Raw genomic sequence first — 72089 nt, 5'->3', positions numbered from 1 at the left:
CCATATTTTTGTTCATTTCTTTGGTTAGATATTTTTTTCCTGGTTTTTCTCAATTACAAATTCTCTATTACTTTTATGAATATCTTTATGCTTATTTTTTTCTGTATTTAATCTGGTTTTTAACAGGGTAGATATCTAGATGTGAGATTATTGAGTCAGAGGCTAGAAGTACTTTTTTGACATTCTAATTTCATATTACCAAAATGCTTTCCAAAAGTTAATTTATGTTCTCACTAGCCATGTCATGGTTTGTTTTCATGATTATTATTTTTCACTTCTTCCCCATCATTCTTTGTGTTTGCTGTTCTGAACTTTTCACACTTCCTCAAAATCCTCCAGCCTCTATATGTGTTCTTCTCTCTACTTAGAATGCTATTAACATATACAACCCCTACCCTGCATACCTCCCCTTAAATGTCATTTTCCTCAGAGAGTCCTTCCCTGACTTCCCAAACGACCATACATTGCTGTTACCTCTGATGCTACGTCCATGGTACCCATCCTCATGTAACTGTGTGACGATTTTATTCTTGGATTAAATTTAAGCTCTCATTTGGCATATCCTTCACTGAACCCCAGGTGCTAGAGGAGAGCTTGACACACAGTAAACACTTAATAAACACTTAATAAATACTACTGGAATGAGCTCATCTTTTTCCTTTTTTTCCCATCTTTTTCAAAATTCATAACAACAAAGTAAGGTTGGTAGGGCAATTGTTCCTAATTTGACAAGGGAAGAATCACAGGGATAGTTTGAATTGATCTCCTCAAACTCCCCAAGTGAATTAGTGGCAGTGATATAATTTATAGCCCAGCTTTCCTGGCCCTTAGAAGATACTTTTTTTTTTCCCCTTAAATACAGTCAATACTTTGGGGAAATTTTGCCTATTTTTATTATTAAAGATAACATATTCATGCAAATTGGTTTCTCAATGAGGGATAATTATAACGATTCTCTAAATACATCATTTTCTCTGTCTGTAGAGATATAATACCTCTATATCACTTATTTCCTAGTAATGGATTCAGTTGACCAAATCAGAAATGATATGAAGTTGTTTTTCTGGTCTTTAGGGAGTCATGTTGAACTTCACATTGTACAGAAAATGAAATACTTATTTTTGACTTTCAGACATGTCATGTGAATCATGTGCAGTTGAATTTTTTCATTAGCTCTTGCAATTATGCAACAGATCTGTTGACTAAACTTAAGTTTTTCAAAAAAATCAATAAAGAAATTCACACATATAACTATAATTCCTACTTAATTCCTATTCAGGTTCTAAGCAACTAGAAAATTCAAATTATGGTAATGTATCTGTATCTTTTCAAGAGGAGAGGAAAATGATAATTTCATATGTGAAATTTACTTTTTAAAGCAATTGTCAGTATGTGCCACATTGTAGTATGATGGTATAATGGAGCTGAGCAGGTTCAAAACGCTACTCAATCTGTATATCATAGAACCACAAAATATGAACCAATGCTTATAGTAATGTCCATCGAGAGTAGCCATACTACAGTTCCAGGGAGCCCTCCGTTTTCTAGAGGATTTGGGGACTCTCAACTCCAGGTTTCTGATTAGTTTCCCAAAGAGCTTGGAGTCTTTGCCCTGAGTCCAATAAATGGAACACCAACTTGGCATATGGACCTGGAAGAGGAAGACACAGTTGATCATGACTTAGGGATAGTTGAAGCAAAATTCCACTCATTAAAGTTTAGACTCAAAAGTGGTTCTTTCTGACTTTCAAAATATTATTATCTTTCTTGGTCTTCATTCTGATTCTCTTAATTTTTCTTTCATGATTTTTTTTTCTTGAGCTTATCTCTTAAGTTGTGGTAATTACTATAACAGCTATATCTTTAGCCTCTCCCTGCTCACTCTCCCTGCACAACGTGCATGTTACTGACTTGCTTTGGATGATCTTCTCTTCTCCTATAAGGGACAACTTTCATTTATTTGGTGATAAGTAACAAAAACTGTGTTCAATGAATACCTATGGTAGTCTCAACACCTATAGCTGTTCTCATCATCTACCTATGCCTTGAACAGATTAGATGCCCAATAAATATCTGTTGAATGGCCTCTCCCCTGAGTCCTACACCAATATTTCCATCTTATCAGTAAACTTCTCCACTGTGATATTCCACAGGTGCTTCAAATACATGTTTCCATTTGTCTTTCTTCCTAAAACACCTACTCCACCATCATTTCTTCTTCCTTTTAGTGGCTGCAACACTAGTACCATGCTGAACAAATATTTACTGGATAAATGCAATTTTTTGTGGTTAAGTATTAGACTTCTTTTATTATCTATGGACGATCATTTATTCAGAATATCCTCTTAATCTTCATACAAGTAAGGCAGTGGGTATGGTGGAAAGAAATGGGCATTGGGAATCAGCCAAACTTTTCTAGTTCAGCCACTTATTAACTTGCATGGCATTTAGCAAGATACCTAATTTTTCTGTTCTAAACACTCTTTCATTTCTAAGTGAAATGAATAATACTTACGTTATAGTGCAGCTCTATTAAACAGTGTGCAAGTGTACACAGTGTCTACCCATAGTAGACATCCAATAAGTGGTAATTGTTATCATAAAAAGGAATTATACCTGGACATTTTTTCCTCTCTCCATACTCTCAATTTTAATTCAATTTCTCTGTTCCTCTTAGTTTACTACTAATAACTCTTATCAATATTCTGTACCCTACATGGGTGAGAAGGCCTGTTAAAATCATAAGAGCCAATTAGGAAAAAGTATAAATTAAAAACCCAAAGCATCGAATAGCAGTGTGAATTTGCATCCCAAGTATTCTCTCCCTCTTTGCTCAAAGTTAACTAATTCTTGAAGCAAGACAACACCCAGGACTGTCAAGCTACCAAGTTTTAGAAGGTACTTTTGAGGTGCAGGTCTAGGTAGAATTTCCAGAGGTGAGAGCTATTGTGGAACATTTATGAATAGGCAAAAAGCATAGGTTTCAAAGAAGATATAAGATACTTGCATGGAAATGTACCAGATAACAAAGCAATTAAAATATTAATAATTAGGTAACTAAGAACTCTATTAGAATGATGTTACATGGAGATAGGTCAATCACTCTTTCAGAATTGAAAGATGTAAGAGACAATAAACAATCATAGCCACAGAAAGATTTAATCATTTTGTGTACCAGCTGCCTTGAGTAAAGGAAATGTAATTTTTATGTTTATTTTATAAACTTTAGCCATAAATTTTGCCACAAAGAAACTAATAAAATTTTAAATGCTGATATTTTACAGAACATAATCTAATAAAATAAGAAAATAAGTTAAATTTGAACTTAACTACTTAAAATAAGAGACTCCTAAATAACCTATGGAGGCACCTGGAAACTAAATCTAAATTACAAACTTTTTAAATTACAAAGGGAAGAGGGGCTCTTGGGTGGCTCAGTCCTTAAGCGTCTGCCTTTGGCTCAGGGCGTGATCCTGGCATTCTGGGATGGAGCCCCGCATCAGGCTCCTCTGCTAGAAGCCTGCATCTTCCTCTCACTCCCCCTGCTTGTGTTCCCTCTCTCGCTGCCTGTCTCTCTCTCTGTCAAATAAATAAATAAAATTTTTAAAAAATTACAAAGGAAAGAAACAAAAGGACTTCATGCTGTAATTTGTGGGATACAGTTAAAGCTTGTCTTAGAAAAAAGTGTGACTGTAATACACCTTAATTATTAAAGGAAAAGAGTGAAAATGAGCTGCTAAGTACACACGCTAATAAATTAAGGAAAGAAAGACAAAATGAACCAAATGAAGTTGGAAGGAAACATTCTTACAAATCAAATATGAAATTAATTCATTAAAAAATGCAAAAATTAATCACGGGAAACCTCACTTAAAATGGAGTCAGGAGGTTTTCGCTGTAGCTTGTTTGTCCCAGATGGCAATATTCTGCTATTCCCCAAAACAACCACTTTTGCCAGTAAAATAACTGCAGTTTTATTTGTACGGTTAGTATTACTTGGTGATCAGAAGTGTGATACTTAGATAATGCTAAGTAAAATAAGTCAAGCAGAAAAAGACAGTTATCATGTAGTTTCACTCATTTATGGAACATAAGAAATAGGAAGATCGGTAGGAGAAGGAAGGGAAGAATGAAGGGGGGATAAACAGAAGGGGGAGTGAACCATGAAAGACCATGGACTCTGGGAAACAAACTGAGGGCTTCAGAGGGGAGGGGGGTGGGAGACTAGGATAGGCCGGTGATGGGTATTAAGGAGGGCACATATTGCATGGTGCACCGGGTGTTATACGCAGGTAATGAATCGTGGAACATTACATCAAAAACTGGGGGTGTACTGTATGGTGACTAATATAACAAAATAAAAATCATTAAAAAAATAATAATAAAGGAAATACATGGCACAAAAAAAAAAAAAAAGAAGAAGAAGAAGAAGAAGAAGAAGTGTGATCCTTAGAAGACCTCCGACAACTCCAAGGCGGAGAGCAGACAGGTGGCAGCCCCCACAGAGCCTACTGGGCTCCCTGCTTTCTCACTGACCCTGGACTTGGAGGGTAAGTTTTCTCCTGGGTTTCGAGCTCCATGCTTTGTATTTGAGCTTGTCAGGCTTTGTCTGGGATCTGTTTTAAGGTCTTGGTTTTTGTTTTTGTTTTTATCTCAGAGTAGTCGTTTGGCCCAACTCTTTTTCAGAATGGGACTGTTTCTGATGGAACCGTGCTGGCCTTTGGTCCGCTTTCTTCGGAACTGGGCTATTCCTACTGAAAATGTTCTGGCATTTGGTCTGATTTCTTCTGGAACCAGGCTGTTTCTGTTGAAACTGGTATTTAGGAATTTTTGTCTTTTCTCCAGAAAAACCTCTGAGAAATGGGATCTCGGTCACCAAGTGCTTTGACCACCCCTCCTCTCCTGCAACTCAGACTTGGGTTGGTTTTATGTTTAAAAATTATGGTCCCTCCTCATGTGAATTTCTCACTAAGTGGACTGACTTAGCCTAAAGTAATTTAGAACTTCAGTGGCCATTATGGGGAACTTTAGATCTCCCCAAACTTATTCTACTCAAAGTTAAAGTAGAAAGCTGTGGTTGGGGGAAGCAGGGGTGGGGGCAGGGTGGGGGCAACTGAATGGGATGCCAATTTTTAAATAGTACCTTGAAACTTACAGGTGTTTTCGGGATTCTGTTTGTGTCTTTGCAAAATACTATTTCTGTATTAACTGAGGCAAACCATTGCAATAAGTCAAAATGATTCCTGAGGCCTCTTTTTCCCCCACCATCTTCTCTGTCTGCAGACACATGGCGGCCCTCAGGCTCCACCTCCAGCACAATTTTCCCCTATTCTCTCTGCTGAGAGAATTTCTTCTGAATTTCTGAATTTCTCCCACTCACTCCTCTTCTGAACCTATTGAAACTTGCCTCTTTAAAGTTAAATTTTCTGAAGCTCTAAATAAACCTCAGATTTTTTATGTTCCCTGGACTAAGGCTAAATTGTAAGTCATAGTTAAGGAGTTTCTTCAAGTGACTGAGAGCCCACATAAGTTTGCTAAGAAAATTTAGCATAGTTATTGAAATTTATCATAAATCTAATTTCTCAGGTTTATATCAGTTAGTCTGCATACCTTTTGGTGAGGATCAGGCCAAACATTATATGAAACTACCCGGAAGGGAACATCCTGAAGGGGAATGAGAGAAACAGAGTCCTAACTTTTGGGCAACATGCTAGGAAACTCACTGGAAATCTCTGCTGAGCTATTATAATAGCTTTTCCTAAGCCTATTGATAGAAACAAAATTCAGGCTTACTTTCGCACAGAAGCCTTGTGAACCTGTCTACTCATGACTATTACAATCAACTCCAAATTGTCTTTTAAGAATATTCTGGTCTTCTTTTGGATGTTGACTCTACCTGCTAGCATATAATTCTATTTATTAATGAGCTGAACTAGAATCTTTCTCTCTTAGTCAAAAGAACCAGGATGGAATGGAAAACTGCCCACACCAAATTTAGCTAATATGGCAAACCAGCTTACTTGCATCCTAGATGAGCCACCTAAAAGAAAGGCCGCTAAAATTCTTTTTTCAACTTTGGCAAATGGATTCCCCCAAATAAACCCCCAAACCTTCTAGTTTCTGCTATAATTTCAAAAAGACAGGGCATTGGAAAAAGGATTGTCACAAATTTAAGTGCCCCAGGTAACTTTTAACCAGCCTTTCTAGTATCCTCCTAATTCCTAGTGGTGGGGCTTTAAGGAACTGCTCTCAGCAACTCCACTAGGAACTGAAGATATTTTCCCAATTCTCTCTCTTAATCAGCTTGGAGAAACCACTCCTCAGACTGGGAATGAATCTCTGTCCGTATTGACAGTGGAGCTACACTCTCAGTGCTTCACCCCACTGCTATAAAGCAGCCGTGGCACTAGAGTACTAAAACAGTTCAAATAGTGGGAGTCTAATCAACTTCAACAGGTCCCTGTCTCTGAACTTATTCCCTTTGTCTAGGCCCTTCAAGAAATACTCACCATTTTTCTCCATAGTTCCTCTACCTCATCCATTTATTGGGCTGAGATTTCTTAAAAAGTATCATGCCAGAATTTCTCCCCAAAGGGGAAAATAATTCTATATTTGAAAGTAGTAATCAAAATAGCCAACCATGGGAATTAAATGACCATTTGACATCTTTCTATTCTCTGTCTCTAATGATACTATAGTTGAATCTGGGAACAATAATCATTTATTCCTATTGAATCAGCTACCATCCTCTTTAAGGGCAAAATCTTCAACTGATGTTGGCAGAATCCACAGTGCACCTCCTATCAATACGCAAATAGATCCCCCAAATCTCTTTCCATAATTAATCAATACCCTATAAATAAAGAATCCCTTCAGGGCATCAAGCCCATAATAGAAGATTACAAGACCCAGGGTCTCAATATTCCCTACACTAGCTCCTCTAATACCCCTATTTTACCTGTGAGAAAACCAAATGACTGAGGATGAAGGTTTGTGCAGGACCTCTGAGCAATAAATAACACTGTTATCCCTAGGCACCCTATCATTCCTAACCCCCACATGCTACTAACATCCATTCCCGCTGAAAGCAAATTTGTCTCTGTAATTGACCTGGGCAGTGCATTTTTAGTATTCCAGTAGAGGAGGATAGCCAATATCTTTTTGCTTTCACTTGGAAAGAACAGAAATACACCTGGACTATAAGCAATGACCTAGGGTTACAGAGAGAGTCCTTCTTACTTTTCACAAACCTTAAAAGCTGATATGGATGATATAAAGTCTTCTATAGGCTCTACCTTACTTTAATACATAGACGATTTGCTTCCCTATGCCCTTTTTCAAACCTCTTCAAGAAAGACAGCAAGTACCTTTTGGCCTTAAAGTCTCCAAAGAAAAATTACAGTTTGCTCAAACTCAGGTTAGATACTTAAGGCATCTGATCTCAAAACAAGGACTACATTTGAATTCAGACAAAACCCCTCATGACTGCTTAATACTGACAGATTTCCTTTTGACTCTCTCTGACAATTTACTAATGCAGATCTTTCATGCTTTATTGATGCTTCTTATTTAAAGGACAAAAATGGTAAATATTGTACCGGGTATGCTATGGGAACTCTTTTGAAGTCATTGAGACATCTCCTTTACCTTTGGTACTTCAGCCCAAAAGGCTGAATTATACACCCAAGGGTAAAACAGCAAACATTCATCCTGGTAGTTGCTATGCCTTTGGGGTAGCTCCTGACATTGGAGTATTAGGGAAACCTAATTACTTCCAAGGAGGATAAAATTCAAAATGGCTCCTATATCCAAAATACATTAGATGCCATTTTCTTGTTGACTTTTCCGGTTATTAAGGTTCCCAGTCTTTCCCCAGAGACCTAATCCACCTGACTGATATTTCCACCAAAAATGCTGCTGTCAAGGAAACCAATAGCCAAACTTCTGTCATGGCCCAAAGGGATCATCTCCCAAATGAGAATTTGCAAAAATTGACAAAAGACATTGAACAATAGGCTCCAGAGAGCGAGAAACAATATTAGCCATCTAGTAACTGTTGCCTCAGTAAAAAGAGAGAACTCGAGTTTGGACCAAATAACAATCCAGCTCTATCAGAAATTCGAAATTTCTACTACTTACCACTGTACACACATCAAACCGTTTTTCTATTACTGAAAAATGATCGTGCTTATGAACCAGTATTGGTGGAGAAATATTAAGAAGGCCACAAAAAGTGCCTGTCTTGCTTGTCCCACTTAATCAGAATATAATCCTGGGAACCACTTGTGAATATTTTAAATTAAATTATAAGTCATTTTAGGTTGGTAAATGGATTGTGTATACCTCTCCCCATATCATGGCTATAAATATGTTTTAGTCATTGTTTGTGTTTTCTTACTGGACCAAAGTTTTCCCTTGTAGACAAACACTTCCTGTAGCTAAAATTCTGTTTGAAAAGATTATTCTTACCTAGGTGTGTGTCTCAAAAAAGATTCTTACCTAGGTGTGTGTATCAAAAAAGAGTATTCTTACCTAGGTATGTGTCTCAAAACATAGTGAGTGTGGAACACACCTTACCAGTCAAGTTCTTCAAGAAATCTGTGCTGTTTGGCCAATTTTTAATATACTTCATCATGCATAACATCCTTAATCCTCAGAGTTAGGTACACTCACTAATGACATTATTAAGACTCCACTAGCAACATTCTCTCATCATTCTCTCATTGTCTCATTTTCGCAATAGTCCTTAATTTCAGATCCACCCCCTTGGGAGCTCATAGACTCTCACCCTTTGAGATATTCACAGGGCATCCAATGCATTTGGCCCCTGCTTCCTTTGGCTTACAGTTGTTAAAAGGAGGTATACTTCCACAGTGCAAAGGCCTCATTGTTTCTATTAGAAATAACCATGCTTTGGTAGAGCAGTCTTTTCACAGTGCACTGCCAGGAGACAATGACCCTAAGCATCACACCTGGCAACCTCAAGATTTCACCTATTGGAATAGACACCTCCAGAAACATTGTCTGCACCCTCAGTGAAAAGGCCCTTATGAGGACCTGCAAACCAACTCCTGTGCCTCCAAACTCCAGGAAATAGACCCTTAGGTTCACGTGGCACATCTAAAGAAAGCACCAAGAGCTGACTGGAGCCACCCACAAGCTGGTGACGTGAGAGTGAAGATTTCCTGGAATTGAAGCAGATGACATCTAACGAGAGACCTTTCCCAAAATGTCCAGAGCAGGCCTGTATACCTTTTTCTCATTTTTGCTGTTTCTCTCTGTTTCTTCAAAAGATAAGGCTCTAGTCTGTATTTCCCAAACCCTTATGAAAGGGGGGGAAACTCTTCTTTTCAAATAACCTCAATTATGATCTTGGGACAAGTTAATTTTTTACTTGCTTTTTCTGAAGGGTTAGAAGGTTCAGAATACACCCAAGTCTTCTTTCATATGAACTATTAACTGACTTTGGAAGCTTATCCAAATTCATGGTCTCTGAATTTGCAATCTTACAGGCTGTATTATCAATAGCACATATGGTTCCAAACAGTTCTTCTGAGATAAGAATACTGTTGTTGTTTTTTTTAAGATTTTATATTTATTTATTTATTTATTTATTTAGAGCAAGAGCAGGGGGAGGGGCAGAGGGCAAGAGAATCTCAAGCCAACTTCGCACAGAGCCTGACTTGGGGCTCAATCTCACGACCCTGAGATCATGACCTGAGCCGAAATCAAGAGTCGGACACTTAACTGACTGAGCCACCTAGGCACCCCAGAGATAGCAATGTCGTTTTAAAAGATTCTTTGAAGTTTTGTTACTTTGTAGCAAGGTTTATCAGCTACTGCTTCATGCTTATACCCGCACTGTATCTTCCCAAATGCACTCCATTAATTCTTTCAGTGTGCTCTTGCTGTATCCACTCATTTGCTTTCATGGTTGCTTTAAGCAGAGACTTCTAGAAACAGAGACCTAAGTTTGCCTTCATAAGGAGATCCTTTCTCCCCTAAGTTGGAATAAGTGCGAATAAATATTTGAGCTGGCTACTTTCAGACCAAACCATCATACAATTTGGAATTGTTATATTACTTCTTCTATTTTGTGTAATGATTTTGTTTCGTACACCTCTCCTTTATTCTGCAGACTTGCCTATGGTTTTGCTGTAGCTTGCTTGTCTCAGATCACAGTTCTCTGTTATTCCCAAATAAACCCATCTTTTGCTGGTAAAATAACTGAGTTTTACTTTGAAGGTTAACAAAAACAAACAAAAATCTTGCCTGGAACAATCTTTTTCTTTTGCTACTAATTTTCTTGCCCCACCCTCCTTTATGAAAACCTTCCATTTTGTACAACTTCTCAGAGCTCCCTTCTACTGGCTAGATGCGATGCTGCCCAATTTGTATACCATTTAATAAAGCCAATTAGATCCTCTAATTAAAAAAAATAAAGAGAAAAGAAATCCAAAGAATATTATAGTAGATGAATAAATACAAAGTTAATTCTTTTAAAATAATACTCAAGTTTGCCTGGGTGGCTCAGTCAGTTAAGCATCTGACTCTTGATTTCGGCTCAGGTCATGATCTCAGGGTTGTGAGATCAATCCCCAAGTTGGGCTCTGCAGTGAGCATACAGCCTGCTTAAGATTCTCTCTCTCCCTCTCCCTCTGCACCCCAACCCCGCTCTCTCTTTCTCTCTCTCTCTAAATAAAAAATGAAACAAAATAATACTCAAAGAGAAAGAGAGAGAAAGAAAGAAATGAAGAAATAGACTCGACTACAGAGAACATACCGATGGTTACCAGAAAGGGAGGGGGGGATAGTGGAAATAGGTGCTGGTGATTAACAAGTGCACTTGTCCTCATGAACACGGGGTGATGTATGAAACTGTTGAATCTTGATATTGCACACCTGAAACAGATATAACACTGTATGTTAACTAACTGGAATTAAAACAAAACTTAAAAAATAATATCCATTGAATACTTCATTATTAAGAAAACAAACAAGTAAACCAAAGGTGATGGATAGCAGAACATACAATTTTGAAGGTGATAAAAAGTTTCAAAACAAATAGAGTGCTCTTAAAATTCATTATGGGGGAGGGAAAATGCCTGAGAAAGCTGAGAAAAATATGAAAAGGAAGAATAAGGATCAAACTTGCTTTAAAGTCAATCAGACAAAACAAAATAAAACAAAGCATTCCGTTATTTATGGGAATTGAATATATTCAAATGTGGTGTTTAAATTTAGAGGGAAATAAAATTTAATAAATGGTGTTGGTACCATTGCCTGAATGAAAAGACAACTGAACCCTTAAGTCACACAATATACAAAAACAGACCTTAGGTGCTTCAGAGATACAAAGTTAAAATTAAATAATCATTATTTTAAACATTTCAACCAATTTAAAACAGCTTAAAAGATTTAAATTTAAAACAATTTAAAAGATTTATAACTCAGGGTAGGGAGGAGGTTTGCAAGGAGCAGGCAAGGCAGGGGTGTGGGGAGGTTCTTTGAAGTTGCTGTTGTAACTGAATTAATGTGTATTTGCTCCTTGGTGAGTCACAGAAACTATGCCAGGTGGGATTGTTGCAGAAAGCAAACTTTATTTGCAGCAAATAAGGAGATCACAGGGAATAAGTTCCAAAGCCATAACTCCCCATGAATGTGTTCCTTTTATTTAGGGCTGGGATGGATATTTAGAACAGGAAGCCTTGTCATCATATATAAAGGCAGGCATAAAGTGGTGCATGCATCTTAAAGAAACGTGGCTATAGATGCATTGTATGTTATGTAAATGAGGCTTGTGTTCCTCCTTGGGTGGGGATTTTAGTATTCTAATGAGGTAAAGGTAACAGGCACTCCATGGATCACTCCGCCATCCTTCTGAGCGGGTGTGAGTTGAGGGTGGAGCGCAAACTTCTCTGGGTTGTCGGAGCCTCCAGGGCTCTTCGTGAGGGTAGTCATGATTGCTTGAGGGGTAGTTTTGTTGGTTTCCATCATGGGATGCTATGCCTATCAGGTCTTTTGCCTGAGTTAAGAGATAAGCTGGAAAGAAGAGCTTAAGGAAAAACGTGGGGGAGGGTCAGTGGGTACAAGCAGATGGGCAGTAAAGGTCAGGTCTTGGGGTCTAACTGGTGATACTGGGAGAAGTGCTATATGCTAGGGCTGTTCTGGACACTCAGTCTTGCAATATCTACTTGACTCAGCAATGAGTTCCTGTCACCTTTGTATAGAAATAAAAGCAGTGAAAGAAAGAAAGAAAGAAAGAAAGAAAGAAAGAAAGAAAGAAAGAAAGAAAGAAAAAGAAGAGAAAAAAGAAAAGAAAGGAAAAGAGAAAAGAAAAGGAAAAGAAAAGGGAAGGAAGGAAGGAAGAAAGGAAGGAAAAGAAAGCAGCTGTAGGAAGGATATATGTTCAAAAATTCTTACTGCAACATGGCTTGCAGTGGCAAAAAAGTAATAATGCTAAAGTACCTAGAAACAACCCAAACACCCATTAAATAACAGCTAAATAGATTTGTTAAATGCCTTAAGTACCATGCACCTATTTTGTTTAAACAAATTCAATTTCTTGATGTGAAGAGATTTCTGTAGTTTAAGAATGAAAAAAAAAAATTGAGAGAGAGCATGTGCACACGTGAGCAGGTGGGGAAGGGGGAGGAGAGAGACTCTGAAGCAGGCTCCACACCCAGCCCAGAGACCAACTCAGGGCTCAAGAATGAAAAATTTTTATTAAAAATGAAATCAGATCAAGGAGAGTATAGAATCTGCTCCCATTTCATAAAAATAAACCTCAAAATCCATACTCACTTATTCTGTGACAGCATTATTAAAAGCATTTCACATTTTCACTCAGTCAAAACTTCACTACAACCCTGTGATATAGGTACTACTATGATCCCAGTTTTACTAAAGTAGAAACTGAGTCAGAGAAGATAGCTTCCTGACAGTCACACAGTAAGAGGTGGTGCCAGGATTCAAACCATGGTATTCGTGATCTAGAATCTGTGCACTTATGCACCATGTGCCCTGTTTCTTATGCATGTTTGTCAATGGCCGGTAAGTTTCGTAAAAGATCTGGAAGTAGACACACCAGGAAGTGAACACAGATTACCTTGCTTGGCAGGGTGGGAATGAGAAGGAAAAGGAAAAGGGGTGGAAGTGGGGGGGAAACAAAATGTACTTGGTATAAATTTAAATAAAATTTATTGAATTTTATATCTCATTACATAATAGCATAAGTATGGTTAAATAGAAGGAACAAAAATCCGCAGTAGCAACTGAAGGAGAACAAATTATACGTCCCCAAAATATGCCTCTTTGGCATATTGATTATTTTAAGCTGGTCATTTTTAAGAAACAGCAGACACAGGTGAAGCTCCGAAAACCCAATAGAAGTTAGAAGAGAAGTTAACAAGGGAAATCTCCATTTGTAAGGGTGTCACCCTCACTGTACCAGGAAGATGGGAATGACTCTAAATCTCTAGAAACTGTTATCAATGGAGACGGCACAGACTTAAATCTCCAGAACAACCTTATTTGTGTTTACTGTGCTTTTCCTGGTAACCTCCTATCACTGACTCCCCATCATGAATATCTTTTGTCCTTAGCTGAAGATGGTATTTAACGTGATGGCTTTGGCCACTTTGGAGAGTTACTTAGTTTTCCTGGTGTTATCAGACTCAAATTTGTCTGTGCATCCAATGCACAGTAAGCCAATGTCTGACACCAGTTTTGAAGCAAAGAAAGCTTTATGATCAGAAGGACAGCTCAACAAGAAGGCAGGGCTCATTCTCAAAGCTGCCTTGTCCTGTTGAGCCTAGGGACAGCTTATATGTTTGGAAGTGAATACAGGAGTGGAGGGTGAGGGGCTTCTTGAAACCTTGGGAATGGGGGGCTTGAAACAATCTGGAGGTATGCATTCTTCCAGACAATGAGGTGACTTTTGGACCTAGTACATCAGGTATGTCAGATAATTTCAAAACAAATGTTACCATCGGGTTCCTATTAGGTTTCTACAATCAGTGGGTAAACACAGAGTAGGAGTGGAAAAGGCAAATTTAATGATTGATAAGAGGTACGTAAAACGTAACAAAGTAGGCAACCAAAGAAAATGTGGAGCTAAGTTAATAATGCAACTAATACAACTATAATTCTGCTTATGCATCCATAGCAGGTCCAGGAACCAGGTGTCCAGCCTCACGGGGTCTCGCCTATGTATACAGCAGGTATACATGTTAGGAAACTTTTGTCTTTCTCCTATCAATCTCTGTTATATCAATTTAATTGTTAAACTGTCCAAAGAACCTAGAAAGGAAGAAGGGAGAAGTTTTCCACCCCTACAGAACAAATAAAAATGTTGATAAATTTGAGGTCATTTTTCCTCAGAGTTGTTACCTTAATTGTACCCACATTAAAGTTATTTGTATATTTAACTATATATCTATTATATATATATATATATAAATTCTAAGGGTACTAAATGTTTATAAAGAGGAATGCATAAATCAGCATGATTATGTCAACTTAAATAATAAAAAGTAATGATAAATAATAAGTCAACTTATTTTCAACTTATTAAAATGAAATATTTTAAGTGTTCCCATATCATTACTTGGGTGAGTTATCTGATTCTTAGAAAAGGGATGCTCTTTCTCTACTTGGAGAAATGGACAGTCTTGACCTTGAAACCTGTCATCCTGGTCTGGTTTTGCTCTTCATCCAAAAGCTCTACAGTTTTGCTATTTTAGAATTCACCTTGGTTGATTTCATGTTTCCTTGTCAGTGATAACACATACAAAAAAGGGAACCCAAGTCAAAACACAAAACTTTGAAATAAAATGCTGAGACATGGGTTAGCCTCCCTATTGCCCAACATGTGTTTGTAACCTCACTTCAGGATAGCAAAGCAAACGGTTGTGGAGCAGCCCAGGGTCAACTTCCAAACTAACCCACACAGGTATATTAACTTAAAATTCCAGATGTTGCTGGGGCTCTCAGGCTGGTCCCTTGTACTACTTGAATGTCCCCGGAAATGAACAATATGAAGTAAGACATATAAAATGTCTCAGGGCACAAACATTTGCACACAAACACAAATGAAACTTTGCTTCCAATCAACCTGATTCTTAAAGCTGGATAGTAAAGAGTTTCAATCCACATTTAATAGTATTTTTTAAAGATTTTATTTATTTGAGAGAGAGACAACGAGAGAGAAAGAGAGCATGAACAGAGGGTGTGGGGGGGCAGAAGGAGAGGGACAAGCAGACTCACCACTGAGCAGGGAGCCCCCCAACATGGGGCTCCATTCCAGGACCCTGGGATCATGACCCAAGCTGAAGGCAGATGCTTAACCGACTGAGCCACCCAGATGCCCCAACATTTAATAAGTATTAATTGAACACTGTGAACATTTATTAGGGAAAACCTCACTAAAATGGAGTCTGGAGGTTTGGCAGTGGGAGCTCTCATGCCCTACCACTAGTCATCAACTGCTAATCCAGACAGACATTGCACATGGTCATTGCTTTAGCTACTACTTCATTGTCCCAGCAGAAGGAAGAAAGGCTCCCTCTACCCTGCAGTAGTTCAGCCAGTGAGCAACACTGACAACTTAGCCTATGAGGAGCCACTATCCCTCCAACTCCCCGTGTACTCCAGTGGACTCTGTGTTTCTAACAGCCTCTGCAACTTCCTCCTTTCCTCTATAAAAGAGCATTTCTCTCCTTTGCTCTGCTGACTTGCCAATGGTTCTGCCATAGCTTGTTTGTCCTGGACTGTAGTTCTCTGCTATTCCCGAATAAGCCTGTCTTTTGCTGCTAAAATAACTAGCAGTTTTATTTTTTTAAAGTTCAAAGCACCTACTATGTGTTGTAAATACCGTGGTGAACAAGACGGAGAAGTCCCAAGCCTCATGGAGCTTATGTTCCAGTAGGGGAGAAACATAATAAACAAGAAAATTCAATAATTACAGGCAGCTATGTGTTACATAGAAATAAACGGAGTAATAAAACTGAATAGCTGGAGAAGGCAACTTCAGATAGCATGGGTAGAGGAGGCCTTTCTGAGAAGGTGAAATATTTATCAGTGACAATGTCAGAAACAGTGAGAATGAGCAGCCATGTGAATAGGGAAGCTATTTCAGGCAGAGAGGATAGCAGAGTACAAAGGTAAAGAAGAGAGGAGAAATCTAGAGGGTCTGAGGATCAAACAGAAGGTGAGGGTTCCCAGTACAGTGAGCAATTGGAGGAACAAAGAAATAGGGGGCAGTTCATGCAGATCTTTCCTGTAGAATTTTCTTCAAAGATGATAAAAAGGTAACCTATTGGGAAGTAGTCAGCTTTCCAATATTGGGAGTAACTTGGTATGATTTACATTTAAATTAAAAAAAAAAAACACAATGTTGAGGGTAGACTTAGTGTGACACATTGGCTCATCAGAAGGAAGGTATGGGAAAAGGAAGAGTCAAAGATGACAGTTAGCTTGTACATTACATTCAAGAAAAAAGCAGATGAAAGTAGAAGCTAACTATGGTTGTTCAGCAAGAAAGGATGGCATATTCGACCAGAGTTATGGTGGAACGGGAAAAAAAGTGGACACATTCATTACATCTGCTGGCTCTCACTCCGTGTGACCTACAGGATTACTCTTGTCTATCAGTAAAAAATAATCCTTCTTAAAAATTTCATTTCCAAAACTTGTTTTATTTCACAGAAGGAAATAGTGAAGTGAGAATGGGATCATATAGTAGAAACTATCTCCGTACCTTACGGTTCCACAGCTGCCTCAACATATGCACCTTCTGTCCAGTTCACTTGTAGAACCTTTCTTTCTGTTGATTTTATATCTGACTGCATCAATAAGTAGGCCATGCTTCTCTTCTGAAATTGCATTCCAGCAATCTAACGAAAAACCAGAGAGTCTTCGGTTGGTTATCGGACCTATCTATACTCACGAGCCGTGTGACTACAGAAAAGTGACTTATGTTTCCTGAACCCCATTTTCCTTATCTGTAAAGTGGGAGTAATGATATCTGTAAGATTGCTATCAGATTTACATAACATGTGAATGTACTGTGCAAGTTATGATAAGCTATTCAAATAGAAAGCACAATAATTCTTTTTCTAACTTCATCAGCTCATATTCCATCAAATGCAAGGATGTCCTCCTCCAATTTTTATATCTTAACTGAGTAAACCTAGAATATTACCACCCCTCATATACAAAAATGACACTAATGACCCCAGTCAGTAGGGAACATGGCTTAAGCAGTTTTTTCCATTCTTGCAGTTGTGTTTGTGGTCAGAAAACCACACTTTCTGCTCATCTTTATTCGCCTCGTGACCAAGGACACACATTTTTGAATCTCAGGGTGTACAACTATTCTACTGAAGAAATTCTCAGCACATGCTCCGAGAACCCATGGGAACCCATGGGACTTTTTCAGGAGCTCGTAAGTTTCTTCTTTTTTTCAACTACATATCTGTAAAATGCTGGGTGTTCTTTATATTCTTCAACCAAAACAACATATCACAACATATGCAATGTGGAAGCAGATAATACAACACTTTTCCATTAGCCCAGGCATCCGAATTTGCAAAATAGTAAAACAATGTTACTCTTCTATTTTTTCTTGTTTTTGAAAATATAGCTATAATTTTTAGAAGTGTGTTACTTTTACTTTATTGTAATTATTCAACAATAATTAAGTCAATACTTTTTACTTTCAATTTCTAATAGGGTAAATATTGCAGATATAACCCATATACACAAAAGCTCTTTGGAGTCTTCATAATCTTTAAAAATGCAAAGGGGTCCTAAGAACAAAAAGTGTGAGAAACACTATAGTGCCACCAGCCAACCTGGACAGCATTCCTAAGCAACCCTCTTATTTCAGCCAGGGTAAGCTCTAATTAGCTTGTTTTCACGTACAGAAAGCTAACCAATTACTTACTTCTTCTGCCCTCCTTCCTGCATAGGATCTGCCCTTTCTTTCATAAATTTTATAGAGAGGACGAATGAGTGAATATTGGCCAGACTCTGACAAAAACTTTGAGGTACAAAAATAATATAGTCCTGCTATCAAGGATCGTGGATTCTGGTGGAAACAGCAGTCAGTCAGATAATTACAATGAATCATGAACACAGGAACATGGGTTGACACAAGAGGGCATTCTGCCATCTGCCTAGAAGATCAGAAGGACAGAAACAGTACTCAGGACATCACAAGACCTCAACAAATGGTCCAGTGTCCTTTTCATGCTTGTGGATCAACCCCTACTTCCAAACAGAAGTCCCCCACTGTAGGTGCCATGGTACCTCACTGCTCCCGTCCTCTTTAAGAGAGAACCTACATAGGAGTGCAGTTGGCTGACAGCCTCCACCTGTAATGACTTCAGGAACCACCTTGACTTTCCAGTCAAGGCGATGACTAAATGCACCCTGGGTACTAAGGCCTGGCCATTTCTGCCCAAGTCAAGCTCGTCTCTGCTATGCTGCCTGAAACTATCTCAGAGTTGTAATCCTGAGTCTCTTTCTCCTCAACCTTCCTTCCTTCCTTCCTTCCTTCCTTCCTTCCTTCCTTCCTTCCTTCCTTCCTTCCACAGGGGTCAGAACTACGTTGTAATCTGAGGCTGTCCCCTCCTATTCCTCTTCCCTCTCCACTTTCTCTTTTATGGGCATTAGTCCCTAATAAATTCTCTGAGTCTCAGTTTTATTTCCAATAAAATAGATAGTCTCCTCCTCATACAATTGTGTGATAATTAAATGACCTAATATATGTGAATTATCTTGGTACAATATAAATTCCTAAATAAATAAAATTACTATGATTATTATGACTCCCAATGACAGAGGTGTACACAAAACCAAATAAGATGCTACAATGAGATGTCAAGTTCTTTTTTTCTCTATTACTAAGATCTTTTGCTGTTTTATTTATTTATTTTAGATTTTATTTATTTATTTGAGAGAGAGAACGAGCATTGAGGAGGGGCAGAGGGAGAGAGAGGGAGAAGCAGGCTCCCCACTGAGCAGGGAGCCTGATGTGGGGCTCTATTCCAGGACCTGGAGATCATGACCCAAGCGCAAGGTAGATGCTTAACTGAGCCACCCAGGTGCCCCAAATTTTCATTGTTTTAGTATGCATTCCAGAACGGTGGCTTTCAAACTTATGCTCAAGGCAGGGAACTTGGAAATCATGATGCTCTTTGTTCTTTATCATGAGATATAGATACATTTATGTCCATGATATTATTCATTCATTCAACAAATACTTGAGAATTGATTGTGTGCCAGAAATTATTCAGGGTGCTAGGATTACAAGAGAACAAGATTTGGAGCCTATTGCTAATTAAGAGGGATAAGTTTTCTAATAGAAATATACACAATAATAAATGCAGTCAGATCTCCATTGAGATCTGTATTAATTCATTTTGTCTTCTAAAACCAGATGAGGGAGATAGGGAATACAATTATGCATATTTCATAGATGAGAAAATCAAGGCACAAAAAGAAGTAAAATAACTTCAAGTTCTTCATGTTCAAACAGCTGGTGAGAGGCAGAGGCCAGACTTCCCTCTCAAGCAGTGTGACTTGAGTCCTTGCTAATGTTTAAACCAGTGATTCTCAAACAGTAGCTATATCAGGAACTCTGGAAAGGCGATTGTGAAAGCACAGATTCCTGGGACCTACCCAGACATTTTCTTATTCAGTAGGTTATGAGGTAGGCGTCAGGAATTTGTTTTTTTACAAATTCCAAAAAGATGCGGCTGCTGCTGGTCCTATTGGTTCTGGGACCACACTTTGGGAACTACCACTAAGCAATGCTGCTTCTCTTGTTAAAATGATCTGAGCACCAGATTCTAGTTTGCATATAAAATCAATTTTGCTACAGGGGCACCTGGGTGGCTCAGTCAGTTAAGCATCTGTCTTCAGCTCGGGTCATGATCCCTGGGTCCTGGGATCAAGGCCCTCACTGGGCTCCCTGCTCAGCAGGGAGTCTGCTTCTTCCTCTCCCTCTGCCCCTCCCCCTGCTTGTGTGCAGGCACGCGCGCTGTCTCTCTCTCTCAAATAAATAACATTAAAAAAAAGACTATTTAAACTTTCTTCAAGATTAAATATTCTACTTTGATTACACCTATCAAAGAAATTTCCAACAGGACTGTTCAACTATTCAATATTGACAACCTAGTAAAAGTTTTAATGTTTTAACAACAAATAACTTGCTTTCTCAGGGACTTAGAAAGGCAGTGCCCCTCGGCCAGGCATCTCTAAGTGTGTTAGCTTAATTACATGATGTCAACTTTCAATCTTAAGTATAGGGCTATAAAATCTAAAAGGCCCCACCCTTGCCTTTGCAGTTTGTGCCTACATTACAGAGTATAGCCACTTCTGAGCTTTCAAGAGTAACTCCTCCTGCCACATTGAAATTTGGCTTTCAGGCTTAGAAACCAAGGTAAGGTTATATCGGGGAGAAGAAAATTTCCCTCTACCCTTCCAAAGTTCTCCTGGCTGGGCTAAGAATTAAATTGACATGGACCAGATTAACAGGAGGAAATAAAATGTAATTTTGTCTGTACGGAAACCCCACATACATGAGCAGTTCAAAGCCAGAAGGGTAAAATGAGGTATATACGCCAACCTGAGCTAAGGAAGGGATAGGGGCCTGGCGCCTCAAAGGGGAGGGGTACGATTCAAAGGGCAGTAATAAGAGCAGGTGTTTGGTAATTAGATGTTTGCCCTGCTGTACAGATGGGTCAGTCAGAAAAAAATGTTATCTTTGGTAATAAGTCTCATTCTGAGAAAGATCCCCATTTAGATTTTTGTAGGTAGTTGAGGGGCAAAAAAGTTTCTCTTGACACTGTAGTCTTGATTGCCTTCAGCCCAAAACAGTCCACATGCATAAGTGCATATTTTGAGGAGACCTGCTCTGAACCCCTTCACTTATGTATTTATTTTAACACCCGAAGACAATTTCTGAGTGTTTTTAAGTCAGAATCTAGGGAGACAAAGTTTAATCATGTGAATAATGTGCATATTTACTTGTAACCAGTGTGATGAGGGCAAAATACATGGGCCCTACAAGGCAGAGACACAGAAAAATCTATTTTGTTCATCACTTGCCCTTGATGCTGACACAAGGCCTGACACACATAATGGGCTCTGTGTGCAAAAGGAGCCCCAACTTCCACCAACCACCAGAAAAGTCAGAGGAGCCTTCACAGAAAAGGGTGGTATTTAAACTAAGCAAAGAGGCACTTGGAAACAGTGCTACCTAATAATTATTGGCAGTCCGCCTGGCACACTGGAACCCGCTCATAAGACCAGCTTTCTCCCACCAGCTTCCTTCCTCACTCTGGGCAAGTTACTTCCTCTCTCTGAGCCTCCTGCTTTTCATCTGTAAGAGGGGAAGGGGTTGAGCTACATAATCTCTGACAGCTTTTGTCCATGTGTGTGCGTGTCTGTGTTAACTAAATCAAATAAAGTTTGCAGGGGGAAAAGACAACGAATATACAAAAACTGCAAGTTTGCACTACAAATGAATTCTCTTGTGGATAATAAACAACATTAACAGGAAACTAGACAAAACCAAGCAAAAAAAAAAGGTTGTGAAAGTTTTGGAAAACGGAAGGCGGAGCAGTTCTCAAACAGCTAGGGTGACTGCGGGTAGCAAGTAAAATTTTTTCGGGGGCGGGGGACTGAGTTGCTGAGGACAAAGTGGGGATGAAAAGCAAGTAAAAAAAACCTCACTGGTTAGACCTCTCCCTCTCTGGGACTCACTTTCTGTCTGTTCCCCACCTCCACCCCTTGCCTCACCTTCTTCAGTCTCCCCTCCCCCCCCCCACTTTGTCTCCACCACTTTTTGATCTTTGGCCGCCTCCCCGCCCACACACATTCTCTTTCTCTCCAAGTCCCCCCCACCCCGCCCCGTTACTTTTCAAGGAGCAAAGTCACTGTGGCTCTTAAATAGTATTTTGAGACGCCCCATGGTCATAGAACGTGTGCCTCGCTTCTCTCCGGGCTCAAGGTCTCACCACAGCCAGGGCGGGAACAGCAGGTACTCGGAGGCCTCACCTGCGGGGCGGAGCTGCTCCCAGGCGCCCCTCCCCCCGACCCGGCGCCCCAGACCCCGCCCCCGCCCCCGTCGGCTGCGGGTTTCCGGCAGCTCCGGCTATTTTAAGGCACGCGCTGTCCTGTCCGTATCGTCTCGCTCTCGGCTCTCTGCTGTCTGGCTACGCATCTCGTCTTTTCCCCTCCGGAGCCCCGCCAGCATGGGTCCTTGGCCCCGCTCGCTGCTGGCCGCCCTCCTCCTGCTCCTCTCCGGCGTCGGCACCGCGCACTGCGACACACCTGCCAACTGCACCTACCCTGAGCTGCTGGGCACGTGGGTCTTCCAGGTGGGCCCTGTTGGTTCCCAGCGCAACATCAACTGCTCGGTTATGGGTAAGCCGCCGGCGCCCCCGGACTCTCCCCCTACCCGCTTTAGTCCCGGACTCCTTCTTTTGCGTCCCCGAGCTCTTCTTCCCGCAGCGCCCACATAGAGCGCCCCCACCCGGGGCCGGGGCCGGTAGGAAGCCGGGTGGACCTAGAGCCCCTTGGGGTGCCCTTTCCCTCTCCAGGGCCGAGAAGGCAAAGTTCAGTAGCTGAGAACTTTTGACTTCAAGTTTCCTTGATTATTATCGGACCTAAACACTTCCTTCAGGAACTTTTCCCCCTCTTAGTTTTTGTTTTTTGGTCTGTTTAGTTTGGAAGGGAGTTGAGACCGTGCAGTCTTCTGATCTCCCTGTCCAAACTGCACTTTTAAAAATTTTGCCCATGGAAAATGAGCTCAAACGCTGGCGAGTATAGCAAGAAAAGTTGGGTTTTTTTTTCCCCCTTTTGTTAGCATGTGGGAAAGAGCCCTTATGCCCAGCGATTTTGATTCACACGTGTGCTGATGCTGCTAGTTAAAGAAAACGTTAGGTATGGCGCCACACAGTTTCGTGTATTGCAGGAAGATATATAAAAGTTGCCGCCGCCACCCCCCCCCCCGCCGTTTCTTCGTTGTTGCCGTTCTTTTTTTTTTTTTGAAATAACTCTCCAGCGGGTAATAATATTTGGAAATGCCCAGAGAAAAGCACAATGTGTGGCTCTTGGAAGGCTCTCAATAAACACCTAGTGTTAGAACACCGCTGGGATATTCCATGTGCCCTCAGATAACATAGCTGCACTGAGGACAAAGAATTTAGTGACTGGAGAAGGAAAAAAGCAATCTCCAGTCAAAAGAGGCACTTACGTTCTGCCCAAACCCTTACTACCCTGTGGCACGTGTAGAGTGAGTGAATCTCTGCTGCATTTCCTTGTCAGCAGAACGAAGACTGCCAGGTCATTTGTTACTAAAACAGACCTATTCAACTGTCCAACTCCAGATGACTGTGTGGCATGTCCTGATCCTGGGCATTATAAACATCTTCTGTATTGAAAGTGGAATGTGGAGGTCCGAAGGAGAAGATCAGGATTGTGCTCATGCAATCTCCTATTTCAGAGCATTAATGTGAAACCTGGAAAAACTGTCCAAAATGTGAAACCTGCTGATGGATGCAGCAGAACCCTTTCAGGCAGCCTCTGCCTATAAGTCACACCTTTGACTTTAGTAAAGATGCACACAGATCTGCGCCCCCATCTTCTGCAAGTTAAAAGTTTAGTTCCTATCAGCACAAGATCACTTTATAGGATAGAAACCTTGAGTTTGCTGAATACTGTGGAAGGATTTGGATTCTGAGGTTCTGAACTGTAGAGCCATTGAGGAAAAAGATACCCCTTTTCTTCTCTGAAGAGATAATTTCCTTTGTCCTTATAATCTGATAACAGATCCTTTTATATTTTGTATTTCCTTTTTTTTTTTTTTTTTTTTGATTAGCATCTTGTATTCTTTCCATTTCTGTGTATCATTTTAAACATCCCTTATTCCTCCTTTTCCTTAGTGGACAAATTTCTTCAGTGTTTAGATGTTCTGGGAAGGTAAGGGCTGTATGTTTTGGGGTCTCTGCCTGCTGGGCTACTTGACATATCTCTGTCTGTTGAGCCCTCACTTTCCAGGCTTTCCTGAGACCCCTGTGAGAGTGTGCAGAGGGAAGCAACAGGATGGAGACTGGTATCTTCACAAGCCAGACTGGTCCAAATCTGGTAGCATGAAAGGAAAGCCGCTTAAAAATAATGGAAATTATAGAAGAGATTTCTCCTCCCATTTGAAGTCCAAATAATTTTCCTTTGTTGTGCATTTTTTTTTTTAGGACCACCAGAAAAAAAAGTAGTGGTGCATCTTGAGAAGTTGGACACAGCACATGATGATCTTGGCAATACCGGCCATTTCACCATCATTTACAATCAAGGCTTTGAGATTGTGTTGAATGACTACAAGTGGTTTGCCTTTTTTAAGGTTAGTTTTGTTGGAAATGCATTTGTATTTTCAGTGATTTGATATCTGAAGCTTCTTCTAATCAGACCCTCAGAATTTTGATTTTTAGATTGAGAAGATAACGAGAAGTGACATCACCAGGCACCTGGGTGGCTCAGTAGGTTAAGTGTCCGACTCTTGATCTCAGTCCAGTCTCGATCTCAGGGTCCTGAGTTCGAGCCCTGCACTGTGGCTTGAGATCACGGGGCTGGCTGATTTGCTGCTGCTGCCCAGCGTCACAAGAGAGTATGCTACTGCACAGTGCTAGCCCAGGAAAAGCTCAATATTCAAAGTCTGGTTTCTACTGAATGTGTATAGCTTTCAGACCCTCGTAAAGTCCAAGATGGTAAGTTGGGCCATTGTAGTCGGGCACAGTCTGTTAGAATGTGCTAGATACATTAATGCGAATAACTCACTTTCCTAAGCTGAGACAAAGAGATGGAGAACTTGAGTTATTCCTTGGGCTGAAGTAAAAGGTAGCCCTGCCAGTCCAGCTTGTTTTCTTCTTTTACTGGGGAAGAAGTCTTGTCCATTCTTCTATTCTAACACATTGCTTCCAGTTGCAGATATATTCTAGCATAAAATGGTTTAGCACACATTGCAGTCCATCCCAGATATCCTTCTGAACTTGGAACTTCTGTTAGCAGAGTGTTACCTGGTTTAAGTAAATTGAGGACACAAATCTGAGACAAGCTGTTTCTTCTTACTATAAATAGAGTACAAACAAACACAGGCTTTTCCATGGAGTAGGGTTTACAACCTTTGGAACACCTGCTAAGAGTTAGCCAATTGTAGGGATTCTGGTAAGAGGATGCAAAACAAAGCACCAAGAAGAGCGTGACCTCTAAATTTATTGTGATTTCTCTTGTGATTTAATCACTACAATATGCTGTTACATCTAAACCAAGTATTTTTCTTAGAATAGTAACTTTTTTTTTACCCCCGTGAGAATCCCTCTTTAACATGAAAAAAGGAAAGAGAGAACAAGAGGAAAAAGTTATCCCCCTCTTGCCTGGATTGGCTGCTCTGATAATCAGCTGGTGGGACCTGATCTATCCATTCTGGCTGTTGAGGGCCAGCTGTTCATTTTAGTAGTTGGAGCTCATGCTTGACCAGTTATGAAATATTTTACTATCACTTCTAGATACTATGTATTTAAAAAAAATGACAGTATCTGTGTGAATTTTTGAAGTTGTAATACACCGATGGTTAAGTGCAATTCGTTCCAATATAATTCTTGTCTGCATATTGATGAACCTGGGGCTCTGCAGACCTTGGAGGAACTCCGAGGTAGCCCTTCGGAGGTCTTGGCCTTGTGGTTGAGAACCACTTGCCTATGGAATTGATGTACAAGGATATCCTCAAGACGGTTGTTCACTATGTACTCCACCCTCTCTCCCCCTTGTTCTTCTTTGCCTGACACATACTAGGCACTTGGTCAAAAATTTGTTTAAAAAATGAAAATCATTGAAGTAGAATTCAGTTGAGAAATAGGTTGAATAAAAAATTATTTAAGTGTTAGATGGGAGTTGAATATAAGTATAGATGAGTAAAGTTTTACCCATTTGGCTTAGAAAAATTCTCATTCCTCCCTTCTACAGTATGGGAGAAACTGTTGGGCAAACTTCTAAAGTCACCCATTTAATTTCCTGAGCAATAACCAGAAATAGATATGGGCAGTTTCCCTATATTAAATACTTGTCTCTCAGGTTGTCTGCTCTCAGCTTAAAGAAGAATCCAAAATTGGTAGGGACAGATGGAACAGCTAGTGGCTGGAGGAGAAATCCAAATACCTCTATGTGTTTCTCTTTAAATCACAGTGTAAGCAGATTTGGTATTTTTCTGTAGCTTCAGAACATAAGTCACCAGAACATAAGTCATAGGTCAGTAGAGAGCCACTTTATAAAGCCAAATAAGGTTATAAGTGTACTCGACCCCGTGTGGGGAGAATCACTATATATACTGTTGTGGGCTAAAACCCTACCTGATCACAGGCTCCTGGATGGCGTCTTCTGATTAGGAATAAAAATAGGAAGAGTGTTCTTCCATTAACTGATTTCAGTATATTTCTTGAAGTGCCTACTTGACCAGAACCGTTATCAGGGCTGTTTTTGTGCTGAGAAATCAATCACTCTGACTAGACAATAGTTAGGCTTTGTGATAGGACCATAATTTCAATAAACAGAGTAGAATATATATGATACTTGGCTTTAAAACTTCTCTTAACCTAATCAAGTACTAGGTCAACATGTTTTTCAGAGTGATAAAATCTATGTTCTTTTAGCAAATCCAGCTGACAAGATAATGGGGAACTGAATTTGTAAAAATCTAAGAAAAATGATAGAGTGGAATTGACTTTATTTTTTTAAAAAAATATGTATTTTTGCAAGAGAGAGAGCGCACACAAGTGGGGTCGGAGGAGCAGAGGGAGAAGCAGGCTCCCTACTGAGCAGGGAGCCCGATGCAGGACTCCCTCCCAGGACCCTGGGATCTTGACCTGAGCTGAAGGCAGACGCTTAACCAACTGAGCCACCCAGGTGCCCCTGGAATTGTCTTTAGATACTAGGAAAGGCAAGCACGTTTGGTGACCCTGGCTAACACAGCTTGCTGGTGTTTACCAGAAGCATCAGGGCATTTCCTGCAGTGGTTCTGGGGAAACTAAGTTGGGTTCTAACTCCAGAAAAATGAGCAACCTATTGAAATGAGCAAAGCACATGTGGCTTTTTCTACAGACTTAGAAAATAGATTTGAAAATAAAAATTTATTCTTATAAATGAAGACTTAACCAAGGTATAAGCAGTATTTGTTGATTAAAATGTCTCATGTAAACTACAACATCATTCATTCGGCCTACCACTGTCAGAGAACATCTGATGTTTGTGCCATGTATATCTATCATCTTTATTTTTTACACTGTTAGTCTACAAATCAAGTGGATTTCCAGATCTCTCCGTTGACTCATACCAGACCCTACCACTTGTTTCCTTTTGCCCTCTTCAGATTTGCTTTCATTAGATTGCACATTTGCATGTGATTGTCTTTTGCTGTTGATGCTAGAGTTTGCCCAGCAGCTGATCTATGCAGAGTAATCTGTTAGGCTGCTGGTCCACCTTTTCCCCAGACTATCCTACAGCTCAACAGTGCGGACAGCTTCCACATCATTCTCCCTGCATGCCAACTTTAAAGCAATTTTGAGACCACTATTGCTAGGAATTTGCTTTATTAAGTTCTCAGGCCTCACCTGGAAGATGGGCATTTTTCATGATTCAAGGTTTGTAAGTTTTTTTTGTTTTTGTTTTGTTTTGTTTTCACTTGGTTTTACCTGCTTGAGACATTGGGAGTGAAGTGGGGATCATTTTTTGCATATGACTTCAAGCTAGATAAAAGCTTGGAAGGAGATAAATCTTGACACGGAAAGTTTTTGCATGGTTTGAATTTGTCAGGAAGCACTAGGAATATATTCTTAGAAGATAAGTTTTTCTACTCAACTTCCTGCATACATTGAATTATCTGAACGCTTTATGGGGGGTTACAAACTCAAATTTGGGGCCCACCCAGGCAGATACTTAAGCATTTGAAATGACCTTCATGTAATAAAACAATAAGGAGTAATCAGACCTATGACAAAATGGAAACTTTCTTCGAGGCATTCATATTCAATTTTCTTTTAAAATAATGTAGTGGCCAAAATAAATGATAGTACTGTCTGCAGGCTGGTTTCTAAGAGTCATCAAATTTAATTGTTTTACCATTTGGTTCTAATTGGCAAACCCAACAGATCTCCACCCTTTGAGAGTACCTGCAGATTAAAAGCAGCCAACCTCTTAAATGAAAACCAAATGTAATGAAACGAGATGTTTTATTATGGCTGACTTGGTGTTGGGTGGATAAATGATTTTTTTAATGCTTTTATGTATTTTGCTCATCTTTTATGATGAGCATGTATAAAGCTCCTCTGCACACCGTCTACTCTAATTGCACAGAGGAAGGAAATCATATGAAAGAGACTGAGTCCCAAAGAACACCCTCAAGTTGAATAGGCTTTCTAGCCTTTTCTTGCTTCTGATTTCACTTTCTCCAGGGCTATAGAAAGAAGCTGTAGAGCAGGAACTGATTTCATGTTGAAGATCAAGCCACACAAGGGCCGAGGAAGATGTGTAGAAGGGAACCTAGACCCATGGTTGAAAATTTTATCTTATGACCATCAAGCACGCTTTGTTGATTTTTGTTTGGGTCCCACCAGTCTTAGAACTCTAAGCAAAAAACACTTCTGTGGGTGTTTCTAAAGCAGGTTGGTACTGGAAATGAGCCGTATGTTGGGAAAGCCTTACCTACCAGAGGATTTATAGCCCATTTTGTGTCCTAGTGACTTGTAAATTTCCAGCTTGTTGCCTCAGACAGAAATGTCAATCATGTTTCTACAATTAAAGATTTGGGAATCTTGTCACATTTTTTCACTCTGCTTTCTGGATTCATTTTTAAGATCTAACGGTTCAGCTTTCAGAATATTTGTTTTTCAGGTAATTTACTTGTTTTAATATAGATTCAGTATACTGAGATCCAGATTTTGTCTTTTTTTAAATTTTAACAACTTGCGGTTTACTCTTGAGAGTGTTTCAGTTTAGGGAAAGGATCAGAAGTTTAACAGTCCATGCCTAATTTTGTTTCATGGTGATACTTAACATGATGACTTAGTTTCCCATTGTGAACTCTTCATAGGATGTCACTGATTTTATCAGTCATTTGTTCATGCAGCTGGGAACTGTGAGGGTACATGATTTGAGACATCTGAGGAACACACTGGGTGAGCTTCATTGAAATTTTTAACTTCTTAAAAGCCAGCAATGTTTGTTGATTCATCTGGGAGAGGGAGATGGACACTGGAGAGATTAGGGTTTTCGCACACATTTCTTGCTTGAGCCTGCTTATTTGCTACTTCTCACCTGCCTGCACTATTTTATTTTATTTTATCTTTCACTTCATTATCTTCACACACATCGAGTTGGTTCTCCCAAGTCTGATATGCTCCTAACCTAAGCAGACCTGAACCCAAACAGGTCAAAACTCAGTTAAGAAAAGGTCAGCCGGAGGTTGTCGTGCCTCCTGGAGTTGCTCATTTTTTCTCTAAAAGGACTCAAGAGGGAACCACATGAGGCTCTGACATTTTAGGTGTGTCTTCCAGTAGAGAGGGCAGTTCTTCCGGAGAAATTTGCATACCTGCCACTCATCCCTGGGAGACTCCCCCATATTTTTCAAACTGGCTCCTGGCTCAGAACAGACTACTGACTAGGAGGAAGAGGCTCTCTTTCACTCTTTACATTCTCCTCACACTTAGAAAAGATGATTAAATCATTATTCTCACTGAATCCATAAGTTTAGAGGTCTTAACATTTTTATCAGCAAAGGGTGGTTAGGGAGTAAAGTTGATAGGGACTTAACCATTGCTTGCATTTTAACACTGTTATTTCCCTTTTCCCTATCTCCTTTTTGAACTCCTAAATACATAAGGGGAATATGAAAAAGGGAATGGGGGGGGGGAAGTGTTGAAAACTCCATGGCTTTATCCTGTAACAGTGTTTTCCAAATTGTTAATGGCCCAAAAATGGCCCACATCTCTGCTGGGTAGGAATTGCTCATCCGTTCTGTTCACTTCATCTTGTGAAGCTTTGGAGGTGGTTCCAGGCAGCCACTATGAATGGATCAAAGTGGAAATTAGAACTGAAATTAATAAGCTCTTTTTTTTCTGAATTCCTAGTAGTTGAATAAGTATAGGTTGTGTTAAATAGTTTCCTTTATTTCAGAACTTCTCAGAATCTTTAATATAGTGGATGGTAGTTGCTTAGGAAGATAAAAGAGGAAACTTTCCCAAAATAATCACCATTTTTTCCTCACAAAAAATGACGTCTTCTCATTTTTTGTGCAGTTTACAAAATTATGTCTTAAAACTCTCACTCTTCCTTCTAATTAGGAGGACACCTCTATTAGAAGATAACTCCCCCGCCCCGTATTTGCTCTGTAAATGGGATAAATAGCTTTGTACCTGGAAATATGGATCAAGGCAGCATTAAGCCTCTGTGTAGAATTTGAAAGGTATACATGTTAATGTATCTGGGTTGCTAGATTAGCCTGTTTCTTCTAAGTACATTTCAAAATTAGATTTATGCAGTGGTAGTTAATTTCAAATGCATCTGCATGTGCTTCTTGAGCTTGTTGGCTGTGTGCATGATACCTGTTGCTTAAGCATTCGGCTTTTGAGAATGGCAGCTTTTTGTGAATGTCTTAAATAGCATTAAAAATTTACCAGCATTTCAAATACTAGTACTGTTTTTTCTTAATTTTTTAAAAATTAAATTAATATGATTAAATATTCTTAAGAGACAGTATGATCCTTGTTGGCTTGTAACTCTAGTTTTTATTGTCTTTTAGTTGTTAAATAGAGCATCTGTTGAGGGGCTCTTTTAAAACAACAGCCAAACACAGACTTTGGGGCTAAGAGGCAGAGCAGCATGCAGCCATGGACCTGCCTCCCTCTAACAGCTAGCAGAGGCCTCTGGCAGCTACATTCCCTTCTGGAGTCTTTCTGTGCCTGTAAAATGCTGAGGCGTCCTGGTGACCTACCTCCAAGGCAGCTGCCCTCCTGAACATTTCCTTGGAAAGCAGCAACCACCATTTTGAAATGTGAACAACCAGAGACTACAAAGGAAAATGGAAAGAAAAGTCTGGAAGCGTTAGGTGGCTTCACCATTCAGCCTTTGAATGAAAGGAACGATACGCAACTCAAGTTTTTCCCTTTTGAATATTACTCTATTGAAATGATTTTTTCCAAACTGATTAGGATTTAAGTTTTGTGTTTGATTTTGTTCATAGTGCGAATTTTATTCCCAGTTAAATTATCTTCGTGTGTACCTTCTTTCTGTAATTGCCTTGACGAACCCCAGCACCTACTGTAAGGAAAAATGCTTCGGGACATCTTGAGACGCCCAGATATGTTATTGGTGGAAAGATGGCTCTGTGGAGAGCTTGTTTGGGGGAACAGTCTTCTGAGATAAGTCAAACTGATGAAAGGTATCTTTGCAGATCACAGGCCTACATTTTACCTTGGCCAGAAAGATGGGGTGATTAATACTTTTTTTTTTTGGTCTGTTCTTTGATTAGATGCCAGCTTTGTACTAAGAACTTAACATGCTTTACCTTACAAGAATCTTATGAAGTGGATATCACTAGCTTCATTTTATAGAAAGGGAAAATTAGTCTCTTACAGTGCTTAAGCTCACAGCATCTAATTGTAAAATGACAAGGGCTAGTGTTTCAAGCCTACAGACCTCCCTGGGGCTAAAGAGTAAAAGAAAAGCCATTTCACAAAGAAATAATGGTACTTGAAGTAACATTTCAGTAGATTTTTCTGGTGAATCCCAGTTCGTAAATATCATGAATGCTAGTTTAATAGAATGAATTGCATTGCATCGGCTCCTTTTGAAATTTTAGGAGAACTGGCTTAAAGTTTGTTTCCTCACCAAATTAGGCTATTTCCTTTCTTTCCTAAACCAGGGTCCTTTTCAAGAGGAAAACTTACCTTCTTTCAATTGTAGTCCTCCAAATTGGAAGGAGAGCTTTATAAGCTTCAAATTAATTACAAATTAAGTACCCTTGCCAAGTTGACTTCTTTCAATTACACTATTGTTCACACTGATTGCTATCTTTCAGCTCTTTCCTACTAAACAATGTACTAGTTTCCTGCTCAGTTCAGAATTGATTAATATCACCCTTGGTAAACTGAAAATGTGGGGCTACACCTAGTCCCTATTTTCTGGGAGAGTTTTTCTCCTGTATCTTTGCTTCAATGGAGGGATCTCTAGATACCAGATTTTCATTAATTTATTGGTTCAGATAACTTTTTTATGACCTCTGAGAGACTGTTCTGCTATTCTGGGAAGATCATGTCTTCTAAAGGTGAAGTAACTATATACCCAACTACTTATACCTGGATACTTTCTTCCATCCTACCTCTGGACCTGATAATTCATCACTCAGGATCTTGATGCCGCCTCTGTGAAACCCTCCCCAGCTCTTTCCATTAGGGGGAGAAATGCCATTATTTTGGTTCACGTTGTGCTTTGCAGTCACCTCTGCTCAGGTAATACTGTTCTAACTGCTGTAGACATGGAGTGATTTGATAGCACGTTTTCACCTTCTTCCAGATTGAAAATCTGTAGATCTCCCTGTGTGCCTTCAGAACCCAGTTACCCAGGACTTTGTAAGTGTTTGGAAAATTGACCACACTTTTATTGTCTCTTCAAAGACTTTCGGAAGTATTATCAGCTTACAAAGAATTCTATAGGATTCTGGAAGCGCAAAGCAGGAATGATGCTATGTTTATATTTTTGGTTCTGTGTTCTAAAAAAATTACCAGGTTACCTGTCTCTAGAGTTCTGAAAGAGTTGTGTATTTTCAACCTAATTTCCAGGATGTGAATACTGACAAAGCAGCTAGTGTGTATAAAAATGTATTTCATATGGAATTTAAAATCACCGTTCTACTGGAGACTTTTTTCCTATTTCTCTGAGGAACTTTGCACGTAAATGTTTTGATTATGGAGAAGACTTGGTGTGTACAGAATTATAGATATTTGTGTTAGGAGGCACCATGATATAATACTGCTTAGCATTCTTTGTCACGACTGCTGGTTTGTCTTCTCTAGTCTTTATTCCGAGGGCAGGCATGTACTCTTTATTACTAACCATTTTGTTCCCTATGTGTGATACGTGATAAATAGACCTTTAATAAATGTCTGTAGAAGAAAGAAAATTGAATAATATTTGTTGTGTTGTCCTGTTGTTTCATTGATGTGTTTCTGGGAGTATTGTTCCCTTTCTGTACTTAACATCTGTGGTGGACCCTCAGGCCAAATTTGTTGAATGACATGGGAGAAAACAATGGAGATGTTTAGATTTTATTCTGTTTGTTTACATTTTAATTTTTGTGTGAGACTGTAGAGGCCAAGATAGGGCTTAAAGTTCTAACTTTCAGAATTACTCAAAACTAAGTTAGCTGTCAGGGTGAATAGCTTTATGATCGCAGTGGTTCCCCAAAGCCTGGAGAAGCAACAACCAGAACTGGTCTGGAGTGCTGTAGGTTTGGTCCTGCCTTCCCCTATCTTGAGAACAGTGAGAGGCACCAGCCAAAGGTGAGATTAGGTGAACTCTCAGATTTCTCCCAGTCTCACAGTTTAACAGTTGATGAGTGAGGAAGTGAGGAATGAGCCAAGGGACTTTAACTACTTTGTTGAGTGACAAACTGCTGTTTTAACTAGTTCTGGGATATATATTTTTGTTTAAACTGAATGTCTTATAAACACTGGAAACAAATTTATGAGCCTCCATTTCCACATGCAAATCCAGCTGCCAGTTCCTTCAGATTTCCTGGCAGTTTCAGAATTCTTTGAAATTCAACTTTTTTAAACAAATGGTTACATCTAGTTAGAAAACTAGAGCTAATCCTTGAAACTGACAGAGGGAAGTCTGTTTCTTTCTAAGGAAAGATGTGGTACTCTTAGGTAAGTTTGGCAAAGTATCAATTTAGTAAAATGTGCCTTGTTCTCTTGTTTTGCTTTACTCACACTCTAGACCTGACAGCAAGTGAAAGCAGTTAATCTATATTTACATGGATATGTACAAGAAACAGGGCAAACCTCCAGGAAACATTTTTTATTCAGTACTACTGGAATGTAATATATGTATATGGTTTACCATTAAATCATTCAACTTCACACGGGGTGTTCTTTTCGGAAGTGGTGAATGATCTTGATGGATAAGACCCGGTTCTCCAAATTTTTTATTATGTATTCCACAGTGTGTAAAAGTACATTTAAAAAATTATATACATGTCGTACTATACTGATGTTTGCTGTCAAACACATGGCATACTATGAAATGATTAAATATATGATTCACTTGCTGTCACAAATGTGGGTCCTCCAAAACATATTTCATGACGATATCCTTTGAACATAATACAAAGGTATGTTTCATTATCATAAGTCTGTTACCTATAATTTTCATACTGAAAATTTTCAACATTTGGAAGCACAGTTTTCTACTGAAAATCTTTAAAAGATTTCAGTAGTTTTGATCCATTTTGTTAAAAGTATGGAAGTTGTAAAGGTTAGTAACGTTTCGAAGAATTGCTGTTTGGTATTAGGGTTGATGACAATTTAATGGGCAATTTTTTTAATTGAAGTATAGTTGACACACAATGTTAGATTCGTGTCAGGTGTACAATATAGTGATTCGACAACTCTGTGCATTATGCTATGCTCACCACAAGTGTAGCTAGACATATTTTAACTGAAACATTTGTTTTATTGATAAATAAGATGAACAGCTGAATACTGCAGTGATGGAACCATTTCAGAACATCTGATTTCAAAAACTTACTAGGAATAATAGGGCAAATGAAGTTTGCCTTTTGCTTATGTGTGCTTACATTGATTTGCAAATTCTGATTTCTCTGCAAGTATTTTAAACTATTTGTTCCTATTGTGAGAATTAGCTTAGTTAAAGCAGGTAAGTACGTAAAGCAGTTTAGGCAGGAACATGTAAAAGGGAAGATGCCCAGTCCGGACCGTTGCAGGTTACCTGTCTCCAGAGTTCCAAAAGAACTTAAGCATGCTGTGTGGCAGGTGAACGTCAGACCCTGAAACCGAGAGGTGGTGCCAGTGTTGCTTTGGATATTAAATAACGGTGGAAGTGGGTTTTCAGTTTTATTTATATAATTACAAATGTAAATAGAAATTCTGTTTTCCCCCAATATTCCAGTGGATCATCTTGCCTTGTTTTGGAAGCCACTGGTTGACAGGATAGTACCCATACCAACTATTCAGTTGACAGATTGGGTTTAGTGTTTAAATTCTTCCATGGCAAAGATAAAGTCTTAAGACAACTTTGTTTCCCCCATGGTAACAGGTAGTAGTATTTACATTGTTGCTTTTTGAGTATTTTATAACTTTTTAAACTCTTCACACTTCAGTGTCCTCTTTAGCCTTCCTGGGAATCCAGTGAAGTGTAGGTTTTGTTCCCATTATCAGGTGAAGAATTGGGGCTCCTTAGTTGTGGCTTGCTCAAGTTTGCATAAATTATAAATGGCGGAATAGGATTTAAAGGGCAACGTCCTCTTAACTGCTTTTTTCTCACAGTGCATTACATAAAATATTGAAATATTTGTCAAGTGTATCATTAATCAGGGAACCAGTGGAACAAGTTGATTTGAAACCCCTCAGTGTCAAAAAGCAGTTGGGAGAGATCCAGGGTAAATAACTTAAGTTCTAAAATACCCCAGTCTGCTCTTTTTCAGATAGTTAATATTACTGGATAAATGTAATTGGAGAGTTGATAAAATGAGTGGGAACTTGAGGGGGTTTGAGAGTGTTCGTCAATCTAGCAGTAATTTTGAAGAAGCAAATGGATAGCTATGTATGGGATCCTAGTAGTTTCCTAACCCTAAGTGCTGGTGTGTGGAATTTCTTTACATTTTATGAAATTATGTATTTGTTGAAATTGTCATAAATAAATACAATCTTAAGTTATGCCATCTGTGCAAGACTGTATTTAGAAACTGATGTTTACATAAATGAAAATTCTTTAAAAAAATTTTGGCTACATTTCAAGCTGGATAGTGTGACCAAGACTTCAGCTTCTTAATTGGTAATAATGTCAGAAATCTCATAAGTATTTCATAATAGCAGCAAAAAAATGACAGATACCGTGAGAATGTTCCAGTCAAGAAAGTAACGGCCCAGTGTGTGGTCCTCTCAAGGTTGTAAGGTCCTGAGCCCGTGGCTTCTGGTGTGGTAAATTCCTCATTTCTCCCAAGTCCTGCACAGTGATACTAACAACCCTGTCTTACCTTTTGTAAGGTAATTTCAGGATCTGTCTAATATCTTAGAAGCACCACACTTCTGTTACAAACTTCTTATCTTTTCTGAGTTTCTTGTGTTATTGCTAAATGGGTCTTGGTTGTTATTCTTTCTATTCTATTATTCATTCATTTATTCACTTATTCTGTAACTAATTTCTTTCTAATGCCAGTTACCTAGCTCCCAAATAAAAGATCCTGTTCTCGCAGTGCTTGTGTTCGAGGACAGAACAACCTCATAAGCTAATGTGAAAATGAAATGGCTTAGTGTATATAAAAGAATTTATGAGGTGGAGTCTTTTATCATCATCCTGATTTTATGGCTGAGGACACAAAAAGAATAAGTATTAACCTGCTTGGGATCACGTGGCCAGTTACGGGGCAGAGCCGCACGCAGTAGAGGCAGTCCAGCCTGAAGACCATATCCTTGACCTCTATCCCCCGCCCCCAGTCAAAAGCCTTTGGCAAAAAAATGGTAAAAAGACTGAACAAGCCAAGGCAACATAGATACCCGACCCGTGGGGAAGGACGGTTGCCCATTAGGACTGCTAGAAATGTAGGTGGCCCTTAAAGGGCCTGGACAACAATTTGGACCTGACTCATGGGAGTCAGTTAATCTTCTCCAGCTTTTTTTTTTTTTTTTTTTGAAGGAAACAGTGAATGAAACAATGATCTTATCACCTGTGAGCCCATATTTGAATTCTCCCTTCTCCATTTACTTTTGCAAAGCCACTTTTTTTTTTTTTCATGAGAAGAGTAATGCCTGTTATCCCAAGGAATCATCGTGAGGCTCAAATGATACAGACGGAAAACTCTGCAAATTGGGATTTGAACCTTTGCTGCATGGCTTCTAGCCATCTCCTCTCTGTGTTTGGCAATTTACCAGTATGTTTACTTTTCTAGCTCTTTGTGAGAAGACAAAGGGTATGAAGAAGTGGTATGCAGTATGGGGAAGAACCCTTGGGTCTAGGAGCCCTTGGTTATAAATTCTCATTTGACCACCTTCTTTAGGGCTCCTTTTTTTTGTCCCCTGAGACTATATTATCTCTCTGTCTCCTTGAACCCCTAAGACTGATGAGTGACCTGTCAAGTATTTACAAAGCATGAAGTGATAGGTAAATGTGAAGATGCTGTCATGCTGTAATGTCAATGAGGAATCTAGAGTCCTTAAATAGATATGGTAAGCGAATGTAGCGAAACCAGTCATGCATTGGTGAATTTTTTCCCACTTTTGAAATAACAAGGCGGCCTTCCTGTCACAGGGACAGTTCATTTGGTGTTAGACATGATGCTTGTAACTATGACTCAGTTGTGTCAACCAGGTGCGCAAAACCACACTGATGAAAAACATGGGGCCCAGTTCTTCCAACTTGAATGCCCCTAACTCTTTTGGTATGTAGGGAAAGTTATTTTATCTGTGATCTAAATTTCTGCCGAGATGGGGAAGTTTCCTGGGCTTCTCCAGCATGGTTAGCTTCTCGAACCACATGATGTTGTAATGAATTATTTACATCTGTTTCTTTCATTGAATTGTGAGCCTCTTAAGGGCTGGGGCCACCTTAGTACATATGTGTGTGCATGCCTAGGACATGCACAATTCCTGGGAAAAATGTGACCAATAAATACTTGATATAAGTGAAAGGACTTAGCAAAATACAAAATAGGTTGTGTAAATAACAATTTTTTTTTTTTCCCAGAAAGTGCAATCCTAATTCCAAACAGATGAATGTTAGCAGCCTCTAACAACACCTGGACCATCCCTCAGGGGTGACCTCTTCTAGGACTTTGTAGGCTGTGAGTCTCATTCTTAGGAAATAAGGGTATTTTTTAAAAGTGATTAATTTCACAAAATTTATGTAACGGTCTTCATTTTATAAACAAGAAAATTCCACCCAGAGACCTAGTTCACCTTTTGTTTCCATTTCTTAAAAACCATATTTCAGAAAAATTTTATGTATTTGTATTCAACTTAAGCACTGTCTTGTAATTTTTTTTTCTTCTTAACATAGGTTTGGTTTTTTTTATGGTTCTGTAGAGGGATCGATGCACTTTTTCTTATAAGGCCAGATAGTAAATGTTCAGGCTTTGTGGGCCTGTGTTCTCTGAGGCAGCTATGCAGTCCTGCTACTATAGTGTGAAAACAGCCATAGACAGCCTAGACACAAGTGGGCCTGGTTGTGCTCGGTAAAACTATATTCACAGAAGCAGGCAGCCTTCTCTAGCCCTGCTTTGCTCACCTCTCCTACAGAACTGACATTTATCATTTAGAATGCTATACAGTACTATTTGAGTTATTAATTTACAAATTATTTTTATAGATGAACAATTAGGACACTGTTCTTGGTTTTGTTTTTAAGTTTTCTGTTCTCTTGCAATAAGTGTCTTCCATGTTTAGCATTTTTTTTTTCATTTATGTGTATCTGACAGTTTCTATAAGGTCCATTTCAAGAACTCTTCAAAGTCTTGTCAAACCACTTTCTAAAACCTCAGGGGTGGGGAGCCTTGGCTTAGCCCCCCTGGCCTGTCTGTCCAGCATGCAACAGAGAGGGGAACATGATCAAGGGCCTGTGCCAAAGAGAAACAGAATACAACGCTAAGGGGTTTAGGTTACATCACACGAGGTTGCCCATATTACTGTTTTTGATCTATAAAAATAGCAGTATGCAAAGTGTAAGTATCTATGAGTAGTCCATAGTAACTTTTCCTGTGCTGAGAGTTTAGTGGGTGGTGAAGCCCAAGATTCAAATCTAGCTCTTTGGGATTATAAAGCCAGACATTTTTAACTCCATTCCTAAATATGATTTAAATTCAGAGAGAGTCTGATGTAATAAGGTAATTTTACTTTAAGTACAGTTTAGCCCTTACATTTCTCTAAACTCGGGGTTTGCAAACAACAGGCCTGTTTTTGTACACAGAGTTTTACTGGTACACAGCCTAGTTCATGCACATCTATATTCCCTCTACATATTTTATATTGCAGTGGCAGAGTTGAGTGGTTTTGAAAGAAGCCTTATAGTTTGCAAGCCTTAAAATATTTATTTTCTGGCTTTTAAAAAAGAAGCTTTCCAACCCCTGCACACAGGTAAAGTAATATCCCGTCATATTAATTAGGAGTTTGCAAATGATAGCCTGTGAACCAAAAATAACCTACTGTGTACTTTTGGAAAGTATTGCAACACAGCTGACTGCTGTGCCAGTTTGTTGATGTGTTGTCTGACTGCTTTTGGGCTTTTGTTCCATGAGATTAAGTCAATGCCTGAAATCAGCCCAAGTCCCCCCTCATTGAAATTTAGCATTATTTTTTCCTTTCTTCCTCCCACACTCTTTGCTGTCATTCTGGATTATGTGTCCCTCCTCCATGAGGAGATGTTATGCATGAGGATTTGTAAGCTCTGGAGCCAAAGTATGAGTTCAAATCCCAGATCTATCACTTTGTAGGTGTTTTTCAGTATTAACTTTACAATGAGAAAAAGGGCCATATTTGTGAAATTAAATGGAGAGAATATTTAATAATCAGGTTCCTTTTAGCTCCCTATAATCAGAATGTCCTACTCGATTGTGAGATTGACAGAAGAAAGGATTTTGTTTAGTGGTATGGAAATGTTTCACTCTTTGTTTTGTAGTTTGTTGGAGTCCATCTTCTGTGGGTAGAAAAATATAGTCTGACAGCCTGAGCAGAATTTTGTCTCTGCCACTTCATGGCTCTGTTACCTTAGGAGCTCCGTAGCCTCTCTGAGCTGGTAAAATGGAGTTATCCAAGCCTCCTTCCTCATAGGCTTCCTGGGAGGATTGAAGGAGGGAACTTTTGTAAAAGGCCTGGAATGTGGCAGATGCTCTAAAAATGTTTCTTTCCCTGCTTTTGATTCCCAGAATTGTTTTCTTATGTAAATTTCATTTGGCACTCACTGATGGTAATCATAGAACAGTTTATTTCTCATCCTTTTCTAGGCTAATTCTCAGAATGTAACCTCTCAGGGTGAAGTTTTTATTTTGGTTGGCAGAGGCTGGTTCCCGAGATGAAATGAAAAAGAAGCATCTTGACTATGAATGGAAGCCAGGAAATGGACCTGAAAGATGAATATCGATTCACTTGATGTTTCCTTCCCTGATTTGATTGCAGTATAAAGAAGAGGGTCACACAGTAACCAGTTATTGCAATGAGACGCTGCCCGGATGGGTGCATGACGTGCTGGGCCGGAACTGGGCATGTTTCACTGGAACCAAGGTGGGAACTACCCCTGAGAAAGTGAAGGTGAACACAGCACACTCAGAGAGGCTCCAGGAAAAGTGAGTTGCCACCAGTGGAAGATACATTTAATTTTGTTTTAGAGTATGTAGAAGTATGTGTCTAGGTTAGTTCTTAGAATTTTTATTTTGATTATATAAAATTTATTTGACTTAGAAACAGAAGCCATATTCTATAAAACTTTCACTAGTGTTGAGTAATGGAACTGAGAGAAGAAAGTATTTTTTTCACAGCACTCTGAAAGTAATGGACCAATGATGGCTTTAAAGGAAATTTATATGAGAGACTATAGAATTGCAGTGACTAATAAAAAAATCATTTTATTATTGCCATGTGATAACATGTTATACAACACTCATAGATACATATGTTTATGTTGCAACAAATGTAGGTGATACTAATTGAAATAAATTTTACACAAGGCAGTGAATAACCGAAATAAAAATTCTTAGTATTTGTGGAGTGTAGTTGTTTGCTAGGGCTGCCATAACTAAGGACTCCAGACTGAGTGGCTTAAGCAACAGAAATTTATTTTCTCACAGTTCTAGAGGCTACAAGCTCAAGATATATGTCAGCAGATTTGGTTTCTTGGGAAGCCTCTCTCCCTGGCTTGACATGGCAACCTCCTTCTGGTGTCCTTACATGTCCTTACATGGCCTCCCTCTGTCTGTGTCCTACTCTCTTTTCCTCACAAGCACACCCAGTCATATCAGGGTTGGGACCACCCATATGACCTCATTTTACCGTAATTTCCCTATTAAAGGTCATATCTCCAAATATAGTCCCTTTCAGAGGCACTGGAGATTAGAACTTAAAACCTGTGAATTTTGAAAGGACATAATTCAACTTACAACATGCAGTTAATGTTTTTGTTAAATAAGGTTCAGTTTAAGTAACTGAAACACACAAGAGATTTCAGATTTTATTCACTTGGAAGGAAAAGATAAATGGATATTAATGGTAGCAACTTTTTCTGTTTCATTTAGTGTGCGAAATCCACTGAAAGTACATATGAATAAATCCTCCCAAGCCAGGCCATGCTGGTAATGAATGATTCTGTAGTAGAGGCTGGGGACATGAGTTTAAAGAGGACAAATTGTACTTGTCTGGGAAAGTACTCACCAAGATCTAAACTAATCCATCCCCTCCATTTTGAATTTACCTTTTAAATTGCTTGGCTTGGCTTCATCCTTGAAGAATACATTTCCTATTAAACCGTTCGCTTTTCACCCTACCATTTAGGATGTGCTATGTACTGATGTGCTCTTTTCGATTATTTCAAACGTTGCCTCATTTAACGAAGAAGCTACCAGCTGGAGTGCTCAGAACCTGTGTTATTTCACCTATACAATGAACACTGGGGACTAAATTACCTTCAAGGTCCCTTTTGGCTTTTAATGATCTGTCATCCCATAGTAAAGTACATTATTTTTAATATCCTTGGATCTTAAACACTGACAATAAGTGTTTAAGAACTAGCTTGTTTTTTGTAATGCAATTGGCAGTGTCTGATGTTTGCTAGATGTCAGTGATAAAGCAAAGGAGGTAGGGCTGAGTTACTGCTTTGCGAATACTTCAAAATGAATAGTGACTCATCAGTAGAAAATACTTCAAAATATACATTTGCAATTTAAAATTTTACCCTTGTGTCTAAAGAGACAACTATAACTTGTTTTTGTTGTTGTATGAGTGTTGTCAGAAATATGATACAGGCAGTTTTAAAATCTCTTTAGTAAAGCTACCTCTCTGGTTTCTACTTTGCAACAAGAAGGGAAGAACTTTGATAAAAACATACAAACATTATGAATATAGTTGCACATCTCTGTTATTATCTTCAGTGCTCCCGGGTTTTTTGACTATATCAAAATACTTCCTCAGTGAACATCTAAATAAAAAGAGAGAAAAGTTTACAGTATGCCTAGATGTTACTCAGGTGTATCTTGCTTTGCATAATTGGGAAGTCTTGGATAATAAGTCACACTTAAGTGACAGAATCTTCTTTAGTAGAAATAATATGGTGTATTCTGTAATTCCTAGCACATAGGTTTGATACATGTTTGAATTGTGTGACTAATCAACTCCCCCAATCTTTTTGCTTTGTAAGCATGCTCTTTGTGTTAGATTTATTTATATCTGTATCCAAGCATTTGATAACAGGGAAAACAGTGCTTCTCAAATTTTAATGTTCTTAAGAATCAGCTGGGAATCTTGTTAAAATGTAGATTCTGATTTAGGTGGTTTGGATTGGATTCTTAGCGGGCTTCCAGATGCTGCAGCTAGTACTGGACTCAAGAACCCAATTTGAGTAACAAGGATATAAACCCAGGTCCAATGTAATAATTTCTCTGCATCCTATGGTAGTAATGTTTTCCATGTTACATGTACATGATACACAGTTTCTACCGTCCTCTCCTTTTGTTATTATTACAAAGTTAGGTGCATTGTAGAAATTATGGAGGGTGGGGAAAGGTGGTGATCCTACGTTGTCAGAACCATTTTTGGCATTTAAAAAATGTATTTATAATATAAATATATTTTCACAAAACGTGGTTAATTCTATGTAAACTTCTTTGATATTCTGCCATATTATTTAATATAGTGTGAATACTCTTCCATATCACTTGTTAACATTAAAAATAAAAGTACCAATTATTTCACCAGCAAAAGATGGTTTTATTTGGGAATTGCAAGTGGGACAAGCAAGCTACACCAAAAACTGTAGGCAAACCTGCAGAACAAAGGAGAAGCAGGCTCTTTTATAGAGGAAAGGAGGGAGTTGGGAAGGCTCTTATAAACAAAAAGTTTACTCCAATGGAGTAAACTTGGATTTGGAAGTATAGTGGCTTCTCATTGGCTGGGCTGTTGCCAGGGGAAAGTTGTGACTGTCTCTCATGGGCTGGCCTGTTCCTCTTACTGGGATAGTGAAATAGTATCCACATGCAAAATTCCTAACTTCCTTTTGGATTTCTAATTGATGAAGAGTGATAGGGCATGAGAGCTAGTTCCCCTGCCAACCTCCCTACTCCATTTTAGTGAGGTTTCCTTTAATTAATATTCACACAGTAAATGATGTTCTGTACATTTTTACTGAATAAACTATATAGTAAATGAAGTAACATTATTTAATCGTTTGTCATCTTAAAACATTGATTTAGGTTATTTACAATTTATTGCTGTTATGAAAGTGTTTCATCGAACATCCTATATGTATATCTTAGTTAACTTGAGTTTTTATTTTTATAGGAGACATTCCAATTCCAGGCTGTTGGTATATATGTGCATCTCCTCAGGCAAAAGTGAAGGATGTTTTTTGGGCCCTCCTCATAGATTGTCTCTTCATTTATGAACCAAACCCAAATTTGCTTTGGTGCTAGAAAAACTGACTTTTATTTGGACAAAAGACATCAACAGAAACTACTATAAACAACAGTTTGTTTAAAATATGAGGAGGATGCATTTCGGAAGCCTGATAACTTTAGAGTCAGATTAAGGGGATTATTCAGATCAAAAATTGATTACATTTATTGCTAGAGAGTCTGATGCAGTTACTCATGGTTCCCAAGGATTCTTGAGCTGGGTTAATGTGGTCAAACTCTGAATGCCTCACTACAAAATGACTTGGGTCCAGTGAAGTTTCATGAGGGTTAAGAATATTTCAGGGGTCCTTAATAGTTTGGTTTTTGTTTTCTGAAGTTAGATTATTTTATCTGACCTTTTCAGTTTCTCTAAATTTTGTGTTCTGTACATGTGATGTTTGACTATACCATTGACTGTTACTGAAATTCAGTATTATATGACACCCCCACCTGCACTGAGGTGCACTTAGCTTATTGATTTTTATACTAAAAATGTAAAATAAAGATTATTTTGAAGATTTGAATAAAGTGGTTCAGTTGCATTACAAAAAAAAAAAATTGCCTTCCTGAAAGATTATTCCACTTTCCACTTAGGCCCAGAGTATAAGGGTGCCTCTTTTAATGGAGTCTAATTACATCAATAAAGAGGATAACTGAGGCTATCTTATTTTTGTTGGCAGCCATTCTACTAGGCTCTACAGATATAACCATGAGTTTGTGAAAGCGATCAATACCATTCAGAAGTCTTGGACTGCAACCACATACACAGAATACAAGGCTCTCACCCTGAGAGACATGATGAGGAAAGGCGGTGGCCGGAGAATCCCAAGGTAATAAAGCATATTCCTTTATTGCTAATAAAGGTATTTGTGTTGAATGCCACCCTCCTTTCCAGCCTACTGTCCCTGGTTTGCCCATCATTTTATTGATCATTGCAACTTAAACTTTTTAGGTTATCTTTGTTCCACCCGTCTCCCTCTCCTTTCCATAGATCTTCTGGTGCTCTCCAAGTCCTATTTCTGGATCTTGCTTTCACAGCATCTGCCACTTCCATCATTCCCAGGCCATTTTCTACATGCCGGTGTAGGGTTTTGTCATTTCTGTGCTGCATTATGGATCAGCCTCCCACCGCCTATCTCTCTCTAGTCCTGTCTCTTGGGTCTCTTTCCCTCCCACAGCCCCCATTCTCAGCCATTCTCTAAAATGCCAGTTTCATCTTCCTGTATCCAGCTATGGTTGTGTCACTACCTGTTATCTCATGAATACATTTAACCTGGTAACCAAAGCCATGTGAATTTGACCATGCCTGTATTTAGTACCATGACGCGTTTTCAAACAATATGACACACAATTACCAAAATCTTTGCTTTCAGATTACCTCCATTCATGCCTCTCCCTTTGCTTCAAGTACCCCTCAACTTACCTACAATAACTGTGAGATTTGTCACCTGTAAAAATCTCAAAACCCTCTCTGTTATAAGGTTCAGCAAAAAAAATTGCTTCTTCTTTATCAGTGTACCTCTCCTACCCTCAACCAGAAGTGACACTTCCCATCTTTAGCTTACATGCCCCATAGCATACTTCTTACTTTAGGAAACTGGGTCAAAAATACTTTGAATTTATATAGTCAGGAATTTGGCAGATTTTTAAAAATTTCCTCCAAATGATAGCTGGATCTATCGGAATATATGGCACTTAACATGGGTTAAATGGCCAAGGAAATTCCTATGATGCCATACCTTATTCCAAGAGAAATTCGTATAACTGAAGGGCAGAGAACTAGAAACCAATAGGGAGTCACTGGGACTCAATAAGTTGGTTAGGTAGGTTATTTTCCCCCCTTAGTACATTGAAACATTTTCTAGTTTTCAGAGAATACAGTGATTATTTCCTTAGTATCTATAAAGTTTTGGGTTCAAATTTTATTTGAACAGGCCACTAATTGGTTAACTAACTAAAATGCATTTCTAATTTTTACATTTGCAGACTAATAATCCTAATGCTTTGATATTTTTCAACCACAAGCCTGTATGAAGAATTTTCCTATCCCAACTGATAGCATTCTCTCATTATGCTGCCCCTTTCTCAAAAGAATCTCATACAGTATTGAAGTGTATGCTAAGGAATTTCTAGTCTATGAGATGCTCTGGTTAATGGAAATTAGGAAAAGGGAGCATGTTGTGTCCCTTCTCAGATTTGCTAAAGTGACGGAGTTACACTGTGCATGTGTGAGACAGGAAGTCGAGAACTGTTAAATGAAAATCCAAAGGAGTGTGCGAAGAAGAAGTGTCAGCATTTAAGCCTATGGGTCCTGGAGCTCCCGCCTGAAAGATTTAAGCCTCAGACACGATTGCTTGGCCATGCATCATGGGCCATGCTTCTTATATGTTTGACACTTCTGTCCCTCCACCCAACCACCTTTGTTTTTAGAGCAAGGCTAGCTTTATGAAGGTCTGCTTTTAAGGCTGAGGCTCCATAGAAGTTTAGAGATAGGAGATAGAATTGAGTGAAATGGGAAATACTGAAGCAGACATTGTGGTCTGGCTGCCTGGTTTTTGGTAGTATTTTTGTATATGAATTAGTTCTCTTATAAGAATCCAGTGACATAATAGAATCTCTCAGAGATTTTTAACTTGAGATTTAGGGAGTCATTGAGACTGCCAAAAGTGTAAAAAATGTATTGGGTATGGTTATCTCCCTGAGTTCAGAGGTTTCACCAGATTCTTTTTTTTTTTTTTTTAATATTTTATTTATTTATTTGACAGAGAGAGAGACAGCCAGCGAGAGAGGGAACACAAGCAGGGGGAGTGGGAGAGGAAGAAGCAGGCTCATAGCAGAGGAGCCCGATGTGGGGCTCGATCCCAGAACGCCGGGATCATGCCCTGAGCCAAAGGCAGATGCCCAACGACTGAGCCACCCAGGTGCCCCTCACCAGATTCTTAAAGGATCTAGACCTAAGTGATTAAGAGCCTGTAATGTCTAGTGCATATAATGTATGTTTGCAGTCTTTCCTATCTCACCAATTCCTCTTTCACTGTTCATTTTCACATCATTGAGATTGATTGTCACATTGTTGGTTTTGTCTGTCTGCATTGACAGGTAAACACCATGCCTTATAAGATGGTAGGAAGAAGCAAGTTAACATTTGAGTGCCTCTTTTGTGCCAGATGAGTGCTTAAATAAATGTATCTGCGTCATCTTGAGTCTTCTTAATGACATGGGTGGTGGTGCTGGTAGTTATCATCATAAGAGCTTACTCTATTAAGGATTTGCAGAGACAGGAACTGTTCTAAGCACTTGTTAATCATTACTACATTGAGTTTTTATAATAATCTTTTGAGGTACCTGTGATTATATCCATTTTAAAAATAGGACTCAGTTGGAGTTTTCTGATGTTAAACTCTTTGACAAATGTCACACAGCTAGTAAGTGGTTAAACCACTTGTAGGAGGTCTTTATGACCCTAAGATACCTGCTCTGAAATTACATTTTGCTGCCAAACTTTAATTCTTTCTTTCTCTTTCAAATTACTTAGTGTATTCTTAAGTATATACAAGACAATTAGTTGATACCTATTGATTGATCAAATCTTTTGGCCTCTCAGTGTGAAATCACAGAAACTAAACATTTCCTTCCAAAATTTGTTCATACCCCAGTTCTTACTTATAAATCTTAAAGGAAGTATCTAAGATTTGTTTCTTGGTTTGTTTCTTTCCCTGCCCTATAAATAGTTTTCATGGTGCATAGCTTTTTTATATACCTTGATTATTATCCAAGTTGTATGTTTTACGACATTACAACTTCTTTGTATTTGTGATTGTAATTGCTCTGTTTCATGTCTCTTAATGCTGTCCTTCATATGGTCAAAGGCCACCTCATGTTCATCTCTGTGTCACATACAGCTTCCGGCAATGTCCCTGGCTTAGTTAATATTTTAGTGAAAAATTGACATTTCTGTATGTAATATGCTATCTATATTTATAATTTTCAAGGTTATGATGGCTATTAATATGTGGTTCTTTTTTCTCTCCCTCTATTTCATCTCCCTTCCATTATGTCCTAGCCTTGACTTGCATCCTCTCTAAAAGAAGTATCTGCAGGAGGGAACTACTTGGGAGTAGTTGCAGAGGACATGAAGAAGTCCAGATATAATCTTTACCAGTGACTAAATTGGAACCTGGTATAAAGCACAGGATAACCACTGGAAAGTTAGAACAGTGCAGTCTGGCAATGCCAAGTTGAATGAGAAATTCAAATAGTTACAGTATCAGAAAGATACATATTATCAGTATAATAGTGTCCTAACTAAAGAGTTGATAGAGCATAGAAATGAATTTTCCTTGGGGGCTGGTGAGCAGGGGCTGCTGTGGGAGCAGTCCTTAAATTAGAAGTCAAGGAAAAACTCCTAAAGGGATTTCTTCTAAGCAGTGGGCAACAGGCATTTTAGATAAAAGGAGCAGCAGCACAAAGACATGGAACACTGAAGTCATTTAGCAGACTTGGAAAGCTCCCAAGAAATCTAGTGTGTCTAGAGCTGGAATCCTGTTTGTTTTAAATTGCTAATACAGAGAAGCTTGTAGAACGATTTTCTCATTTCCAGACAATGTGTCTATCCATCGTTCCAGGCAACTTTTCTTTTCCTGTCTTACTTTCCAACCATATTGTATAGGTTGCAGTTCAATAATGATGAAGTATTTTCATCTGTTGTTGATGGAGCTGGTCAGTCTACTTTATACTGAGACCTCTAATTTCTGTGCCCGCTTCCCTTCTTTTCCACCTGCCTCACCATCTCTACCAACCATCTTCTGAGTCAAACCTGTAGTTCCTCTCTTTTCTTTGTATCCTTTGTAGGCCATCTTCAACTTCCCTTGTGTCTACTTTCTTGGTCAAAATCTGTTTAAGAAAATGCAGCTATTTAAACATGCTAAAAAGAACCAGGGTCATTTCATAGAAGAAAGTTACTAGTTCCTAAAAAAGAAAAAGATAATGAAAGCCATTGATACATTGCATAATGGACACTCTGTGTAATGGAAACTCTGATGGGATAAGTGCTCTTTGTGCCTGAATCTAGATTCTAGGCAGCCAAGTAGTTAAAGTTATGGAATTAAAGGTTAGGAAGTCATCTACTCTATATTGAAGTCAGATGTGTATTTCCATCCCAGGCCCAAACCTGCACCATTGACGGCTGACATACATGAGAAGATGTTACGTTTGCCAGCATCGTGGGACTGGAGAAACGTTCATGGTACCAATTTTGTTAGTCCTGTTCGAAACCAAGGTAAAAAAAGTCTGATTTATTCATTCTGAAATGTTTATTGAACATTTACTGTGTGTCAGGCTCTAGATTCTGGGGATACAGAGGTGCAACAGGCATGACCCACTTTACGGCCAATGGCCACCTCTTCCTTTTGTATACATGACAGACTTGGATAATAGATAATATCTCCACTGAGCCCAGCATTCTTGAGCATCCTTCTCAAAATACGTTCTAGCTAGCTAATGAAATTAATCAATAATAGGTAAGACACACTCCTCTGCCCTCCCCAGTAGGAGAGACTCGTGTAGAAATTAAGGATTGCATAGAATTAAGATTGGTCTTCTTTCTACAAGTGGTTTGGTGGAATCCTTCTTTGCTACTTGTCCACCCATTCTCCACCTCCCCCTGCCCCTCATCATTTAGTTTTTAATTACTGTAAGAGCCCAGGAAACTGGATCCTTTAAAAATATTTTTTTCTGGTAAAGTAGATTTTTTGAGCTGTGTAAGGACCTTTTTAATTCACTTTATGTCAGAACATGACATATGATGGTAAATATTAACCATGCTTCCTGAATGTCGCCTTGCACAGCCCAGATTTACCAAGAGTATCACTCTAATTGCATTTTACCCATTATATTTGGAAATCTGATCCACTATGAGTTGATTTAATAACTCTTCCTCTAATAGTACTCGATAGCAAATTATCTTATTATCCTAAATTTTAGCCAACAATGACTTGGAGAATCATTTATACCATACTCAGGTTTATTACTTCTAAGCTCATTTTGAAAATAATTATAGTACGCATGACTGATTTGTTACTATAAAATAGGTGTAGTATTTGCTCTCTGGAAACATTCTGATTAGTGTCTCCTGAGAGGATTATAAATTAATAACACCCAAAGATAAATTGTTGTCCTTCCCTTTTCCTAGAAACTCCGTGATAATGAGCCCCTCTCACTCCTCAGTGTTCACCCCCAGCCCTTCAGTTCCATGCTCACTGAATTCTTGCCAAGCGTTCTGAATGTGCAGAACTTCCCGCAGGTCTTAGAGCAGCCAGCCAGCCATGTTCCTGTCCTACAGACAGAGATCTCATCTCTTTGTCTTTGCTTCTACAAGTTCTTCTGGGACTCTTCAGCTCTAGAAAACATGTGGATCCTGAAAATTCTCCCTGACCTTTCCTCTCCTGGGGAGGGCTTCTTTGGAAAGGAGGGTTAGGAAGTGAGAGAACTTTGAAGGTAATTGAGGAATGAATGGGAAGTGAAATTAAAAGGTTGATGTTAAAAGAGGATTAAAATTTACTCTGTCATCAAACAGATTCCCTATACCTATCTGACAGGATTAAGTAAATAATGCATGTCAAGTGTTGATTATTGAGGGCCTGGCACATGGTTGCTTTTGCTGTATTACAGAGTGTTTGTAGAGAATCTAACATGTGTTAACGTTTTTTTTTTTTTTTTTAATGGCTGAGGATATAAAGACTACTGTGGCATGGTTCTCGGCCTAGGGACTTAAGTTCAGCAAGATTTGCAAGCAAAATATTAAAATACAATAGGGTAACTACTTAAGGTGTTTTTAAAATTCACTGGGAGCTTGGGAGAAGGTCAAAAGAGAAGTTTAGTTCCACTCACTTCCCAAAAGATACAATAGACTGGTGACGAGACAATAATCCAGGGGGCAGAAATTAGACTTTTTAAAGCCAAATTCTTTGACATTGGTTTTCTTATACCTTGGCAAAAGCTATTGTCTCTGATGTTCCATATTGTTTGAGTGCTATAAATATGGTTTTTACAGACAAGGGCAATTTTTAAAGGTTCCTCTTTTGACTTCCTTTTGGTTCTTTACTTTAGGTTGGGGGAAAATTAGTTATTTTCTCTTCTTAAAAACAGGGCTTCTTGGAAATTTCCAATCACTTTAGGAACACCAGCGTTCTAGAAAACCCAGAATTCAGAATTACCCAAGTTAAGGGAATTCACAACTTTTCTGTATTCTGAGAGCAAATCAAGATTAATGAAAAAAAGAAATATTGGGAAGACAAATGAGGTTTTACCTTTACACTTGAAAGCAGCTTTAAGCACCAGGCATGTAGCTAGATTTCTTCCAAGTGTAAGGGGGAGGAGAAGCTAGGAAATTGGAAGACTTGGACTTTCTGGGTTCTTCTCTCCACCGTGCTGTCTTTATTTATTATTGTATCTTCAAGAGAGAGGGACAGTGTCTCTCAGGTCACATTAGTTAGGAAATGCAGTGTTTTCCTACTGTCTAAATTCTAGTTCATTTAAGTCTTGTTCTAAATACCATCTGTACCATTAGAGCTGGAATGCCTCTAGAGACCTTACATTATCTATTCCATGCTGTTCATTTTACACCCAAGATAAAAAGAAATGTCAGGAAGGTCCAGTGACTTGCCCAGGGTCACACTGCTGAGTGACGGGGTGGGGGTGGAGAAGACCTCCGATTCCTTGTTCTTAACTCAGTGTGTTCTCCCCTATGGGAAGCTACAGCCGAATACAGTTAAACCATGTGAAAATCACATTACCTATTTGAGATTGTGGAAATGTATTTACTGCAGACCTCTGTCTAGGTCAGATCCCCTTATTCTTTATCACGTTGTAGTCTTCTTAAGGGATAATAGTCCTTTTAAAATCTACGTTCTGGTCTTGACTGTTTGAAAAGAGGCATTGATTTCCTTGGCAGCTGACACGTTCTTCCAGGAATGTCAGTAGCTTGGGGAAGGTCATCTCCTTACCTAATTCCCGTGATTTCTGTGTTAACAGCACATTCTGAGTTCTTGGATGAACACGTAGCCTAGCCCTCTCATAGTGCTGGATGGTCAGATGAGGAGGGTTCCATGCATAGTAGCAGGAGCAATTATTTTTGTGGTCACCATGGCCCAGGAATGCTGGATGACCAAAATGGGGCCATTTCCAGATTCTTGGGATGTTATTTATTAGAAGACTCATGAAAGGAACAGTGACTTTGTCGGTTTACTGTCACTGATCTAGTTCTTTGACACTCTATTATTTGATGAGGGGTCCCAAGGATAGTGTTACTTGGATGGTTTTTCAAAAACAACATGTGCCAGTTAACTTTGGCCTATTTAGTAACTAGATAATGTAGAAGAAAATTAGAAAATTCTTTAAAGTAGATGCAGACCTATAAACTGAAAACAACACAAGCTGCATTAGGTGACACTTAGCCACTAGCACCTGTCATCTGATAGCTTCGTGACTTTGGACAGGTCATTGCTTCTGTCTGAGTCTCTGTGTATACATTAGCAAGTCCATAGTGTTCTAGATGAATTCAAGATCCTTTTCCAAGCGTTCATCCTGTTCTTCATAGTTTAGGTGATCTCTTGGCAGCAAAAGCAGTCGAAGGATGGATAAATCTGAGGTATTTATAGGGAGAAGTTTCGGGAATATCTGAAATGGGAGAGTTAAAGGGTAGTTGAACTCTAATAGACTCTAGTCCAGGACCCGTGGTGGTGTTGAGCCTCGCCAGAGGGCTCCCAGGAGGTTCTGCCTCCCTTGTAGCTTAGAAACAAGGAAAGGTTGACTGCTTCCAAAGAAATCACTTTTTTTTTCCTGGATGTAAATATGTGTCCTCTTGTTCATAACTTGAATCTTCTTTCTATAAACACACATGGAGTTTCTGCATTGCATCGGGCACGTAGATGAAGAAGGCACATGTCCTATGTAGGCTTAAGGAAATTCATAGTTTAGTTTGAGGAAAATAATATAAGTAATTAAGATAGAGTTTAGGATGTTGGAGGCTGAGCTACAGTGTCCTGGCTTTCATTTGCACTCAGGGAGGAACATGAATTGACATTACCTGGGGAAGGGAAAAACAGTATTCTGATAGTATTCTAATGCATAATATTCTTTGCATAGTATTCTGATAGTATTCTAATGCATAATATTCTTTTGAATACTTTTCTCTCTAAGGAAGGCAGTACTAAATTACTAAATTCAGATTTATTAAAGAGAACAAAGGCAACATACTCTTTATGTAGGATGAATTTTTTTCACATACTGTTGTCTATTCTTATTATATGTGCATAAGGGAATGCTCACCATTCAAATAACTTGGTAAATAATATATTAGTACATTGAGTCGCATCAATTATGTATAACTACATTTAATACCAATGTTTTGGCATTGGTACAAGCATATCTCCATGTAGAATTTATATCAATGGTAGAGGTAAAAGAAGCTCTACGGTAATAGAGATATTAAAATTATGTTCATTTTTTTCTAGAATTGTAACAAGTTGAAATCCCAGTTTTATTACATGCATGCCATATTTTCTTAAATGTATGTATGTATATACCTACACCTGTTGAAGAAACACAGAAAAATAATATTATTCATATAAATTACCTCATAATAAAACATTCTTCCTTCCTTTGAAATAGCAGCTATATTCCTAGTATATGCTTCTTAAGTACATGGATTTTGTCTTCACCAGAGCATCCAGGTATTGAATAAAGCAGTTCTCTTTTCCCTGCTCCTCGATCTCCATGTAGCTAACTTTCCATGTTCTTCTTTGCTCTGGGGGACACTTTTCAGGGAACCAAGGCTATACTGCTCTTCCCCTTATTCCCTTAGAACCTGTCTGTTTTCGATTTCAGTACCTCCATCCTTATAGCTTTACTTCCTCATCGGCCACCTTAAATATCCTATCATCCATCATTAGAATGACTCTCTTACCTTTCTTGGACTTTGTTGTATTTCGTCTCCTTGACCGTGGGTAAATTGAACTTTCTCTAATACGCCCATACCTGAGCCATTCTTAGAATTTGTTAAGTATTTAGAAAATGCTCCTCTTGAGGGGCGCTTGGGTGGCCCAGTCAGTTGAGCATCCAACTCTCGGTTTTAGCTCAGGTCATGACCTCAAGGTCCTGGGATCAAGCCCTGCCTTGGCTCTGCACTCAGCAGGGAGTCTGCTTGGGATTCCCTCTTTCTCCCTCTACCCCTCCCCAACGTGTGCATGCTCACTCTTTCTTTCTCTCTCTCTCAAATAAATAAATAAATATTTTAAAAAGGAAAAAAAAAAGAAAAAGAAAATGCTGCTCTTGACATACCGAAAAGCTCAGCTCATGTGTATCCCTCCATAGTTGTCTCTCAACTGAAAGGCTCCGCGTGCTGTAGACCTATATCACTTCTTCATTATCAAGAACGCTGTCAACTGCTTTGCAGAGACTAGAGGATTTTTTGGGTTTCATTTTGTTTTGTTTTGCCTCCTAATATAGTCTCAAGGAAAGCCCCATGTCATAACATTTGCCTTTTGGTGAAAAAGCTGAGATCTTTATGTTTAACAAGGTTAATAGTATTTGTTGACTGAATCTTATATTGGGCTGATCGTTACGAACAACAACAGCAACACTTAATATAAATATATTACTGATTTTTCTATGTTTCTTTGTAAGTGCTTCAAAGTTCCCTCAGGTTACATGTCTTTCCTTTCAATTCCCAGCATCATGTGGAAGCTGCTACGCGTTTGCTTCTATGGGTATGCTGGAAGCAAGAATCCGTATACTAACCAACAACACACAGACCCCAATCTTGAGTCCTCAGGAGGTGGTCTCTTGCAGCCAGTATGCTCAAGGTGAGTGTTGTATTTCAGGCACCGTTTACCTGGGTATAGTTAGCCACTGTTGGCAAAGGTAAAAGGATGCTGTAATAATGAGCACAGTGTCTGTAGTCAGAGCACCTGGGTGCAAGTTCTGGAGATCAAGCCTTATCACTTATTAATGAGTGGGTCTCATGGAATCCACTGCGCCATTCAGCAAAATGTCAGTAGTTACTATGTATTAAATGAGCACTAGCTCTTTGGAGCCTTTTATGTACATTATCCAATAACACTCAAAACCCTGAGAAGTAGATATCCCTATTTATAGATGGGGGACAGACATGAAGTTGTTCTATAATATTTTGAAGGCCACATAGCTTCTAAACATTAGAGTTTCAGTTCCAACTAAAGTTTCACTCCAAAACCTATTCGTATTAAAACCACACTAACACTGGTTTCTCTGTAGGAGAAAGTGACAATTCTGTACTTTGACTTTCAGAACAGGCCTCGTGTAATGATGTAGAAAGCCCACTGGCAATTGGTTTAGAGCAAAACATTCTCATTTTAAAGTTTTCTGCTCTCAACCCCAGATTTGGCCACTAGAAAGTGAAACTGCTTAGGAATGATTATTTGTCATTGGACATTTTAGTCTTTCTGAAATATTTATTATTAAACACCAACAGTATGACTTCTAGGGACTGAGTATCAAAGACAGTCCTTGCCCCCATGAAGCTTAGACTGAAGTGAGGAAAGTAGAAATTAAGTAATTAAAGGGACATTGAAGAAAAAATACAGGATTATGAATGTGCATAGTACGGCAAGGACTAGAGGAGGGTGATGGGGACGTGATTTAGACCATTTTGCAGAAGGTGGTCAGAGAAGACTTCCTTCAAGAGCACCACGTTGTGGTGTCTGTGTCTGGCTATTAATGGTGACAGTAGCCAATCTTTATTGCTTTTACGTGAAGTAGCTAATTTAATCCTACAAGGAAGGTTCTGTGCCTACCTACAGATAAGTGTACAGAGGGTACAGAGAAGTTAAATTCTTCCCACAGTTTAGGGTTTGAACCTACATGGTCAGGCTTCAGAGCCTCCCCACTTGACCACTGTGCTATAGTTACCTTCCACACCAGGTGCCAGATAACTGTCTGTTCATGAGAAGGGGATGAGAGGACAGGTAGCTAGATGGCTATGGACGAATAAATGAAGTCTCATTTAAGCTAAGAACAATTCCGGAACAACTCCTGAGTGTAACAAAGAATTAATGGAGTAGAAAAGAAAGAAAGAAAAAAAGGAAACGGGACCATTTGTTTTGTGCCCCTTTCTACTACAAGGGTAAGAACTGTCTGTTATTCCTCCTCAGGCTGTGAAGGTGGCTTCCCGTACCTCATCGCAGGAAAATACGCCCAAGATTTTGGGCTGGTGGAAGAGGCCTGCTTCCCCTACATGGGCGCTGATTACCCGTGCAAACCGAAGAAGGACTGCTTCCGTTACTACTCCTCTGACTACCACTACGTGGGAGGTTTCTATGGGGGCTGCAACGAGGCCCTGATGAAGCTCGAGCTGGTCCATCACGGGCCCATGGCTGTTGCTTTTCAAGTCTATGATGACTTCTTCCACTACCGCACGGGGATCTACTACCACACGGGCCTGCGAGACCCTTTCAACCCCTTTGAGCTCACGAATCATGCCGTTTTGCTGGTGGGCTACGGCACAGACGCAGCCTCTGGGATGGATTACTGGATTGTTAAAAACAGCTGGGGCGCTAGTTGGGGTGAGAATGGTTACTTCCGGATCCGCAGAGGAACCGATGAGTGTGCCATTGAGAGCATAGCCGTGGCAGCCACACCAGTTCCTAAATTGTAGGGTACAGTTCCCAGCCTTTCCTGCTGACCACCAGCGGTCATGGAAGGGGATTCGTTTATTCACAGACAGGAGACTTTTATAGCAGCAGTTTCAGGAGATTCCAGATAGATTCCTATGAAGATTTTGCTTTTAAAATTAAAATTGCCTTTGATTGGAATTGACCTCTGGCCTACTTTACAACTCTGCAGTAACAAGATGCAGGATTTTGTTAATCATTTGTAATTCAAATATGTTACATTTTTCAAAGTCTTTGTGAGAACACAGACTTACTTTTAAATTGTAAAAATCACGAGAGGAGGGGTCTGGGTCATTCAGTCAGTTGGACATCTGCCTTTGGTTCAGGTCATGATCTTAGGGCCCTGGGATCTCGCCCCAGGTCAGCTCTGCACTCAGCGGGGAGTCTGCTTCTCCCTCTGCTTCCCCCCCCACCCCCCACCCACCTTCCTGCTCATGAGCACGCTCGCTCTCTCTCTCAAATAAAATCTTTAAAAATCACAATATGGCAATGATTATTACATTTTTAAAAAGTTTTTCTGTAAGTGTTCAGGTGATATAGATTAGAGAATTTATATGTGTGCTTAACAGGTTTCACCATTGACCCCTTCAGTTAGACTCATGGTTATTACTTACTTAAGTACTTTGAAAACAAAAAGAATTTGAGTGTATTTCAATTTAAAAAAACCCAAACAACTATGAACCTTTATGATAAGGGGTATACTCAAATAATGACTAGCTAATCCTAAAATTATCCCCTGGATATTTGATGAGCCAGAGGCCAAAAAGAGAAATGATTTTTGATAAAAATATGGATATTGGTTAAACTTTCTTTTGGTGTATCTTGCATCTGGAAGTATTGGTCAGCCTTCACTGGGTGAGCATTTATAGCTTAATTAGTGGGAAGTTAGTTTAGATTTGGATAGATCTTTGGGATCTCCAAGGGCTATTTCACGGTGATATGAAATCTCTGTGCTAAGTTAAACAGATGGCATCTGTTAGAAATGTTGTGACAATCAGGAAGATTAGGCGGTCAGAGTTCTAAAACATAAGCAAAACCCACAAGCCTCTTGGAGCTGGTAGGCACCATAGAGCTCATGTGATCTCTTCCTCTCTTTGCATGGAAAGAATGACCAACTTTATAAAGGGCACATGACTTGGGTCAGGTCACTCAGGTGGTAAATGACTGGGTCGGGTTAGAACCGAGATTTTCTAAGTCTAGTTCTCCTTGAGTGCCTTGGACACTGAGTCTCAGTGCTTTCCACCAGAAAATCCAAAATGACCGGAGATACTAGATGTATGCTTGGAAATATCACTTTGACATGTTAAGCATCAACGTTTTGGCTGAAACCTCGTGGACTTTATGTATTGCAGTTCACTACAATGACGTCTTTTCTCTCCTTGCAGGAACATGCCCCATGTGTATGGTGTGGCTTCTTGGGTGTCCTGGCCCACTGCCACATACCTTTGACTCACCACATGGTGACTCAGAAGCAGACACGCTGAATGACAGGCAGAGCCAGGGCCCTTGTCATGTGGCAGGCCTCCAAGGAGCTATGAATGCTGTCTTAGTTTTGCTTTATTCCTCACCTTCCTTGTTGCTATTGTGAAAATATAATTAGACTTTGAAATCAAGCATAAATTCATTTTCCACTAGAACTTCTAGAGATATTACTGGTTAACTTAACCGATAAGATCTTATTTAACAGGAAAGCAGGAGCTTATCCTCTGGTTTTCCACCTGCATGGCTGTCTGCTGACCCTGAGGGGAGTAAGTCATGAAAATGCAGGGCACCCATGCTATTGCACAATTTCATGAGAGCCCTGGCCCAGCTCGTAAGGAGAATCATTGCTGGTATCATTCATAAAATACTTTAGGAAATATAGAAAGACTACATAGAGGTGAGAACCTAACTGGCGATGGAAAACAATTCTCACAAGCATGATTAGTTGACAAGCAATGGTTTGAGGAGGCCCTAAATTTCCTGACATTACAAGAGGGATTACCCAGAACGAGAACTCAGGTTCCACTGCACTTCAACCTGCATTTATCTGCTATGGGAGTCTGCTTTTCCTTTTTCTAGATGACAGATCACTACTTCATCCCCAGTGGCAGAACTCATTAAAGATGGCGACTGAATGGAACATCACGGTTCCTCGAGCCATGTGATTAAACTCTTAAGCTGTAGAAAAAACGAGTTTCGTAATCTAAAACTTGTTTACTTTGGTGCTAATAGAACATATAATCAGAGTCTGTTGACAGATTGAGCTCTGCAAAAAATGGAATGGGAACTCTGCCTGAGATCCCTAAAGGCCTATCCAGGAGAACAACAGTGTTGTATGTGTGGAGACACCACCATCCACAAAGGAAAATAAAGTTTTAGCTGGGCAGTCAGGCACAAGCGTGGCATTGACTCGGGTGCCTAGTGCCCGGATCAGCTTTCTGGTTCTGCCTCATATTAGCCATAAAGCCTGAGGCAGTTTCCTTAACCCACGTGTTCTTCAGGTGCCTGAACTGTGAACTGGAGATAACAGGATAGATAACCCTCCCTGTGGAAACTCTCCCTCTGAACCCTTCCTGTCACAATGAAAGACCCAAATGGATTTGCACTTTCCAACGCCATTGTTTGCTTTACTGAAGCTTAAGCCTTTCCCTATCCCAAGTGGGGAAACTGAAGTAGATTCAGACAATGCAGTTTCCCAGCCAGGCAGATTTGCTCACTGACCTCTATTTGACCTCTACCCACTGAAGCCAGGAACTGGATAGACTTGAATAGCAAAGGATACTTGTACCTACTTCATAGAGTTCTCTGAGGATTAGATGTCTTCCTAATATGTAGAGCATGTAAACAGTGCTTAGAACATAGAAAGGAGTATGTAAATATTAGTTATTACTCAAGTCTTCCTTTTCTAAATTCAAATTGTAAAATAATTGTTTGCTATGAGGAGGCAGCTAAGACATGTTCTACTAAAAAGCTCTATGAGAGTAGAGGAGGGGTTTATGAGATTTTTTTCTTTTAAGGAAGAAAAGAATCTACAGAGGAACACTAGCACAAAGAAACAGAAAAACCTTCAAAAACTTGAGAGAGATAATTTTGATTTTTTTGGTAAAGAGCTGTGTTTTTTTGTTTTTTTAAGATTTATTTGAGAAAGCATGAGTGGGAGGCGCAGAGGGAGAGGGTGAGAGTCCCAAGCAGACTCCGTGCTCAGCGGGGCTCCATCTCAAGCCCCTGAGATCATGACCCGAGCTGAAACCAAGAGTCGGACACAACCAACTGAGCCACCCAGGCGCCCTTTGGTATGGAGGTTTTTACATCCTTCACCACATCTGGTTCACCTCTCATTAAAATAAAAATGGGCTTACCGAGGTGAAGTAGCATACCTAGTTAATAAGGCTAAACCTAGATTCCACTGTATCCAGAACTTTCTACTGTTCCTGCTGCCTCCCAATTACAAAAGGAGAAAGAAATCTGTATGTTGTGAGACACATAAACTCACCTTGTTCTGTAAAATCATTTCTAAGTTATTTTCCAGCTTTCAGAAATCCTATTACCTCTCAGGGGCAAGTACTCTAAGCTTCAGTCCATGTGTGGTGGTTCGGAAGGCTTAATTTAACAGTTGTCCTCTAAATACAGCAATATTAATATTTCTTTTTCTTAACTGTAATAAAGATTTATTTTTGGCCTAAAGTTAAGTGGAAACTTCCTGAACATGACTGGAAAGCTTTAAATATATCAAAGTCTTCTGCTCTGACAGAAATTGGGTGGACTTGAAATTGAATATTGGTAGTGGGTCAGTTAGCCACTGGGCCTTCGTTTCATCAGCTGTAAAACATTGGCCTCATTGAACCATAGTTGTGACTGAAAGTGTGAAATCACCTGGACTGTAAAATAATTGAAACCTCAGCAGACCTGCTTGTGCTACAGAATGTCTCGTGATGACAGCTGACCAAAATCTCAGGAGAGAAACTAGCCTTTGGATAGAAAATGCAACACGTGCCTTTGTTGGTTTCCTCCCTATTTAGACCTTAGTTCAGTTATTGAACAGAGATTTCTAGCCTTCAGTGTTTGTCTGTTAAAAGGCAATTGTAATATTTAGTTCTCTGGGCTATGTGTGGCAAAGTGTAAAAGAAGCAGTAAGCGTTTGTTTATATATTACCTGCCCTGTAAGGAGTTTAAAGTGCTTTGTAAAGGTAAAGGTGCAGTACAAAATAAGTTTAAAGGAAATGAGTGAACGGAAGTACAAGAAGATAAAGATAGGAAAGTAGGGTATGACCATGAATAAAGTCTGTACAGAGTCTAACACATTGCCTGATACATGAAGCTCACGCTTCAACAGTGGTTCTGAACCAGAGGTGATTTCTCCCTTGGGGGGACATTTGACAATGTTAGCAGACACTAGGGTTGTCATGCTGGGAGAGGAGTTGCAGTCCACAATGAAGAATGTTCCGGCCCAAAATGTGAGTGGTGCCATGGTGGAGAAAGCCTGCTCTACGACACGCTCACTGCCTGACACATTTTTTCCCAGCACCTAGTGGTAGTACAGACTTTGGAGGAGAGAGAGAACTCCAGGCGGCTAACGTTATCCCAGAAGCTTCCAGAGGGTATATGAAATTTGAGCTGAGCTGTGAAGAATCAGAAGGGGGAGTAAAAGACATGGCAGGGCCAGGCAGTGGGGAAGATTGAAGAAACGGGAGAAGATAGGGCACTTCTTCTCAGTGTCAGGCTGACAGACAGCCCATTTTACAGTAGCCTCCACCCCACAGGAACCCATGGATATGATTTGAAAAAGAGGTTAGACTTATTAAACACATAACCATGTAAGAATGGACCTCATTAGGAGAACAGAAATTGTTGAATCGGTGTTTTGAAAATGGAGGGGAGCAAACAGAAAGAATGATAACTGGAGGCCCAGGTGTATGAGAAAATTCTGCCATAGAAGATGAACACCCCGTCTCAACTCACCGGACTTTTGACCAAGAAAAGAAGTAGATTATAGTATTTGTGCTTAAAAAGAGCATTTCTTTAAAACATTGATCCTTTGCCCTTGCAAGATCAAGGACCATGGACCCTTCTGAGACTGATAAAATAATGAATTCTTTCCCACTGAAAACAGCACACACCTAAATTTTGCATAAAATTTCAGCAGCTCCTTGGAGATGTACAAGCCCCAGCACAGAGAACTATACTTTTGTGTGTATAGGTGTTTTCTCTCCCAGCAAGTAGATATTCCATAGTGCAGATATTATCCACTTTCTTTCAGCTATAGGCTGGGAGGAACTATTTAAAAGGCTTGGCGGGTGGGGCACAGGGGGCCTGTATCAGGTGGATAACTCAGCTTCCAGTCATAAACCCACTGTTGGTCAGATGCTGTTTGGACACTGAACTCTCCATTTGTTCTCTGACCCCATTAGGTTTCAGCCCCTGTCTTGGTTTTTCTGGGGTTGGGACCGAGTCTTACTCCTACTATTGGTGTCTTTAGAGCAGGACTCTGACAGAAAAACCCCGCCTGGCAACTATAGTCCTTCCACCGGTGGAGAGACTCTTCTGTTGCTCCCTGCCTGTTTCAAGAATTCTTCATTTTGTGCAGCCCTGGATGGCCTGTGCCTGTGCTCCTGCCATCCTCAGGAGCAGCACCATTCCTTCCTTTACCCCTTGAACCCACTGCTGCCCCATGCCCCCTGCAGCAGCTCCACCTAGGAGATACCTTGATGGTTCACAAACTGGCCCCTGCATACACAGAGGGCAAGGAGAGACTGAGGAGAGAGGAAGGTCACTCCAGATAGGTAGGTGGCAGGTTTAATAAACAAGAGAACTTGCAAGGCTTCTTTGGGGTGGCCACAAGATGAGTAGATCTCTACACTTGCCTGCCAGCAACTTAAGAGGCCTTACCCGGGTTCAGGCACATATACCATCCAGATGGTCTCAACGACACCTTACTCAAGGCTATGGCATTGGAAGAGCTCCCACTGTGGAAACAGGCTGATCGCGTAATCCAAGAACAGGAGAGGAGGTGAGGAGATTCTAACTGCCCGTGTCCACCTTGAGGGTCAACCAGTGGTCACCTCCTCTCCATTGTCTCTTCCAACTTTAACTGCCAGATGTCCTGATTTTTGCACCCAGTTGTTTTTCTTATTGATGATAATAGCTACCATTTATCAAAGTCTTATTTTGTGCCAGGTGGTGTGGTAAGCCCTTTAACAAAAAGACAAGGGAGAGTAATAGGGACCATTTCCTGAAAAGTCAACACCATCATTTATTGATCCAAACATTTTGATCAATGGAACAGTGGGGCGATTCCCCAACAGAACCGGGGAAGACAGAGGAAAGACGTCTTGAGGGAGGAAGTATAAAGCTGAACTTCTAAAACATAGAGACCTGGCTGCTGCTGCTGCTGCTGCTGCTTCTTCTTCTTCTTCTTCTTCTTCTTCTTCTTCTTCTTCTTCTTCTTCTTCTTTTAGTTTTTGATGTAATGTTCCATGATTCATTATTTGCGTATATCACCCAGTGCTCCATGCAATACATGCCCTCCTTAATACCCATCACGGTCCTATCCCAATCCCCCACCGCCCTCCCCTTTGAAGTCCTCAGTTTGTTTCCCAGAGTCCATAGTCTTTCGCGGTTCATTCCCCCTTCTGATTACCCACCCTTCATTCTTCCCTTTCTTCTCCTACCGATCTCCCTGCTATTGCTTATGTTCCATAAATGAGTGAAACTATATGATAATTATCTTTCTCTGCTTGACTTATTTCACTTAGCATAATCTCCTCCAGTCCCGTCCATGTCGCTGCAAATGTTGTGTAATCATTCTTTCTCATGGCTGAGTAATATTCCATTGCATATATGGACCACATCTTCTTAATCCAGTCACCTGTTAAAGGGCATCTGGGCTCCTTCCACAATTTAGCTATTATGGACAGTGCTGCTATGAACACTGAGGTGCATATGGCCCTTCTCTTCACTATGTCTGTATCTTTGGGGTAAATACCCAGTAGTGCAATTGCTGGGTCATAGGGTAGCTCTATTTTTAACTTTTTAAGGGACCTCCACACTGTTTTCCAAAGTGGCTCTACCAGCTTTCATTCCCACCAACAGTGTAAGAGGGATCCCCAGAGACCCGGATTCTAATCCCAAGTAAATGGATGAGATCTGTGATTTAGGGCAAGTTACTTAAGCGCTCTGATTCCTTATTTGTAAAACAGGATCTTTACCAGGAATTGAATGAGACATTGTATGTAAAGAGCTTATTTACTTCTTCCTTGTCATTTTGTAGGTAACTGTCATACTTGCACCAGCCCTGAGAGATGAGAAGATTCCTTTATCATCTTAAACCAGGATGAATAAAAGAAGGTTGATCTCAGAGACAGGTTAATCAGGAGATGAACAGGGGAAAAGGTATGACATATTTTATTTTAAACATGGTGAACTTCAGCTGACCACTGCAAAAGCAGTAAAAGCTTTTCCTTTCTAAAAGCATCTCACCAGAAACGTGATAGTGACTCTTAGAAAGGATTTGGCAAAAACGTTTAGCTGATTTGCAGCAGTTGCTGTAGGCTCAAACGGAAGATATTTTCTGGTAGCACCCTTGGCACTCTGAGGGAGAGTAGATCATTTTACTTGGAGTACAATGGCAAGGAAGGTATTAAGGACAGCCAAGTTTCTTCAAATATGAAAAATAAGTAAAAAAAAGAAAAGAAAAGAAAAGAAAAGAAAAGAAAAGAAAAGAAAAGAAAAGAAAAGAAAAGAAAAGAAAAGAAAAGAAAGGTGATTCAGGCCCTCTGCTATATTTCCTATACCTCTAGACGTCGGTAGAAAGATATCAACCCAGGGTGGGTTCAGGGTTCACTGAAAGTTTAACATCAATCCTGGCACTCAGTGATCTCTTTCTGTGTATTTGAACTACCCACCTGTTGGGCTTTTGAAATTTGGGATAATGAAAGAAGCAAAAAGAAAGAGCCCCTGCAGTTTTTGCATGAATTTTTATTGAATTCAGCTCAGAGCCCTGAGTAGCAGAGGAGTGCTTGCTTTGGCAAACATCCAGAAAACATATTTTAGGAGGATCCTCTCCGTTTTCATTTTGGACCAACTTTGCACAATTAATCACAGCATTATTTACAGTTATGAAAAGTTGGAAACAACCTAGAGGTCCAACAAATAGGAAATAGATCATTTATAGTATGCAAGCCTGACAATATTATGCAATATTAAAAACAACTCTGTGCTGATATACGATATTAGCAAGTGTTCATAATATATACAAAAATAATGCTTTGTTGTTCTGTAAAATGCAAATGGACATATAAGCACCTTCAAAAGGGCAGGAAGATTATGAATGAATGTTATTTCTTTATCGTTTTTGTTGTAACAGCTTAGTTATAAATACCAGAAAATGTAATCAAAATTTGCATGACCAAGAAGCCCTCACACACTCGTCTCTCTCTTCTCATAAAAAAGCCACAGACTTTTCATCTTACTGCAAATAGCACATTATTCTTTCCTTCTCCTAACAGCTGTGCTTCTTCAAAGAAGTTTCTTTTCCCTTCTCACTTTGTGTTTTCTCCTCAGTCTGTTGAAATCTGCCTTCTGCCCGGTCACTTCTTTGAAATTGTTCACATCAAAGTAAACAGAAAACACCTTGTTGCTAAAAGCAGTTTTCAGTCTTGATCTCAGCATTTGATACTGGGTCACGCTTTCCTTAATCTTGCAATTCGCACCTTTCAGATCTCTCTTTCTTTACAGTTCTTGTTAGGCTCCTGGTCCCCCATCCTTCCCTTAATTTTACTCTTCTTCCAGGGGTGCCTGGGTGGCACAGTCTGTTAAGTGTCTGCCTTTGGCTCAGATCATAATCTCAGGGCCTTAGGATCCAGTCCCTGCTCATTGGGGAGCCTGCCTCTCCCTTTCCCTTTCCCTCTGTTTCTCCCTCTGCTGCTCCCCCTGCTTGTGCTTTCTCCCTTGTGCTTTCTCGTTTGTGAGTGCTCTCTCATAAATAAATAAATAAATAAATAAATAAATAAATAAATAAATAAATAAATCTTTTTTTAAAATGTACTATTCCTCCAGCTTCTATACCAATCTCCTTTTCCCCATCACTACATATTATCTTTTGCTGGTGAGTCTCCAATTTAGTTCCCATCTCCAGAGCTCATGTATTAGTTATCCACTGGGGCAAAACACGTTACCTAGAAGCTTAATGGCTTAAACCAACACACATTTATCGTCTTACGATTGCTGTGGGTCAGAAATCTGGGTTTGATTTCACTGGTTTTTCTGCTTCCTGGCTTCTCACAAAGAAGGGACTCAGGGGGTCAGCTGATGGTCTGCATTCTCATCTGAAGACTCAGCTGGGGAAGGCTCATGCAGTCACTGGAGGCAGTATGCAGTTCCTTGCATAGTTTTGGACTAAAGACTTCAGCTGCTTGCTGGCCATTGGCCAGAGAGCACCCTGAGTGCCTTGCCACATGGGCCTCTCCAACACAGCAGCTGGCTTCATCTAAGTGGGCAAGCTGAGCAATGGAGAGAGCACCCTAGCAAGATAGGAGTCACAGTCTTTATAAACTAATCATGGAAGAGACATATCCTCAATGCTCTCATATTCCGCCAGTCAGAAGCAAATTCCTCAAGGTGAGAGTTTTACGGAAAGCCTGAATACCAGGAGGTGGGACTCTCTGAGGTCAACATAAAAATGTCTGCCATAACTCTAAACCAGATTTCTCACTTCCCACTTGTACATAGATGTACAAATCCCATTAGCAATTTGTAAAATGCACAAATCTGAATATATCATCTTTTCCCCATCCCCAACGTAAGCTCATCCCCACCCTTTAAGGGCACCACTATTCACCACGTTTCCAAAATCAGAAATGATGGGCATTGCCACTGATTCCTTACTCTTCCTCACCCCCAACGTCATGACATCCTACTCATGCTCGCTTCTGAAGACGTATTCCATCTGTCTGTGCTCATGTGTCGGTCTTAAGCTCTCATGAATTGTAACTTGTGTCACTGCTCCAGCCTCCTGTATCCCCTCCTACTCCCAGGCTTACCCTCTTCTGGTCCTCACCATGGCAATGGTGACAGTGTCACACCCCTGCTTAGCCTTCAGCTGGCTTCCCAAAGCTCAGGAATATTTAAAGGTGGACAAGGTTAGGAGTCTGAAAATGTGCTTCAGTAAACCTGTGGTTTTCAGAATACCAGGCTACTGAAGTTTAAACTTTGCAAAATCTTCTTGGCCTATAGGGATACACCAAGTTGAATGACAAATATTGTGAGGGGAATAGCTTTGTATCTGACTAATATCAAAACTTTGTAGTAGGATGTAGTGGTTTATTGTGGTATTGTAAGTATGTAGGATGTAAACTCAAAACAGTTGCGTGTGTTTGTGGTAACTTCTATCAGCTATTCTTTAAAAAATGATCTTCTTGGAGGGCTGAACCCTTGAAAATGTTTCAGTCCTGTCTTATAACTTTCCAGGTATTTTCATTTATTAAAGTTTCACACCCATCCTAAGAAACTCAGACCTATTTATTCTACCATTTCAGCCTTTTAGAGTCCCTGCTGAGGCACAGGATAGCAGTATAAGAGGGGAAGCCATTCCTGAGCAGGTCCGGGACGCGGCAGGGGCTGCACACATCAGTTCAGAGCCCTCATTCCTCGTCAAACCATCTTCAGCTCTAGCAGCTGGGCATTTAGATGTTGTGGTCTGCTTTGAACAAACCTCCTTTTTCTAATGTGGCCGTGAGGTGGGGATGGCTGAGTGATGATGGCATTTTCTATTTAGTTATAACATGATTAGTTGTCACATTTTTCAAATATTTCCCCAACCTCCATGTCCTCCCAGGTGTTGATGCCAGGTCTGGAAAGTTTGTCTGGAGAGCTTGTCTGCGCTGAAGCAGACTTGGAGACCAGACCCCTGTGCTTATTTCAGTCGGTGCTGCCCATGCCTTCAAGACATAAGTCACTGAATTCCCTAAAATACTCCTCGTCCTTAGATTTAGTTTAACTGGATCATTTTCCCAGGCCTGGAAAAGAGTGGATACTTGTTATACCGACAGCCCCATTCAAAAATGAGATATGAAAAATAACATTTTCATGGTGACGTGTGGGAAAGAACTATAAAAACCCTTAAGACATGGTTTGGCAAAGATATTTTCCCAATTCAAAAATGAGTAGTGTTTCTGGCACTTGCTGGAGTACTTTGTAGCTGGCAGCTGAATTATCTTGGTCTCCGCCCAAAACCCTAGCTTCACAAGCTGATCTCCAAATCTCCTGTGTTAAAGAAGGATTTAAAACATTTAGTGATCATTTACATGTCAAAAATAAGACATTATATTAACCTGATTATGAGACACTGTGCCCGTCCAAATGGCCATAACAATAAACACATTAATTAACCTTTTGCATGGCAGTGTAATGTTTATATTATTCTTCCAAACAACTATGGGATAGGACAGGTTTTAACAGCCCATTTGATAGATATAAAAACTGAGATTCAGTAAGACCAAAAGCCTGGCTCAGGGTATTTAGAAGAATCAGTACTTGAACCCACAGCTCTAGACTTCAGCTTGTTTCTTTCCACTTTGCTGCATTATTTTCAACGTTTATTAACTGAAATGCAATGTAGTAGATAGTGAGTTAGTAATTCTTCCTTTAACTGTGCCTGACAGAAAATTACATACCACCCTTAACCAATAATGACTTGGAGAATTATTCATACCTTCCTTAGCATTATTACTTTTACAGTATTTTTGAAGGTAATCATCCTACTCATAACTGATGTGTTATTATAAAACAGGTGTGGGCTCAAATATCTACCAGTATGCCTGTAAGTAAATATGTCTTGGTGTCACAAATATGTGTTGATGCTCACATTCCTTTCTCCTAGAAAATTTATTTTAACCAGGATCTCCTGCCTTTGGCAATTCACTATCCTCTAACCTGTGACCTCATATCATTTAGTACTTTGAGACCTCTAAACGGGTTCTTTGTATTGAGATGAGGACATACCTTGTCCTCTCTGTTAAAAGCCATAGCATTAACTCACTGTCTTTCAATTTGATGATAATTCTGGCTGAGTTCAATCCTGTGTATATTGCTTCCAGTCATCCTTGGTTCTTATTTTGCAGAAGGGAGATTAGAAGTCAGCAAGAAAAGAGGCAAATGCAACTGTGCTATATAAACCTGTGCTTAGGAAGCAATCCAGAACCTCAGAGGTAGGTTGGTGTGTAATAAAGGAAGCATCAATCCAATATATGGACTCCAAGGAAACACGGTGATGTGATCCAGGCAGCATTGACATCTAAGGGGACATCTTCTGTAGTTGATGGAATATGGCTACGGGAGTCTCCTGGACACAAATGGGGGCCGTAACATGGTTCTCAATTTTGGCAAAGGATTCCTAGTTAGTGCCTGGATGCAGTAGGTAGGCATACTGTCAGGACCCAACAAAATAATGGGTAAACATGGTATCTGGACCCAGGATATTGGGCCAGGGCTCTGAGGGTAACTGGGGGGCATAGTCCAGGAGAGTGAGTATTCAAGGTTCTGGGGAGGAAGAAAGGCTGCAGCTTTGGGCCTGGATTTCACCCCACATACATTGGATTTTAACCATACTAAACAGACATCCCTGCTGGTGAAGATAGGGTGAGTGGGGAGAAGAGTTTGTGCAGGGAAATAACATCATCAAATCATTATTTTGCTAACATTTTTATTTGTTGTTAAGGAAAAGTTGAGAGGGAGGGATGACTGGAAACCATGAAATCGTTTAGGAGGCTGTTGGTTTCTTCAAAGCATTGTCTGCCTCACCTTCATCCTTGGTAGACTTCTTTTTCCAGAAATCTTTAACAGTCCCTCTTACCAAATTGTTGAACACTCATTATCTGTTTCCATATCATGCTTCCCTAATGAGATTGTAAACTTCAATAAATTTGATGCACTTAATTTTGCTTGCTTATAGCATTAGGTTAATGATAAAGAATCAGAAAAATGTATGGTGCTTTGCAGTGAAAAAGACAAAGCTTGACAAAGTATGGCATGAACAAGAAATGGAGATAGGTTGTGCTTAAGGATATTGATGTGTCAAAAAGAGATTCCAATAGCAGGGTGTTATCATGTGGACAACTTTTTGAATCACAAGTTATGCCATCTTTCTTACATTTAAGGTTCAAAGGTATATTGTTTTATTTCTTGTCATTCAACTTGTTTGTGTTTTTATATGTTACTTGTAAACAGTACATAGGTGGATTTTTTTTTTTTTTTAATCCTGCTTGGCAATCCTTGAATTTTGCTAGAATCCATTTCTACTTAGTGTAGTTACTGAAACAGCTGGATTTGAGTCTACCATCTTGGTGTTTATCATCTGTTTGTCCCATCTGCTCTGTACGCCCCTGTTTAGTTATCTTCTGTGCACAGCTGTTCTCAAATTCCCTCAAAGAGAAGCTTTGTCCTAATTGGTAAAAGCCTAATTGGGGAACGCTGGCAGGCTCCTTGCAGTTCTCCTGCAGACTAGGCAGCCCTGTGCCTGCCTCTCAGGAGGAGTGATCTCTCGCAGCCCTCCTGTCCTGCCCTTCCTCCCTCCAGCCACGAAGAGCAGGCCCCTCTCGGCTCCCTCTCTTCACCCTCAGGTAGATAGCCATACACCTTGCACTGCAGAACGTATCTCTTTTATTTCCTCTCCTCTGCCCCTGTCTTTCTTGTGAGCACTCCGTGAAGGCCCAAGGAAAGAGTCAGTGAGGGGATGCAGAGATCTCTGGGCCTCAGCATATAAAAATTAATTAAAATTCCATCTAGTTTCTTGTTACCCACATCTATGGCAGCTCCTTCTTCCTCTCGCCGCTCTGCCAAAGGCGGGTCTGCTCTCTCATCAGAGAAGCTCCTCACCTTGTGCATTTCAGTTCCCCAGGCTACCTCATGGCCTGCGTTCTCTAATACATTCAAAAACTTCTGTGGTTTTGTATAGTATCCAGCTTGTTCTGATTTTTAGAGTGGAAACAGCATTGTCCTCTGACTATTTCCTAAGGAAACGTAGGACACAGATGATGCATTTCCCACATTTAGCACAATTGTGGCACCTAATTGCTGCTCAAAAAAATACTTTTTAGTTGAATGATATGAATAGTCCCATCCACTATTTATACATCTTTAAATTATTGTTTAATTTAATCTGTGCTTACATTCAGAGATTGTTTTGGAGAGAAGAAATAACATAAACTCTAAAAAAATCACTCCAGCGTGTCATGTACATAGGTACATCAATGAAGAGTAAAAATAATCCTTCTGTTGTGCTGGATAACAGCAAATCAGGGCAGAGATACTCTGGGACAACCTATTCTAAATACGATTTAAAAATCTAGTAAAGAGCACAAATGCTAATATCTCTGTAATTCCTTTGTGGTGGGTTATAAAACTCTCTGCCTTTTCCAGACAGATCCATAGCGTACCTTACTTGGTCAGACTTTATTTCTGGGTCTTGAGTGAATCTGTGGGGAATCCTTGTTATGTAAACATCATATTGATCTCTGATAACTGCACAGACATTCTGAAGTGTGAAGGATGGGTATTTAGAGATCATCCAGGAGTTATACAATGGAGTAATATTCCATATAATAATACCCTGAAGTACAGTCAGGGGAAGTGACCAGATCACTGCAGAGTATCTAGGTCAACAGCCTCACCTCTGAAAAACAGGTGGATTGCCAAGGAGGGAAAAGACGGACTTCTTTCTTTTTGTAACCAGAACAGCAAGACCTCATATCTTATAAAAGCAAAGATCGACTAAAATATCATGAAATAGACGTGGGTTGTGAGAAATAAAAAAAACTATTTCTTGTTGCCCTGAGTCTATTACTTACTTACAGAGGGAGACCCTGCGCAGACTTTGAGGGAATCTAAAACATAAAAATAAATTATTAAAAAGTACAAGGAACCAAAGAGTATTCTGAATTAAATGAAAAGGAACAATTTTCTATCCATGTTGTCTGAAACTGAATTTATTTAAACACAATATATCGAAGGACAATTAATCACTAAAGTATGTGGGCATCTGTCAGATGTGCATGTGTTTATATACGTGGGGATATACTCACATGTGTGTTTATGTGGGGCTGTGTTTGGGAGAGAGAGAGGAAGAGAAGAGGAATTGAGAAGTGAAGGCCAAGTGCTGAGAGAAATCTGGTTTTCATCAGTTTACAAATAGAAATTGGGACTGTGCCTGGTATGAAGATGAAAAATTTTGAGTCCCTTCGGCTTTCTTCCAGCTGCAGTTGTTGGGGTGTAGGACTTGCAGCACACACACACTTGTTTTCCATCCCTGCACTTCAGGGGTGTTTAAACTCAGGCCTCAGGTATCCCTCTGGAGCTCACTCCCAGCCTGATCCTGGAAATGCTGAATATCTGACTGATCTCTTCATGAATCTGAGGCTGTTTTATCTCAAGGCTTGGCCTGCTGTCAGTAATTCAAAAGTCCTTAG

The 72089-nt window shown here is 39.7% G+C and overlaps 1 protein-coding gene across 1 annotated transcript; it reads left to right on the top strand.

Moving 5' to 3' along the window:
* The first annotated feature begins 22136 nt into the window (after window positions 1-22136).
* Window positions 22137-57131, top strand: CTSC (cathepsin C). Its single transcript, XM_045797502.2, has 7 exons — window positions 22137-22437; window positions 24267-24412; window positions 40461-40627; window positions 44623-44772; window positions 49105-49220; window positions 54673-54804; window positions 56131-57131. The coding sequence occupies exons 1-7, from the start codon at window positions 22266-22268 to the stop codon at window positions 56631-56633; spliced, it is 1386 nt and encodes a 461-aa protein (XP_045653458.2). The 5' UTR covers window positions 22137-22265; the 3' UTR covers window positions 56634-57131.
* Window positions 57132-72089: the final 14958 nt, after the last annotated feature.

Source organism: Ursus americanus, chromosome 16 (assembly GCF_024610735.1).
Source record: "Ursus americanus isolate L20-20 chromosome 16, mUrsAme1.1.p, whole genome shotgun sequence".
NCBI lineage: Eukaryota > Metazoa > Chordata > Mammalia > Carnivora > Ursidae > Ursus > Ursus americanus.
This window is presented reverse-complemented; position numbering and strand designations above follow the sequence as displayed.

Excerpts from the sequence above, each read along its gene's own strand:
- CTSC (XM_045797502.2), top strand. The coding sequence starts at position 22,266 with ATGGGTCCTTGGCCCCGCTCGCTGCTGGCCGCCCTCCTCCTGCTCCTC. Across the intron at positions 40,628-44,622 it reads TCAGAGAGGCTCCAGGAAAA|CCATTCTACTAGGCTCTACA; the intron begins GTGAGTTGCCAC and ends TTTTGTTGGCAG. Across the intron at positions 49,221-54,672 it reads TAGTCCTGTTCGAAACCAAG|CATCATGTGGAAGCTGCTAC; the intron begins GTAAAAAAAGTC and ends TTCAATTCCCAG.